A 58,932-nucleotide genomic window follows, 5' to 3' on the forward strand; every position below is an offset into this window, starting at 1 on the left:
TATGCGAAGCCAGAGGATATAGGGGCAAAACCAGAAGAAAAATCCAGTGATGAAGAGCTGAGTGAAGATGATTACAACTCTGATGATGACCAAGTCGCTGGCAAAGCCGATCCTTGATTAAATATATGGATGTCTTCCAATTGTCTGTACCTGTACATGAAATTCAGCTCTTTTAAAATGAAAAATTAAATCGCACAGCAAAACTGAAGGCTGATGGAAAAAATCCTTCCCTTCTCTCTTTATGTCTTTATTTGCCATAAATGTAATTATTCAAACTCTGGATCAATGTTTCAGATATTCATTACTGTTGGGAGGGAGGGTCTAAATCAGGTTGCTAATTCTTTGCATGTGCATGAACTTGTCATATTTTTGTGGGACTTGTCTGGTCTCCACTCCACTCATGGATGTCTTTTGGTAGAGAACTTAGCTAATGGTGATCGGAGGGCATCTCTCATCCTCTTCTGTTAAGCTTGGAGAGTTTACTTCCAAATTTGGAACTATAATTTCTTTGAGATTTTTGGGGAGATCCATGGCGGGTATTGAATAACTTGGTTGAATCAAGCTATAAACTCCACTAGTCTATTGGCTCATGCCTTTTCTTTCCTGGTCCATAGCTCTAAAGACACTTCCCGAAAATGTGCGTTCTTTGAATGGGCGAAGGATACCTATCAAAGAATGTGATCATAATATAATGCATCCCTAAGCAACAAGGCCCCTATAGCTCAGTGGTAGAGCGTCAGTCTTGTAAACTGAAGGTCTGTAGTTCGATCCTGCATGGGGGCATGATTTATATTTTTCTTTTTCTTCTTTGTTTGTTTGTTTTTGGTCCTAAAATAAAACCAAAACATTGAATATTCTCTGTACGATGCAGCATCTAGCCCTATCTGTACCCTAACTTGAAAAAACTTTGATGAGACTAGATTTCGACACTAATTTTTACTATCAAAACAGTAGTTTTTGGTATCAATGTGTTTTATTAGATGAGAAGAGTTTCAATCAGGTGTTACTTAACATTCAAATTGCCAGAGAAAATAGATCTAACCTTAAGAAGTTTTTGAGTTTTAGGTTGGGTTTTTTTTTTTGTTCTTGAACTATTTTTTTAGGTTGTTTGAAGGTATAAATGTGTTTTAGATCTATATGGTGTTTTTGGGTCAAATTATAGTTGAAAGTTGGATTTTTGGTGCAAAACGCCCTGACTTTTCAACAATACTTGGTCGACGGAATCTGTGCAAAACAAGCGACGCGTTATAGCAATTCTGGAATGAAAGCTAATGAAGAAAGGTTACAGAGCTGTCACAATGGGGCTGGTGTAGTGCTCTAATATATTTGATGAAAACATCACATGGAAAGATTTATAAGAGCTTGGTAAACAGTTTCCAAGCTTCTGTCAAGATTCTCGAACCATTTCCAGGCTTTTGTCCATATTCTTAAGGGCAAGAATCATTTTAAAAAGGGGAAATTGTTACCAGTTTTTAATAAAATAAGGATGGAGATTTAAGCACGTGCATAATATGAAAAACATGTGAAGATAATAGTTGTAACAAACTGGCTAATTTGATCATATGTGATTAGTTAGCTACGAGGTAGTTAGCTGTTAAGGCAATTAACAGTTAGTAGTTAGAATAAAATAGTCAGAACAATTGTAATTGTTCTCTTCTTTACTTTTCTGCTATTTTTTTTTTCCTAATCCCGTAACTCTTCTCTTGCTAAGCTGACAGCTTAACATTCACGATTTTCGGACAGCTCTCGCTTGCTTTTACCTTAAAATTTTATTAGCCTATTTTTGGACAACTCTCGCTTGCATCATTGAAACCTTCTTAATTGTTTTTGCTAAATGTCTCACCCTATGAATAGCAAAAACATTGATTAAGGTCGTAATTAGAAATTTATAGGCAGATTTTATGTATGCTCTCCCAACCAGGATTTTATGCTCTCCAGATTTTTTGTTAACACATGTAATCACCAAGAACAAGAGGAGCAGAAGGTGTTAATGGAGTTTTAAAGTTTGAACTTGAGTGAAATTACATTCCTCAACTGCCCCCCACAAGTATTGCCCCCCCAACTTGTGGACAACCTAAGAGCACAACAAGTATGTGAAAAGGATAAACAAACACAAACTTTTCTTTTTTCCTAGTGTTTTGTAGCTGTTTAACGGACAAAAGCTTAATAATCTTCCCTTTTTTATTGGGAGCACAATTATTTGGTTTGCTTTCTCATTTCTCCAATCCCTTTGCAACCTATACGGGCCATGGGGGAGAAAATAATCACCATTCTAAGTTTGATCTCAACCCTCAACATTGAGTGATATTTGTCTACTTTTGAGTAGCATGTCTAAACCCACTAGACAATAGTGCAGAATATCTTGTGTTGTTTTGTTTGGATTTTTTTTTTTTAGATTTGAGGAAACCCCACCTATCGAAAAGTGTACTTTGTGAGCTCAGGTGAGCGAGTAAAACCCCGGCTATCACAGGTTTTTATAAGAGGTGCATGTCCTGACTCGAACTCGAGACCTGCTGTACAGATTTCAAGTCTTTTACTATCACGCTACGCCCCTTGAAACTTTTTTGGACTTGATAAATCTAAATTCATAAATGTTGGCTTACAAGCTTAAAAAAAAAAAAAAAAAACTCTTATAGCTTTCTCCTGATGTAACCTTAAAGATGACATATTGCAGTAGCACGTGGTGCCTCAAAAAGTAATTGAAAATACCTTTTCAAATATGTTTAAATTAACCAAAAAAAATATTAAACTTATTATGTTTTAATGATATTGATATTGTCATTAAAACATTCACATTTTTATTTCGTATTAAAAACGGAAATGTATCATATTCTCACAGCTAGTATTGGAAGAATTGGCTGGCACTACAACATAAATGCATCCACAAGCACACGATTCTGACCAAATCATATCTATGGATTTCAAAAAATAAAATAAAATAAATTCCATATCTACAAACTTAGATGTTGAAGCAATAGATTCGGTCCCGCATCTCAATTCTTAACAAGTACATTAAATATTTTAGAGTTTTTTTATTTTTACGTTTTAAAAATATTTTTTTAAAAAAATTAATTAATTTTTATTTTTTACTTCAAATTAAAAATTTTTAGTATTTTTATATCGTTTTAATGTACTGATATTAAAAATAATTTTTTAAAAATAAAAAAAATATTATTTTAATGAATTTCCAAGCAAAACACATTTTGAAAAAGCAACTGCAACCATACTTTCAAACACCTTTTTAATGTAGTAAATGGGTGGATTTTTCTTGGCTACAAGTATAAATATTAAAACTTTAGGTTATAATCAAGATAGAAAAACAAGGCAACCTTTGAAATGTAGAGATGTAGATGTCTCACAGGAGCTCGACATTTTCTTTTTGAGCTGGAGTGAGTCAGATTGGATTAAAAGCAATCAATTTTTGAGTTAGATTAGCTTAAAAAGAATTTACCAGGACCGAAGCCTATCCAATCATGGCCGAATGTGCTTGTTGGTTTTTAAAAATTTCTTTAAAATCCAAAATTGACGCCATATCCAAGACTTGGAAGTGAATACAACTTAAATGATACCAGAGCCCACCAATCACCCAGACAAAGAATCTAAGTATTAACACAGTAGCCCATCTCTTGTTTCGGGTCTAGTGTGTGTGTGTGTGTATTCCACTAGATTTTTCATTCAAGAGAACAGGTTTACTGGACCAGGAGAGCCCATGTTTCTAAAGATGACAGGCTCTTACAGACTGTCTTAACCAAACTAACTCCCTATTGGACAGGACAGAACAAAACAAAAGCATAATTATTAGATCATTAGACTTTTAAATGTAATTGAACATCTTTTACTATTTCCTTACAAATCTGTGGGGTTGGAGGCAGGTTGTGACACGCAAGGCGTTGAATGATGAAGTTGTCTTTTTGAAATGAAGGGTGTATTAGTTAGAAGGATTTATCGTTTAGTATTCTATTCACTAAAAAATCTATAATTTAGAAGAATCTAGAAAACATTGTGACACGCACATTCACTCATGCACCCGATAAAGTGTCATGGAAAATTGTGAATTTTTTCCGTGATTGATTTGTTTTGCTTGGTGTTTCATGCATGTATATGACCTTATTGTGCATTCCTTGACATATTTTCAGAGAGATAAGCAAGACAGAAGGAGACTAATTTGTGCAGTCGCCACAGAACCATTACCCAAGCAAGTTGAAGAATCCAAAATGGACGCACCAAAAGAAATCTTTCTCAAGGATTACAAGTTGCCTGACTACTACTTTGATTCGGTATGCAAAAACTTAGTCGAGTTTGGAATATAGACATCTAGGACTCTGATTTTCTTTCTTTGGCTTTCACTTATCCTCATGTACTTGTATCCTTATCTTAGGTGGATTTGACATTTTTGCTGGGTGATGAGAAAACAATTGTTAGTTCGAAAATAACTGTTTTACCCAGAGTTGAAGGTAACTATTAAGGCCATTCTTTGCTCGTAGAATTTGATCAGACATCTGTAGGAAATTTGCAAATGTTGTTCTTACAATGGCAGTTCATACCATAGCACTGGCTAATCGAACACTATTGTTGAATAGGTTCTTCTTCTCCGCTAGTTTTGGATGGAGCAGACCTGAAGCTGCTTTCAGTTAAAGTCAATGGTGAGGAACTGAAGGTATGTATATTTCACTCTTCCAGATGTTGGCTTAGCTTGTGGATTTTTCCACTTAACTATATTGGAAAGCTTTTTTGCTTTTTCGATCCTGATATTTGTCTACACTCTTTCCTATAGGAGGTTTTGATAATGTTATACCTTTTCCTTTTTTCGCATTTTATTAGTCCAAGGATGCTCACACCCAGTTAGAACACTTGCCATTTTGTGATGTTTGGCACTTTATTCCTTTTCTTTCCCCATCTCTCTCTCTTTTTTTTCCCCTCTTCTTTCTCTCTTCTTTCTTTTTTTGGGGCGGGGAGGGTTTAAGATAATTTGGTGATGATTTAACACAACTTTATTTTTGCGCTTTTCTTTTTTCCAGAATGGAGATTATCATTTGGAATCACGCCATTTAACAATCCTATCACCACCTTCTGGTAAATTTACGTTGGAAATTGTTACTGAGATATATCCCCAGAAGAACACATCATTGGAGGTACAACATATTTTCTCTCGTCCTTTTCACAGATGCTTCTTGTGACTGTTTGCTAGATTTGAAGTTGCACTATCCTTTTTTTCTCTTTAGGGACTTTACAAGTCATCTGGGAATTTCTGCACTCAATGTGAAGCAGAGGGTTTCCGCAAAATTACATATTATCAGGTTAATTCATAGAACCATTTAATTCTATTGATTCATTCTGCTAAATACAACTTTAAAATATTTTATTTTAATATGTTAACAGGATCGCCCTGATATAATGGCAAAATACACTGTCCGGATTGAAGCTGATAAATCTTTGTACCCAGTATTGCTATCTAATGGAAATCTCTTGGAACAAGGAGACCTTGAGGTGAATTTACCTGTTATGTAGAATAGCCTCCCCCATCCACCAAAAAATAAAATAAAATTAATCACCATCCAAAGTCTGCTTCTCTGGTTCTGTTGCAGGGTGGTAAGCATTATGTTCTATGGGAGGATCCCTTCAAGAAACCTTGCTATTTGTTTGCATTGGTTGCTGGACAGCTGGAGAGCAGAGATGACATGTTTGTTACCCGTTCTGGTCGAAATGTGTCACTAAGAATTTGGACCCCTGCACAAGATGTACCCAAGACAGCACATGCCATGTATTCACTTAAAGCAGCAATGAAATGGGATGAGGATGTTAGTATCTTCCTATCTAACCCATTATTTAAAAATAACATCAAACCTAAGTTTTGGGTTTTAGTGTTAAGAGTCTTACCATTTTATCATGTAACTCTGCAAACAGGTTTTTGGTCTTGAATATGACCTAGATCTCTTTAACATTGTTGCTGTCCCTGATTTTGACATGTAAGTTACATTCTTTGTTTAGTAAAACGTGCTCATATAATAGCCCTTTATCTTGTTTGATCTGTATAATGGTGACAAATACTGTTAGTTTCATGCACTTAAGCACTCACACTACTTGTTTCTGATTGATTGTCAGGGGAGCCATGGAGAACAAAAGTTTGAATGTATGTCATCTAACATTCTCGAGTTCATCATCATTTATATTTGTTTATTTTATCTTCTTATTAACACCAAAAATTAATTGATCTTATCTATATGGATTTCCTTTTGGCAGATTTTCAATTCCAAGCTTGTTTTGGCATCCCCAGAAACTGCTTCAGATGCAGATTATGCTGCTATTCTTAGGGTTATTGGCCATGAGGTTTGTTATGATATAACAGAAGGAGCATATTTTTTCAAAACCTTTTGTATGATTCCGAGGAATGTATTGTTTTGACTTGAATTTTGTCTTGTTTCTATCTGCAGTATTTCCACAACTGGACAGGCAACAGGTTGGCTTAAAGTCCTCCCATTTTTTATCCTGTCTTTATGCCAGTGTTATTGCATTCTATTTTTATATGCAGAGAAATAAGATCTGTGTTGTTGCAGTATGTTTGTAGTGGATTTGTTGTTCTAGTGGTCATGGAGATGAATGTATTTTTTATTGCTTTTGTTTTATTGTGAATTACTGTATGTATTGAAACTTTAATTAAGTGATATCTGAATAAATGCAGGGTGACTTGTCGTGACTGGTTCCAGCTCAGTTTAAAGGAAGGTCTAACTGTATTTCGTGATCAGGTAGAACTCTTTTCTTTCCTATATAACGAGTGGCAATTTCATAGTCATATTAGTACCTTCTTTATTTATTCTTGAAAATCTTTCAACAATGCTAGGAGTTTTCATCTGATATGGGAAGCCGCACTGTGAAGAGGATCTCTGATGTTTCAAGGCTTCGAATTTCTCAGTTCCCGCAGGTTCTTTCTTGTCCCTTTTCACAATTTTTGAAGTGATGTCTTAAGTATTAATCTTCAGGTGTTTAAATTACTTTCACAATTATAAGTTGATACATGAGTATGCTTTCTCTATAATTTCACATGGATTCTGATACAGCATACTATATGCAAGCTCTAACAAAGCTATTTTGTAATCATTCAGGATGCCGGTCCTATGGCTCATCCAGTGCAACCACATTCATATATCAAGGTATGAAATCTACTTATTTATCAAAGACCTTTTCTGTTAAACTATCTGCTTGCTTTAAACTTAATTTTTAGATGTGTACTGTATTCAATGTCGCTGCCTCTTTATCCACAGATGGACAACTTCTACACAGGTTAGTTTCTGCTCTGTATGACTTATTCAGTCAAAGCTTCATGAAACACTTTGCTTTCAAGTGGTTTGGAATTTGGTCTTTTAACTTTTTTGATATTTGGCTGTCTTTTGCAATGACATTGGGTTCATTCTGATACGGGACTTTTCACCGCCAAAAATTTGCAGTGACGGTATGGTTTGGAAATTTGTGGTTGCATCTTTTAATTTTGTTCAGTTTTCCTTCTTTCACGAGGCCAGTTACCTAATTGTTCATCTTTTGGGTTTTCTTTCTTGTTTTTCTTCGTTGCAGGTGTATCAAAAGGTATGAAAGCATTCTCATCATGTGTATATATGTGCATGTGTGTGGATAAGGAGCACTGTTGATGCATCAAATTCTTATTTTTGTGTATCAGGGAGCGGAAGCTGTCAGGATGTACAAAACCTTATTAGGGAGTCAAGGTTTCAGAAAGGTAGAAAATGATCCAAACTGATTCTTGTGTGATAATCAGCTATACCATAAAACTATGCATCCTGGAAAATTTAACCACAATTGTTTTTTGTATTTCAGGGCATGGATCTTTATTTTAAAAGACATGATGGTCAAGCTGTGACATGTGAAGATTTTTTTGCTGCCATGCGAGATGCAAATGATGCAGATTTCGCTAATTTCTTACAATGGTATAGACCTGTCTTTTATTTTCTTTGAATTACCCTCTGTTTTTTTATGCTTACCTTGGAATGTAATAAAATTACAGGTACTCCCAAGCTGGTACACCTCTGGTTAAAGTTACTTCATCTTATGATGCTGAAGCTCATACTTTCACCTTAAAGTTCAGGTATACATGCTAACTTCCTTGCGAGAGGCATAATCTTCCTTTATTAGTCTTGTGGTATGACTGACAACTCGGAATCTGGATATTCCACAGTCAAGAAGTACCACCAACGCCAGGGCAACCAGTTAAAGAACCCATGTTCATTCCTGTGGTGTTAGGGCTGCTCGACACAAGTGGCAAGGACATGCCACTCTCGTCTGTGTATCATGATGGAGCATTGAAGTCTATTGCAAGTGGCAGTCAACCAGCCTATAGTACAATTCTTAGAGTAACCAAGGTGAGAGCACACCGGTGAACCCATGCTTGCTTTATCTTTGCATGTTTTAGTTTCTCCTTGGATATCTTGTTAACTGCAGCTGCTTTCCAATGTCCTATTTTTGATTGTTTTGCCAGATTTTTGGTTAAGCATCAAAATGGTCTTTTCAGATTTTTCTTGGTTGGATATGTGTTACTAGTTATTCATATGAATTAGTGGTGTTCCTGGATCTACTATAAAGATGTTAGTAGTTGTGGTTGGAGTTAGTTAGTTGTTATATGATGCTTTTATTGTGATTTTTATTTATTGAGATTAAAAGGAAATGAATTTATATCATGCATCACTTTTATCAATAAGAAGTGAATTTACTGCTGATGCTGCACAGAAAGAGGAGGAATTTGTTTTCTCTGATATACTTGAGCGGCCAGTACCTTCTCTATTGCGGGGTTTCAGCGCTCCAATCCGTCTTGAATCTGATCTCTCTGACAGTGATCTGTTTTTCCTCCTTGCTCATGATTCAGATGAATTCAACCGGTTTGTCTATCTCTAAGCATTTGTGCCATTTTTCTTACTTTAAGTGACTGATGGAAAGGTATTTTGTACTCTTTTTTTTTTTGTTTCAGATGGGAGGCTGGACAAGTCTTGGCTAGAAAACTGATGCTCAGTTTAGTCTCTGATTTCCAACAAGGGAAACCATTGGTTCTGAACCCAAAGTTTGTGCAAGGGCTAAGAAGCGTACTTAGTGACTCGAACTTGGATAAGGTATGGCCAGTGTTTTTTCCTCATCTTCCTCCTCTTGTTTGTGGGGAGGGAGGAGGTAGAAGATTCATGCACCAGAGTAGATAGAAGATGTAATGCACTAATGAGGCTTAATCTTTTTGTTATCCAGGAATTTATTGCAAAGGCAATAACACTACCAGGTGAAGGAGAAATAATGGACATGATGGAAGTTGCAGATCCTGATGCTGTTCATGCTGTTCAATCTTTCATCAGGAAGCAGCTTGCATCTGAACTGAAAGCAGAGTTTTTACGCACAGTATGGCCAGTCACCCTGGGTTTACTTTATTTGTACTTAATGTCTCCACTTCTTGATTAATCACTTTGGGTGAATGAATTTGTCATACTTCACAGGTCGAAAACAATAGGAGCTCAGAAGAGTATGTGTTTAACCATCCTAACATGGCTAGGCGTGCTCTAAAGAATATTGCCCTTGGTCTGTGTTTCTTCTCTTGGTCTTGTGTTTCTTGGCATCATGGTATTTAAAGTTTCTAGATTATAGTAACTAATTTAAGTAGTTACACCTGTCTTTTCCACCATCTGCAGCATATCTTGCATCACTTGAAGACCAGGAGTTAACTGAGCTTGCATTGCATGAGTACAAAACTGCCACAAATATGACCGATCAATTTGCAGCTTTGGACAGCCATAGCCCAAAATCCTGGGAAAACTTGTGATGAAGTACTTGCTGACTTCTACACCAAGTGGCAGGATGAATTTTTGGTGAGTCTTTTGCTGAGAGCAATTCATTTTAATTGTTTTGTCGTGCCCTGTTTCACCGAGGACAAGTATATTTGGGAAACAATGACTTCCATGAGGCTATTATATCATTGGAAGCCATTTCAAGGAACAGAGCATTGAAGTAATTTTGTTATCTCTTGTTGGATAATATGTTCTCTCTTTCTGATAGGTTGTGAATAATTGGTTTGCCCTTCAAGCCATGTCTGATGTTCCTGGTAATGTTGAGAATGTTCAGAACCTCTTGAATCATCCAGCATTTGATCTGCGCAATCCAAACAAGGTATGCAATCATCAATAACTGTTTATGTTTGTTTGTGTGCGCACCTTCATGTGTCAATTTCGAAGTTTTGATTGAAATTGAACCCTTTGTGTGATATGCAGGTACACTCACTCATTAAAGCATTCTGCAGCTCACTCGTGAATTTCCATGCAAAGGACGGGTCAGGCTACAAGTTCTTGGGGGAGATTGTGGTGCAACTGGACAAAATTAATCCTCAGGTTTGTTTCTATATTACATCCACGGAGTAGGAAGTAAATTGTCGTTATCACTATGCTCATGGGATTGATCATCTGTAGTTGCTTGTTCAATAACCTCCGTGGATTCCAGATGGCATCCCGGATGGTATCAGCCTTCTCAAGATGGAAACGCTATGATGAAACCCGGCAAAACCTTGCCAAGGTAAGTAGCCGGTGCCATTTTTTCTGTGGAATAACCATCCAAAAGCATTGATGTTGCCTACATTAGATTTACCTTTGAGATTTGTTGTTGGCTGGCATGTTAATTTGTATCCAAATTGGCACGGTTTAATGCAGGCACAGCTGGAGATGATCGTGTCTGCCAATGGACTGTCAGAGAACGTATTTGAGATCGCCTCAAAAAGTTTAGCTGCTTAAATGCCTAAAATTTGCAGGTTGCAGTTGTTTGTCATCAGTGCTTGCGACGGTGATGTGGGACAATAAGTGTGTTTGGCACATTTGCAAGATCACCATGATAAGCATGCTGTCCTCGTTATGTCTCTTTCATGGAAGAGACAGGATTCTGTAACTTTCAATACATCTTTGCATGGAATATTTCCCAAAATAATACCCTGATGATGCTTTTTTCTTCTTGGTTGGGTGAACTTGAATGTTACTCCACTGATGTTTTAATGAATAGTGTTATAAGAGGAGGGGTACAATAAAACTCTTCTTTTTTTGTTAACTAGATTGTTAGCTTACGCTACATTGTAGGCTAGATTAAGATTCTTTTCAATGTGAAAAATGTTCAAGCATGGCTAATAAGTTTTCTAGTAGAAAAAAAAAAAAAGATTATGTGAGAATTAATTAATTCGATTTGACATGTTTAACTTGATAGGTTTAAAGGTAACCCAAATGACGAGTAAAATCATAGTCTAACTAAAAACACTCAAGACAACCAATTTTTTTTTTAAAAAAATATCAAAACATGAACATATTAGAAGGATTTGAGTCAACTTGTTAAATTCGAAACTTAGATCATGATAACTCAATATAAAACAAATCAAAATAAATTATGAAGTTAAATTCTCAATCAATCCAATATTGAATGATGAGATTGAAAAAAAAAATAAAAACAAAAAAAATGACATAAGCTAGCTTGAGCTAACATGTCCAATTCATAACCTGAGTCGTGAGACTAGGAAAACCCCTTAAAAAGTAAATCGAAACAAATTATGAAGTCTAATTCTACGGTCAATCCAATATTGAAGAATGAAGTTGAAAAAAATAAATTAAAAAAGGACACAAAAAATGACCCTAGTCAACCCGAGTTAACCGTTAAACCCATGATCCGAGTTATGAGATCGGGATAACCTCATAGAAAACAAATCAAGAAATTGACCCGTGACAACCCAAATTACCTTGCCAAAACCGCAACTCGGATCATGAGATAACTTTATATAAAACAAATTGAAACAAATTATGAAACATAATTTTTAATCAACCTATTTTTGAACAATGAAATTGAATCCAATAAAAAAATAGACGAAAAATATCTCGAGTCAACTAAGATTAACCTACAAAACTTGTGATCATGGTCATTAGACCAAGATAATATAATAGAAATTAAATCGAAACAAATCATGAAATCCAATTCCTAATCGATTTAATATTAAATGATGAAATAAAAAAAACACCAATTAAAATGAAAAAATCCAAGTCCATTGGGTTAATACGCTAAACTCGTAACACAAATCATGAAATTAGAATAATTACATAAAAAACAAACAACAAAAAAATCATGAAGCTTAATCTATAATGCATTAAATTAAACGTTGAATAATAATAATAAAAAAAAAACAAAGGCAACGAAAAAAAATACTTATATAATAAATAGTATTTTTCAAGGTGATGCGCTGGAAGAAAAAACTATTGATTTTAGTATTAAGTTAATTAATTTTAATTCCAATATCATTTTTTTAAGCTCAAATATAATAATCCAACAAGCATTATTATTACACCGATGTTCCAGACGTTCCCGTGCATACGATATCCTGGCTGTACTAATTGAAAAGATAATCAGAAGAAAAAATTGTTAGGTGTGAGAGAGAGAGAGAGAGAGAGAGAGAGAGAGAGAGAGGTGGGGTAAAGGTTTATGGGCAGATTTTATGTATGCTCTCCCAACCAGGATTTTATGCTCTCCAGATTTTTTGTTAACACATGTAATCACCAAGAACAAGAGGAGCAGAAGGTGTTAATGGAGTTTTAAAGTTTGAACTTGAGTGAAATTACATTCCTCAACTGCCCCCCACAAGTATTGCCCCCCCAACTTGTGGACAGCCTAAGAGCACAAGAAGTATGTGAAAAGGATAAACAAACACAAACTTTTCTTTTTTCTTGGTGTTTTGTAGCTGTTTAACGGACAAAAGCTTAATAATCTTCCCTTTTTTAATGGGAGCACAATTATTTGGTTTGCTTTCTCATTTCTCCAAGCCCTTTGCAACCTATACGGGCCATGGGGGAGAAAATTATCACCATTCTAAGTTTGATCTCAACCCTCAACATTGAGTGATAATTGTCTACTTTTGAGTAGCATGTCTAAACCCACTAGACAATAGTGTAGAATATCTTGTGTTGTTTTGTTTGGAATTTTTTTTTTTAAATTCGAGGAAACCCCACCTCTTGAAAAGTGTACTTTGTGAGCCCAGGTGAGCAAGTAAAATCACGGTTATCCTAGGCTTTTACAAGAGGTGCACGTCCTGACTCGAACTCGAGACCTACTGTGTAGATCTCAAGCTCTTTACCATCACGCTACGCCCCTTGGGAACTTTTTTGGACTGATAAATCCAAATTCATAAATGTTAGCTTACAAGCTTAAAAAAAAAAAAAAAAAACTCTCATAGTTTTATCCTGATGTAACCTTAAAGATCGCATATTGCAGTAGCACTTGGTGCCTCAAAAATAATTGAAAATACCTTTTCAAATATGTTTAAATTAACCAAAAAAAATATTAAACTTATTATGTTTTAATGATATTGATATTGTCATTAAAACATTCACATTTTTATTTCGTATTAAAAACGGAAATGTATCATATTCTCACAGCTAGTATTGGAACTTCAACGTAAATGCATCGACAAGCACGCGATTCCGACCAAATCAAATCTATGGATTTCAAATAATAATAAAAAAAAAAACCATATCTACAAACTTAGATGTTAGATGTTGAGGTAATAGATTTGGCTCGGCATTCCGATTCTTAACCATTATGTTAAATATTTTTATTTATTTTTGTGTTTTAAAAATATTTTTTTAAAAAAATTATTTATTTTTATTTTTTTCTTTGCTTCAAATTAAGTTTTTTGGTATTTTTATATTGTTTTAATGTGCTGATGTCAAAAATAATTTTTTTAAAAAATTTTTATTTTGATAAATTTCTTAACCAAAAATACTTTGAAAAATAACTGTAACCATATTCTCAAACACCCATTTAATATAGTAAATGGGTGGATTTTTTTTTGCTATAAGTATAAATAATAAAACTTTAGGTTATAATCTAGGTAGAAGAACAAGGCAACCTTTGAAATGTAGAGACGTAGATGTCTCACAGGAGCTTGGCATTTTCTTTTTGAGCTAGAGTGAGTCAGATTGGATTAAAAGCAATCAATTTTTGAGTTAGATTAGCTTAAAAAGAATTTACCAGGACCGAAGCATGTCCGAGCCATGACCGAATGTGCTTGTTGGTTTTTCAAAATTTCTTTAAAATCCAAAATTGACGCCATATCCAAGACTTGGAAGTGAATACAACGTAAATGATACCAGAGCCCACCAATCACCCAGACCGAGAATTTAAGTATTAACACAGTAGCCCATCTCTTGTTTCGGGCCTAGTGTGTGTGTGTGTGTGTGTGTATTCCACAAGATTTTTCATTCAAGAGAACAGGTTTACTGGACCAGAGAGAGCCCATGTTTCTAACGATGACAGGCTCTTACAGACTGTCTTAACCGAACTAACTCCCTATTGGACGGGACAGAACAAAGCAAAAGCATAATTATTAGATTATTAGACTTTTAAATGTAATTGAAAATCTTTTACTATTTCCTTACAAATCTGTGGAGTTGGAGGCAGGTTGTGACACGCTAGGCGTTGAATGATGAAGTTGTCTTTTTGAAATGAAGGGTGTATTAGTTAGAAGGATTTATCGTTTAGTATTCTATTCACTAAAAAATCTATAATTTAGAAGAATCTAGATAAAAAAATTAGTTGTCATTCCTAGTTCACTCTACTTAAAGCTTAAGCTGTCTGTCATTTCATTTTTGTTCTATTTAGGTTTTGTTTTTAAAAAAAACATAACAAATCCTCTGTTTTCTTTTAATCAGATCATCAAAAAAACATCTAGGTAAATCTATCTCCCCCTTTTCTCACATTAGTTTCCATTTTATATGCTTATTATTTTTATTAGTTATTATATTTACTTTTGAAGTTTTTCTGTCCATATTTTGAATTATCCTTTTATCTATAAGAACCCTGCCAGTGTGTGCGAGCGCTTCTGTTTTTGGTTCAAGGGTTTTAGGTTCCTTTTAGTGGGTTTTGGCCATCTGGGTAGTTATTACTTCGTCAATCTTTGACTCTTTTAATGGGTTTTAATAGATTTGATCATTAACTAATAGATTCATTATAGTAGTTTATATAGGGATTTTTCTTGTCAGTTTTTAAATGGCTAGATTGATTCTTCCATGCAAAAGTTCCTGTCTTGCAAAGACCAGTCTCTTGGGTTTGATCTCCTCTGCTCCTGTGATTACTCTCATCCTATTTTCTCGTTGATTTTTATACGCATACATGTTTTTTATTTGTTGGTGTTAATTATTTAATGAATAGCTTTGATTGGTTGTTGGGACTCTCTTATGTTGTGTTGCAATGAATTATTGGCACCCAGAAGGAGCATGAAGGCTATTGATTTCTGTTGCTATAATTTGCACTAGCTTTATTAACGGTGCTACATCCTTAAAAGAATTTGTTTCCACCAGTAAGGTGTTACCTTTGTTGTTTTAAGTTCATTGTTCTATATGATTTTGAGATTTAGCTTCTTGGGTGGTTACTTTCTCTTTTACTCATTTATTCTTGTTTTGAACATTGTTGGTGATCATGTAGTAGATTTTTTGTTGTTTGTTTATGTATCTTTTAATCCATTCATTTATGTCCTGCAGCTTCGAGCTACCGGTAGACCTAGTTGCTTTCAGAGTTCAGTGAGAAATATCTCGAAATACAGAGGATTCCTCAGTTCAGAGGTTTGCATAATTTTTCCACGTGTGACCTTGAAAATCTGAACGCAAGTTTTTCTTTGATTATTTTGGCTTCAAGTCATCGTTGTATTCCAAGTTCTGCCAATTGTCCTGACAAAATTGTTATCTAGGTTGCCTTTCGAAGGAAGAACCGGTTTTCGTACCCAGCATTATATGTAAGTTATAATTCCTTGGTTTCATCATGTCTGTCTAAATACATCTTGCCAGAGCATGCGCACACCATATCCACACACGCTGCACACACATTCACTCATGCACCCGATAAAGTGTCATGGAAAATTGTGTATTTTTTCCGTGATTGATTTGTTTTGTTTGGTGTTTCATGCATGTATTTGACCTTATTGTGCATTCCTTGACATATTTTCAGAGAGATAAGCAAGACAGAAGGAGGACTAATTTGTGCAGTCGCCACAGAACCATTACCCAAGCAAGTTGAAGAATCCAAAATGGACGCACCAAAAGAAATCTTTCTCAAGGATTACAAGTTGCCTGACTACTACTTTGATTCGGTATGCAAAAACTTAGTCAAGTTTGGAATATAGACATCTAGGACTCTGATTTTCTTTCTTTGGCTTTCACTTATCCTCATGTACTTGTATCCTTATCTTAGGTGGATTTGACATTTTTGCTGGGTGATGAGAAAACAATTGTTAGTTCGAAAATAACTGTTTTACCCAGAGTTGAAGGTAACTATTAAGGCCATTCTTTGCTCGTAGAATTTGATCAGACATCTGTCGGAAATTTGCAAATGTTGTTCTTACAATGGCAGTTCATACCATAGCACTGGCTAATCGAACACTATTGTTGAATAGGTTCTTCTTCTCCGCTAGTTTTGGATGGAGCAGACCTGAAGCTGCTTTCAGTTAAAGTCAATGGTGAGGAACTGAAGGTATGTATATTTCACTCTTCCAGATGTTGGCTTAGCTTGTGGATTTTTCCACTTAACTATATTGGAAAGCTTTTTTGCCTTTTCGATCCTGATATTTGTCTACACTCTTTCCTATAGGAGGTTTTGATAATGTTATACCTTTTCCTTTTTTTGCATTTTATTAGTCCAAGGATGCTGACACCCAGTTAGAACAGTTGCCATTTTGTGATGTTTGGCACTTTATTCCTTTTCTTTCCTCATCTCTCTCTCTGTTTTTTTTTCCTCTTCTTTCTCTCTTCTTTCTTTTTTTGGGGCGGGGAGGGTTTAAGATAATTTGGTGATGATTTAACACAACTTTATTTTTGCGCTTTTCTTTTTTCCAGAATGGAGATTATCATTTGGAATCACGCCATTTAACAATCCTATCACCACCTTCTGGTAAATTTACGTTGGAAATTGTTACTGAGATATATCCCCAGAAGAACACATCATTGGAGGTACAACATATTTTCTCTCGTCCTTTTCACAGATGCTTCTTGTGACTGTTTGCTAGATTTGAAGTTGCACTATCCTTTTTTCTCTTTAGGGACTTTACAAGTCATCTGGGAATTTCTGCACTCAATGTGAAGCAGAGGGTTTCCGCAAAATTACATATTATCAGGTTAATTCATAGAACCATTTAATTCTATTGATTCATTCTGCTAAATACAACTTTAAAATATTTTATTTTAATATGTTAACAGGATCAGCCCTGATATAATGGCAAAATACACTGTCCGGATTGAAGCTGATAAATCTTTGTACCCAGTATTGCTATCTAATGGAAATCTCTTGGAACAAGGAGACCTTGAGGTGAATTTACCTGTTATGTAGAATAGCCTCCCCCATCCACCAAAAAATAAAAAATAAAAAATTAATCACCATCGAATGTCTGCTTCTCTGGTTCTGTTGCAGGGTGGTAAGCATTATGTTCTATGGGAGGATCCCTTCAAGAAACCTTGCTATTTGTTTGCATTGGTTGCTGGACAGCTGGAGAGCAGAGATGACATGTTTGTTACCCGTTCTGGTCGAAATGTGTCACTAAGAATTTGGACCCCTGCACAAGATGTACCCAAGACAGCACATGCCATGTATTCACTTAAAGCAGCAATGAAATGGGATGAGGATGTTAGTATCTTCCTATCTAACCCATTATTTAAAAATATCATCAAACCTAACTTTTGGGTTTTAGTGTTAAGAGTCTTACCATTTTATCATGTAACTCTGCAAACAGGTTTTTGGTCTTGAATATGACCTAGATCTCTTTAACATTGTTGCTGTCCCTGATTTTAACATGTAAGTTACATTCTTTGTTTAGTAAAACGTGCTCATATAATAGCCCTTTATCTTGTTTGATCTGTATAATGGTGACAAATACTGTTAGTTTCATGTACTTAAGCACTCACACTACCTTGTTTCTGATTGATTGTCAGGGGAGCCATGGAGAACAAAAGTTTGAATGTATGTCATCTAACATTCTCGAGTTCATCATCATTTATATTTGTTTATTTTATCTTCTTATTAACACCAAAAATTAATTGATCTTATCTATATGGATTTCCTTTTGGCAGATTTTCAATTCCAAGCTTGTTTTGGCATCCCCAGAAACTGCTTCAGATGCAGATTATGCTGCTATTCTTAGGGTTATTGGCCATGAGGTTTGTTATGATATAACAGAAGGAGCATATTTTTTCAAAACCTTTTGTATGATTCCGAGGAATGTATTGTTTTGACTTGAATTTTGTCTTGTTTCTATCTGCAGTATTTCCACAACTGGACAGGCAACAGGTTGGCTTAAAGTCCTCCCATTTTTTATCCTGTCTTTATGCCAGTGTTATTGCATTCTATTTTTATATGCAGAGAAATAAGATCTGTGTTGTTGCAGTATGTTTGTAGTGGATTTGTTGTTCTAGTGGTCATGGAGATGAATGTATTTTTTATTGCTTTTGTTTTATTGTGAATTACTGTATGTATTGAAACTTTAATTAAGTGATATCTGAATAAATGCAGGGTGACTTGTCGTGACTGGTTCCAGCTCAGTTTAAAGGAAGGTCTAACTGTATTTCGTGATCAGGTAGAACTCTTTTCTTTCCTATATAACGAGTGGCAATTTCATAGTCACATTAGTACCTTCTTTATTTATTCTTGAAAATCTTTCATCATTGCTAGGAGTTTTCATCTGATATGGGAAGCCGCACTGTGAAGAGGATCTCTGATGTTTCAAAGCTTCGAATTTCTCAGTTCCCACAGGTTCTTTCTTGTCCTTTTTCACAATTTTGAAGTGATGTCTTAAGTATTAATCTTCAGGTGTTTAAATTACTTTCACAATTATAAGTTGATACATGAGTATGCTTTCTCTATAATTTCACATGGATTCTGATACAACATACTATATGCAAGCACTAACAAAGCTATTTTGTAATCATTCAGGATGCCGGTCCTATGGCTCATCCAGTGCGACCACATTCATATATCAAGGTATGAAATCTACTTATTTATCAAAGAACTTTTCTGTTAAACTATCTGCTTGCTTTAAACTTAATTTTTAGATGTGTACTGTATTCAATGTCGCTGCCTCTTTATCCACAGATGGACAACTTCTACACAGGTTAGTTTCTGCTCTGTATGACTTATTCAGTCAAAGCTTCATGAAACACTTTGCTTTCAAGTGGTTTGGAATTTGGTCTTTTAACTTTTTTGATATTTGGCTGTCTTTTGCAATGACGTTGGGTTCATTCTGATACGGGACTTTTCACCGCCAAAAATTTGCAGTGACGGTATGGTTTGGAAATTTGTGGTTGCATCTTTTAATTTTGTTCAGTTTTCCTCCTTTCACGAGGCCAGTTACCTAATTCTTCTGGTGGGTTTTCTTTCTTGTTTTTCTTCGTTGCAGGTGTATGAAAAGGTACGAAAGCATTCTCATCTTGTGTATATGTGTGCATGTGTGGATAAGGAGCACTGTTGATGCATCAAATTCTTATTTTTGTGTATCAGGGAGCGGAAGTTGTCAGGATGTACAAAACCTTATTAGGGAGTCAAGGTTTCAGAAAGGTAGAAAATGATCCAAGCTGATTCTTGTGTGATAATCAGCTATACCATAAAAGTGTGCATCCTGGAAAATTTAACCACAATTGTTTTTTCGCATTTCAGGGCATGGATCTTTATTTTAAAAGACATGATGGTCAAGCTGTGACATGTGAAGATTTTTTTGCTGCCATGCGAGATGCAAATGATGCAGATTTCGCTAATTTCTTACAATGGTATAGGACCTGTCTTTTATTTTCTTTGAATTACCCTCTGTTTTTTTATGCTTACCTTGGAATGTAATAAAATTACAGGTACTCCCAAGCTGGTACACCTCTGGTGAAAGTTACTTCATCTTATGATGCTGAAGCTCATACTTTCACCTTAAAGTTCAGGTATACATGCTAACTTCCTTGCGAGAGGCATAATCTTCCTTTATTAGTCTTGTGGTATGACTGACAACTCGGAATCTGGATATTCCACAGTCAAGAAGTACCACCAACGCCAGGGCAACCAGTTAAAGAACCCATGTTCATTCCTGTGGTGTTAGGGCTGCTCGACACAAGTGGCAAGGACATGTCCACTCTCGTCTGTGTATCATGATGGAGCATTGAAGTCTATTGCAAGTGACAGTCAACCAGCCTATAGTACAATTCTTAGAGTAACCAAGGTGAGAGCACACCGGTGAACCCATGCTTGCTTTATCTTTGCATGTTTTAGTTTCTCCTTGGATATCTTGTTAACTGCAGTTGATTTCCAATGTCCTATTTTTGATTGTTTTGCCAGATTTTTGGTTAAGCATCAAAATGGTCTTTTCAGATTTTTCTTGGTTGGATATGTGTTACTAGTTATTCATATGAATTAGTGGTGTTCCTGGATCTACTATAAAGATGTTAGTAGTTGTGGTTGGATGTTAGTTAGTAGTTATATGATGCTTTTATTGTGATTTTTATTTATTGAGATTAAAAAGAAAGGAATTTATATCATGCATCACTTTTATTAATAAGAAGTGAATTTACTGCTGATGCTGCACAGAAAGAGGAGGAATTTGTTTTCTCTGATATACTTGAGCGGCCAGTACCTTCTCTATTGCGGGGTTTCAGCGCTCCAATCCGTCTTGAATCTGATCTCTCTGACAGTGATCTGTTTTTCCTCCTTGCTCATGATTCAGACGAATTCAACCGGTTTGTCTATCTCTAAGCATTTGTGCCATTTTTCTTACTTTAAAGTGACTGATGGAAAGGTATTTTATACTCTTTATTTTTTTGTTTCAGATGGGAGGCTGGGCAAGTCTTGGCTAGAAAACTGATGCTCAGTTTAGTCGCTGATTTCCAACAAGGGAAACCATTGGTTCTGAACCCAAAGTTTGTGCAAGGGCTAAGAAGCATTCTTAGTGACTCGAACTTGGATAAGGTATGGCCAGTGTTTTTTCCTCATCTTCCTCCTCTTGTTTGTGGGGAGGGAGGAGGTAGAAGATTCTTGCACCAGAGTAGATAGAAGATGTAATGCACTAATGAGGCTTAATCTTTTTGTTATCCAGGAATTTATTGCAAAGGCAATAACACTACCAGGTGAAGGAGAAATAATGGACATGATGGAAGTTGCAGATCCTGATGCTGTTCATGCTGTTCGATCTTTCATCAGGAAGCAGCTTGCATCTGAACTGAAAGCAGAGTTTTTACGCACAGTATGGCCAGTCACCCTGGGTTTACTTTATTTGTACTTAATGTCTCCACTTCTTGATTAATCACTTTGGGTGAATGAATTTGTCATACTTCACAGGTCGAAAACAATAGGAGCTCAGAAGAGTATATGTTTAACCATCCTAACATGGCCTAGGCGTGCTCTAAAGAATATTGCCCTTGGTCTGTGTTTCTTCTCTTGGTCTTGTGTTTCTTGGCATCATGGTATTTAAAGTTTCTAGATTATAGTAACTAATTTAAGTAGTTACACCTGTCTTTTCCACCATCTGCAGCATATCTTGCATCACTTGAAGACCAGGAGTTAACTGAGCTTGCATTGCATGAGTACAAAACTGCCACAAATATGACCGATCAATTTGCAGCTTTGGCAGCCATAGCCCAAAATCCTGGGAAAACTTGTGATGAAGTACTTGCTGACTTCTACACCAAGTGGCAGGATGAATTTTTGGTGAGTCTTTTGCTGAGAGCAATTCATTTTACTTGTTTTGTCGTGCCCTGTTTCACCAAGGACAAGTATATTTGGAAAACAATGACTTCCATGAGGCTATTATATCATTGGAAGCCATTTCAAGGAACAGAGCATTGAAGTAATTTTGTTATCTCTTGTTGGATAATATGTTCTCTCTTTCTGTTAGGTTGTGAATAAATGGTTTGCCCTTCAAGCCATGTCTGATGTTCCTGGTAATGTTGAGAATGTTCGGAGCCTCTTGAATCATCCAGCATTTGATCTGCGCAATCCAAACAAGGTATGCAATCATCAATAACTGTTTATGTTTGTTTGTGTGCGCACCTTCATGTGTCAATTTCGAAGTTTTGATTGAAATTGAACCCTTTGTGTGATATGCAGGTATACTCACTCATTGGAGGATTCTGCAGCTCACTCGTGAATTTCCATGCAAAGGACGGGTCAGGCTACAAGTTCTTGGGGGAGATTGTGGTGCAACTGGACAAAATTAATCCTCAGGTTTGTTTCTATATTACATCCACGGAGTAGGAAGTAAATTGTCGTTATCACTATGCACATGGGATTGATCATCTGTAGTTGCTTGTTCAATAACCTCCATGGATTCCAGGTGGCATCCCGCATGGTATCAGCCTTCTCAAGATGGAAACGCTATGATGAAACCCGGCAAAACCTTGCCAAGGTAAGTAGCTGATGCCATTTTCTGTGGAATAACCATCCAAAAGCATTGATGTTGCATACATCAGATTTACCTTTGAGATTTGTTGTTGGCTGGCATGTTAATTTGTATCCAAATTGGCACGGTTTAATACAGGCACAGCTGGAGATGATCGTGTCTGCCAATGGACTGTCAGAGAACGTATTTGAGATCGCCTCAAAAAGTTTAGCTGCTTAAATGCCTAAACTTTGCAGGTTGCAGTTGTTTGTCATCAGTGCTTGCGACGGTGATGTGGGACAATAAGTGTGTTTGGCACATTTGCAAGTTCACCATGATAAGCATGCTGTCCTCATTATGTCTCTTCCATGGAAGAGACAGGATTCTGTAACTTTCAATACATCTTTACATGGAATATTTCGGAAAATAATACCCTGATGATGCTTTTTTCTTCTTGGTTGGGTGAACTAGAATGTTACTCTACTGTCTGTAGCACTAGCATATATCTAGCTAGGGATTAGTCGAGATATTAGCATGGAATATTTCGAGTACCAACCTCCGAGACACTTGCTTCATCTACCACGTGTCCAATAATAACGAATCTAAACCTGGACCTAATCCCCTTGCCTGATCAGATTTACTAGCATCTTCATTCATAAACACGTATCTAATCCGAGGAGGAAGACTTGTGAAAGGAAAGGCATCATGTGGCCAAGCTTATCGGCTAATACATGCTTAACCTTTTACTCGTCTTCTATTTGCCTACAATAATAAGCATGCATAAATGAACCGCTCAAGAGGCAAGAGGGATTTGCTCAAGGATATGAGGACCTAGGGTTCAACTCTCAACGTTGTTTATAACAGTTCTATCCCTGTGCGAATACTAGAAAACTTATTTTCATGTGAAAGCATTAATGTTCTTGTTAAAATTCAATCTTAGAGGGATTTAGTCTTGACGTGTAAGAAATTATTTTAGAATAACTTAATCGATATTCCTCGAGATTTCTCATTTCTCATGTAATTTATTGGATAAGTGGAATCCATGATTTGATGATTTTTTTCTTCTTATGGTGAAATGGGAAAATCTTTTTGGTCAAAATAAGGTTACTAGATCTTCTTGTCATATTCATATGCCATGACGTTCCACCGCGCCATTAATCTTGACCGTTGTTGAAGATGAACTACAGATTATAGGTCAATGCACTTCATCACTATGGTTAATATTTACACAATTTAATTTACCATGGATCTTATTGAGAGCCCCTGCTTTATTCTTGAGGCACATGCAAGATGTGGGCCCTTTGACATGTATCAACTGTTTAACCCGCCACGTAAGGGCTGAAAACCTAACAAGTTTCCTGGCAAAATTGATAGCGTCTTGAGCCGGAATTAGATCTCGCTGTTTGCTCCACCTATAATAGGAAAATGGCTCACAGACCTCTCTTCGGTGAGTTGTGACCACTTCAGAAATTCTTCGAAGGCCACAGGGGTTCGTAGTTATCCCTTCTGTAACCGTGCTGGTTGTTGGAAAGTAGATGGGCAAGACGAGGAAATTTTTGATAACCTTAGTCCCCCATTCCAACTCTTTGTTGAATCACTAATGGAAACCATAGAGGAAATTGGCTCATAGAGGGAATATATATATATATTTGTATATATATTCTGACTTCAGTAAACCTGATTCTAGCTCAATCAAATCTCAACAGTGAAAGTATATGTATTTGCATTATTATTAGTTGTTACTTTTTTATTTTATTTCTATGGCTAAATGATATCTTCTCACGTCATGATTACGGAATTATGATGATCTAATCATTGGAACCTTTAACCCCTTAATTAATCATCTTCTGTATCTACGTAGACATGCAATGTATATCTCTCGAAATTAGATGAGTTTTGGGGGGACAAGTAGGGTAAAAGTAAACGACTGATCCTTTTTCTCTTTGGTCAAACAGTTTCAATATATATATATATCAAGCCCGTTTTACCCAGAATCTGGAGGGGAAGAACACGGCGTAATTCTCAACGTCCATAAATGCATGAACATCATATATAAAAATAAGCTCTTTAACCCACCCCCTTTTCTTTTTGCATCATCTAAGGAAACAGCGAAGGAAAGGAGCAAAAAGGTTAAAAAGAGAGGGTGGGACACTACAAGAACAAGTGATGATTTTACCTTGTTTTGACCCTATGGGTTGACATATGGATGCAATAATGGGAAAACGACAATCTCTGGTTTGATAAAATCGTAAATGAACCACCAGATCGAAAGGGCATTGATCATCATTGCCTCGAAGATTATGTATGGTGCAGCAAAGTATCACGGCATGCCCTAATTTTCTTGGATCAAACTGTTCTAAACTATGATCACATGACCTTTTAACTTGATTAAGCACATACCAAGATGGGTTACAAAGAAAAGCCTAGCTACTAGAGGCTTGTTGTGTCACCTTTTAGATGCACCAATCATCTTGCTTTCCTTCCTTGAAGGGAATCAATCTTTCACCACTTGCATAAAGATCATGTAGGGGGCAATGACTTTCCTCGCATACAAAACCCTAAGAATCTAGGGCTTTAACGTGTGAAATATCCACGTGAGTGCTGCATATTTTTGTGGACCCTGAAACTAAAAGCTTTAGATGATTAGGCTTTTCTTACCTAAGTAGAAGACTTTTGCCCGTAAAAGGGTAGAACAATTACAAATAACAAGCAACAAAATAACTACTCATTGCCCTACAGTGCGAAATCTAGTATACCAGGTATTCGTATTAGAGTCGTTAGTTTTTTGGACTATCCAAGGTCAGTCATTAATTACTAGGCCAATATGCTTGTATTGTTCTAGTCGTTTTTTTTGTTTTTAGTCTAATGGTCCTTTTAATTTTTCCATCCTTGATTGGTGGCGGGGCTATGGCAAAATGATTGGGGGGCAATATAAAACTTGAAAGGGTAACAATAAAATAAAATAAGAGAAATAGGGCCACATGTGTAATTAGAAAACTTCTTAGAGGAGTCTAATTGAAAGAACCTTGGGTAGAAGGATTAGATTGTACGGGCCTAATTATATAATATCACTTATCAAAACACTACAGGGGGTGGGGAGCTTGGCCCCTTCACTTCATACGCTTGGGGAGAGAGCGAGAGGGAGATCGAGGGAGAGGGAGAGGGAGGCTTTTTTAGGGCATCGACTTTTCACATTAGAATAAAGGAGTTTGGTGGATGGATATTGACCAACTGTAGTGAATGTGATTAGGTGTGTGTTAGGTAGGTGGTTAAAATTAATTAAATCTCATGTGCAACTCTCCGGCCTAATTCTATCACCTTCATTCTTCCAAGTAAAATGTTGATGATTCAAAAAGCTCTTTCCATGCACGATGAGTATTTAGGAGTTTTACCTATAAATGCCAACGCTTTTAACACTATTAAATTTTACTAGATAAATATCACGAGCTATTCTGGTTGGATCAAATTTTGTTAACTTACGGAAGTTATCTCGAATTTGCTAATGTTTTTTTAGTAGAACTTTTTTTTAATCGTGTGGGAATTGATTCAGTATGACTTAGTCATCTTAACAGTTCTAAAGACATTCCGAATATATTGTTTTAATGAATAATATTATATGAGGAGAGATACAATAAAAAGCCTTTTATTTTATTTTTGGTTAACTAGATTGTTAGCTTACGCTACGATGTAGGCTAGATCAAGATTCTTTTCAATATGAAACAATGTTCAAGTATGGCTAACAAGTTTTCTAGTAGAAAAAAAATAGATTATGTGAGAATTAATTCGATGTGACACGTTTAACCTAACATGTTTAAAGGTAACCTAAATGGCGAGTAAAATAATAGTCTGACTAAAAGCACTTAAGACAACCATTTTTTTTAAAGAAATATCAAAACAGGAACATATTAGAAGGATTTAGGTCAACTTGTTAAATTCATAACTTAGATCATGATAACCCAATATAAAACAAATTAAAATAAATTATAAAGTTAAATTCTCAATCAATCAAATATTGAATGATGAGATTGAAAAAAATATAAATAAATAAAAACAAATAAATAACATAAGCTAGCTTGATTGAATATATCCAATTCACAACCTAAGTCGTGAGACTAGGAAAACCCTTTAAAAAGTAAATCGAAACAAATTATGAAGTCTAATTCCACAATCAATCCAATATTAAAGAATGAAGTTGAAAAAAAATGAATTAAAAAGGACACAAAAAATGACCCGAGTCAACCCGGGTTAACCGTTAAACCCATGATCCGAGTTATGAGATCGGGATAACCTCATAGAAAACAAACCAAGAAATCGACCCGTGATAACCCAAATTACCCTGCCAAAACCACAACTCGGATCATGAGATAACTTTATATAAAGCAAATTGAAACAAATTATGAAGCACAATTTCTAATCAATCTATTTTTGAATAATGAAATTGAAACCAATAAAAAAATAGACGAAAAATATCTTGAGTCAACTAAGATTAACCTGCAAAGCTTGCGATCATGGTCATGAAACCAAGATAATATAATAGAAATTAAACCGAAACAAATCATGAAGCTCAATTTCTAATAAATCTAACGTTAAATGATGAAATTAAAAAAAACACTAATTAAAATGAAAAAACCCAAGTCAATTGGGTTAATCTGCTAAACTCGTAACACAAATCATGAAATTAGAATAATTAAATAAAAAACAAACAACAAAAAATCATGAAGCTCAATTTATAATGCATTAAATGTTGAATAATAATAATAATAAAAAAAACAAAGGTCATGAACAAAAATACTTATATAATAAATAGTATTTTTCAAGGTGATGCGCTGGAAGAAAAAACTATTGATTTTAGTGTTAAGTTAATTAATTTTAATTCGAATATCATTTTTTTAAGCTCAAATATAATAATCCAACAAGCATTATTATTACACCGATATTCCAGACGTTGCCGTGTATATGATATCCTGGCTGTACTAATTGAAAAGATAATCAGAAGAAAAACATTGTGAGGTGTGGGAGAGAGAGAGAGAGGGGGGGAGAGAGAGAGAGAGAGCAGCCGCGCAAGCTAATAGTTTAGAGAGAGAGAGAGAGAGAGAGAGAGAAGCGGGGTAAAGGGGAAGAATTTTGGAAGATGGGACCGTTGAGATGGGATATGTGCGCACGAAAGCTATCTAGAAGTTGATGGCCACACGTGCACTCACTTTGTCAATTATTTATTTAAAACAAATCCTTTCTTTCTTTCTTGGTAATAAGACCATAATTAAAAGCTACCCAACTGAGAGATTATTATTAAATCAATCACAAAATTGCTTTTACACTTTATTTATTTATTTTTTTACTTACTATTCTGGTCAATCATAAAATAGTGTCTTTCCCTCTCATTTGACCAACCTACCCCCACTTCTCACTAACAATTACAATCATTCCTTTTCTTCCCACCCAGATCATTTTACCTAGCGTGAACAACGAATCTTTAGATGATTAATTACAGTTAATTGTATCATTTATTTTCAAGGCTCTCTCGGTGTGTATTTGGCATTGATTTTGAATATGATTTTCGTTGAAATTTAATTAATATTTTACTGATCTTAAAAATTATTTTTAAAAAAATAAAAGTATTTTTAAATAAAAAATATTTAAAAAGTAACTCTTACCACACCCTCCCCAGACACCTCTTAAATATTTTTACGAGGTCCATTTTCCATATATTTCCACCGTATCTAGTTTGAAACCATAGAGGATTACGATCAAGAACGAAGATCATGTTTCACCGTAATATCAAATGTCGGAAGAGGAAGCATGGAAGAAAATTGAAGTGGATCACAAGGATAAAAAGGTAAATGACAGATAATAATTGAGGCGATACAAAAATACTACAAAAAAATTAAAAAAGCATGAAGTCCGAGTCGTCGTCGATAATTACAGAGTGGGAAAGAAAAATTAATTAAGTCTTTGCCGTGTTTGACCTCAAAAGCGTTACTCAAATCACAAAAATACTTCACACAGACTCTCTCTCTCTCTCTCTCACCTTACAGAATAACGGGGAGAGAGATTTCTCGGTGTGAGAAAATTCCTTAACCAAAAAAAAAAAAAAAAAGAATACAAATGGTGATTTGAGATATTTGTTTTTTTTTAAAAAAAAAAAATTCATTTCATTTCATCGGAGTCTTTGGCGTTTTCTCCAGTTGAATTTTCTTTCTTTCGATTCAGTTTTCTCGAGAAAACGCAAACATTTTCGGGGAAAACAGAAGATAGAGAGAGAATAAAAGAAGCAGAGATGAGAGGCTTCAATGGAGAGTCGAGAGCTGCAAACAATACTTTAGAGACCATAAACGCTGCTGCTACTGCGATCGCATCTGCTGAGAATCGTGTGCCTCAAGCTACGGTTCAGGTAGTTATTAATTTTGTTTTTAATTTTCATTGCTTTGTTTGATCGTGCTGTCATGAATAATCTTATGCGTGAAATTTAGCGATATTATGAGTTTTAACTAAGATCAAGTGATGATTCACATGATACTGAAGTTTTTCCAAGCAAAATTAAAGCAGATTTTGCTATCGAAATCAGTGAAATGGTCTTAAAGTGCTTTAATATTGCTATCAAAACCAGTGAAATGGTCTTAAAAGTACGAACAATAAACCTCCTCTTTTTGTGTTTTTTGATGTATAATTCTTTTTTCACAAAGGTTGACTTTTGTTTCGATAAAGCATGTTGCTTTAGATTTTAGTTTTGTTAAGCAATAACTTTTTTATTATTTCCAAAGAGAAAGGTTCATTTTTTGTTAAAATCTGGCACATATATGATTTAGAGGAGTAAGTGAGAAGAAATTATGAGCTCATTGTTGGTTAAAATCTTCTTTTCACCTCTTATAATGTCTCATGGACTTGGGATAAATTATAGATTAAGAGTTGAGATTTCGTGCAGCTGAAAGGATTTGTGGTTTCATGCTCGAAATAAGAGGGGGGCTGTTGATAAAGTTATTGTGACGCTCGACAAATGAGATTTGAATCAAGCTAGATGTTGATCATTAGTTTTGGTTTTATCCGAGTCTTGCACTTGGTAACATGATTGAGTTTGTCTCATTTTCTTTTATGCCTATGCTGCTACTTGAAAGAGGAATTCTTGATTATTGTTTCCGGATGCTGGCTGTGTTTTATTATTGTATCTATACCATTATTTATGAACTCTCTCTTTCTTTCTTTTGATGGGTAGTAGTCAATAAGATTTGTAAGTGTAGGCGTAATGGGCTCTGCTTATTGCAGTAGTAGCGACAACGGACTGAATAGGATATAGACGCTATTTTTTCTCTGCGATGATTTATTGTTTGTGAATCTGTCAAAAGTAAATATAAGGTCTTGTTTTGATTCGTTAATCCATGTAGCTGCTCAGTGTGTGTTAAAACAACTGCTATATTGGAATTCACTTTATTGGTTTCCTTCATGGGTCGTGCATGAGAGTTTATTCCAATCTTTTATCATGAGAAAAAGAAATAATCCTCCTTTGCTGGAGCGGATGTTTGGTGTGATTTAATGTTCTAATACTAGTTTGTGTGGACAGAAGAGAAGATGGGGGAGCTGCTGGAGTATATATTTGTGTTTTGGATATCAGAAACACAAAAAACAAATTGGTCATGCTGTCCTTTTTCCTGAACCATCAGCTCCTGGAAATGGTGCTCCTGCTTCTGAAAATCCAACCCAAGCACCGGTAGTCACACTTCCCTTCGCTGCACCTCCCTCCTCCCCTGCCTCTTTCTTTCAATCAGAACCTCCTTCTGTTACTCAATCACCAGCAGGTTTAGTGTCCCTCACCTCTATTTCTGCCAGCATGTACTCTCCCAGTGGACCTGCCTCTATTTTTGCCATTGGTCCTTATGCCCATGAAACCCAGTTAGTCTCACCACCTGTGTTCTCAACTTTTACCACTGAACCATCAACTGCTCCTTTCACTCCTCCTCCTGAGTCTGTCCACTTGACTACACCTTCCTCGCCTGAGGTTCCTTTTGCTCAATTCCTTGACCCTAGCCTCCGAAATGGTGATACGGGTCTGAGATTCCCATTTGATTTTCAGTCATATCAGTTTCATCCTGGAAGCCCGGTCGGCCAGCTCATTTCACCTAGCTCTGGCATTTCAGGTTCAGGCACATCATCTCCTTTCCCTGATGGCGAGTTTGCTGTTGGTGGTGCTCACTTTCCTGAGTTTCGAATAGGCGAACCGCCAAAGCTCTTGAACCTTGATAAGCTCTCCACATGTGAATGGGGATCGTATCAAGGTTCAGGGGCTTTGACTCCAGAATCTGTGAGGCGCGGATCGCCCAACTTTCTCCTGCATCGTCAGTTTTCTGATGTTCCGTCACGCCCTCGTTCAGGCAATGGACACAAGAATGGTCAAGTTGTTAATCATAGAGTGTCTTTTGAGTTAACTGCTGAAGATGCCTCGAGATGTGTGGAAGAGAAGCCAGCATTTTCTATTAAAACTGTGCCAGAATATGTGGAAAATGGCACGCAAGCTAAAGAAGAAAAGAACTCTGGTGAATCGATACAAAGCTTTGAGTGTCGTGTTGGTGTAACATCTAATGACTCGCCAGAGATGGCTTCAACAGATGGAGAGGCGGCACCACAGCATCGAAAGCAACAGTCCATCACTCTTGGCTCTGTTAAAGAATTTAACTTTGACAATGCTGATGAAGGAGATTCACGCAAGCCTAGTAGTTCAAACTGGTGGGCCAATGGAAGTGTTATAGGGAAGGAGGGTGAGACCACCAAGAACTGGTCGTTCTTCCCTATGGTGCAGTCAGGTGTTAGCTAGCTAGTGTCTAAATAGACCTCTTCTTGGAGCCATCTAGGATTTTTGCTGCTAGAAACCGAGCACCACCACTTACTGAAGCCAATTGCAGTGAATTTTTCATCTGCTGCGGGAAGGAAGGTAGACTGACCCTTAAATGAAGGCTGTTTTTGAGTCCTTCGAGACCTGAAAACAGGGACAGATGATAGTTTTGAGTTTTTTTTTTTTTTTTTGGCCTAGCTCTCGCTTGCATAGTGTATCACATATCTCTCTTCCTTAGGCAGAAAGATGAACTAACAGTATCTATCGAGTTCTTATAATCCCCATTTGTAATATAGATGATGAATAGATAGTTTAATAATGCCAAGATGGAAGGTTTTTGTCCTTTACTTTTTCTTTTTTCATCAATGCCCCTGTTTGGAGATTTCGATATCTGGTACGAAGCAGCATCAATCAAAGAAAAGATTAAGGATTCCTCCCCAGTTTATTAGAGGAAAATTAGATTTACCTGGCTAGAGCACATCAGAACCTGAGCATGAATATTGCAAGTCAAGAATTTCTCAACAAACCCATTTCTGCATGTTCCAGTTCAGTCCATTAAGTGTATATTTATTTTTGCTGCAATTTTTGTTTTTAGTAATTAGTCCACCACAAAAAACACATTAATAGAATCATGAATTTACTATTTTTATTTTTGCATTTTTTTCGGTGGAGAGTTGTACCCACAACAAACACAAAAGTAGAAACAAAAACGACGACACCCTAAATCTCTCATCTCATCATTCATCCCGACAAGTTAATATTATTTCCTGTTTATTTTTATATTTTAAAAGTATTTAAAAAAAATTAATTTTTTTAATTTGTTTAAATTAATATTTTTTAGTGTTTTTAAATTATTTTAATACCCTAATATTAAAAATAATTTTTTAAAAATATAAAAATATTATTTTAAAATATTTTACGAAACAACAATAACTACACGCTCGAATCATTAATTACTTGAGGACTTTTATATCTCAGTTTCCTCCTTTTTCTCTATGTTCAACCGTTAAAACTTGATTTTTCAAAAGGTGAGATTTGGATTTCTGGGGGGACCCATCATTATGCAGCCCCAGTCCCCGGGGCCTTCTGTTGAATCCTAAAAATCAAAATAAATAAATAAATATTTTACTCTGCGCGCTGCTAACAGATGTCGCTATGGTTTCGCAAATTATAGCCTATCCAAGAAAGGCCCAGTTACTGGTGAACCCTCTAAGGCCCTGACAGCTGGTGTTCTCTTGACTCCTAAAAGGCCTATCATTTGTTTGCCATTGTAAAGTCACGTTCCTTTAGTCGTTTAAATTCTTTATCAATTTACATGTCTATTTTTTTAATTCTACTATTTGAATAATGTTTAAACTTTTTAAGAAATAATTTTTAATTGAGTGTCAATATATTTATTTTTATATTTTATTATTTGAGTGTTACACTTTAAAATTCTTTTGATCAATTAGAATCTATTGATGAGTAGAAACTTTAAAATACATGAGGAAATTAATATATTTTTCTCATTTTGTCCCTCTCAACGCAAAATGAAAGCTAGTAATGGAGGTAGCATGTTCTTCTCACAAGAACACGTGTCTTTAAAAAAATATTAGGGTTACAAGGGTATTTTTGTTTTTTTTTTTAATAGTGGAATCACTAAAATAACCTTTTAGAGAAAAAACAAAAAAAGAGTTTTTGTCTAGGGACTTCGTGGTTATTTTTTTAATGAATAATAAAACAACTTAAATGCTCTTGAGTCAAATAATTTTGAAGTTTTCTTGGACATTTTGTCTTTATGTTTAGGATTTTTTGTTGTTTTCTAGTAGTATAGAGGGCATTTATGTGAAAATATTTAAAAGAAAAGGGAAAAGTTGTTGTAGCGTGACATGCGCGCGCCAACGAGTAGACGCCGCTACAACTCTTTGAGTGCATGCGGTGGTAATCGGTCGTCAAATGTCAACTTCTATTGTGTTGTTTGAAGGATTGTCGCTTCCTATTTCTTCTAGTGTTGCGTGTGTCAACAGATGATGGGTGGTTTGTCGCCAATGACTGTTTCCCCCCTTGTTTTCACTCTCCTCCCCTACAAAGCACATGTTAATCTTCTTTGTTTTTGGTATTTTATTATCGGTTCTTATTTTTTTTATTTCTAGTTTTTTTCTTGGACTTTTTATAAAAGTTTTGTTCTTTCTCCATTTAGTCATTCAATTGTAGTTTGTTATATAGTATTTTTTCCAATTCGAATCTTGTTTTTTGGATTTCTAATTTTTTTCTTTGGCTTTTTTGTTAAAGTTTTATTGATTTTCAATTTTATCATTCAATCAAAGTTTATAGTATATTACTTTTTCAACTCGATTCTTATTCTTTTGATTTTATCTTCTTTTTGTTAAAGTCAATTTTCTTTTTGATTTAACACTCCAATAAAAAAAATTTTGTTGCCCTCTTATTTATTTTTTATCTTTATTTTGACTTTTATTTTTTTAATTATATATATATTTTTTATGTAATTAATTTTTATTTCTGGTTTCATTTTTTAAATTTGTTGCGATTGAAATTCGTAATTTTTTTTTAAAAGATATTTGTTAACACGTGTTGGAATCCTTCTGGGAATGTTGCTCGTTCCTGCTGCTGAAAACCCAACCCAAGCAGAAAACCCAACCCAAGCAGTGGCTGACACTCTCCTTCCTCCCCCGCAGGCTGCATCTTTCCTTCAATCAGAACCTCCTCCTGTTCCAGAAATCACCACCAGCAGGTTTAGTGTCCCTAACCTCTATAGCTGCCAGACTGCCACGATGTACTCTCCTAGTAGTTTATAAGAGGATAATTAGATTTACTTGACTGGTGGGTGTTCTTGATTATTATATCTATTGCAAACGTCAAGAACTTATCTTTCTTTCAAGTGTTTCTATGCTTTAAATTCCACATCTCATTGCAGCAAACACACACACAGAGACAGAGAGAGAGAGAGAGAGAGAGAGAGAGAGAGAGAGGATTTGCAAAATCTACCCACCTTTTGGACAGACAACCATTAAAGAGACTAATTTATAATTTATTCTTTTTAATTTGGTAACATCTTTGGGTCTATTTTCTATATATTGAAATCAAGTTATATTTGTTTATTTCAATTGATTATGCCATCTAAATGAAAGATTCATAATTTTTTTTCACGGTATGGTGTCAGAATTGAAAATTAACGATTGAGGAAGATGTAATTTTCTTAAACATCAGCAAAACTCTCTCAAATCTCAAATTATCTTGGCTTAAATCAAGTAAAAAGGATTGTATGATGATTTGCTTCGATTGATAAACTAAAATATTAATTTCGTGTTTGTATACTCTTGAGAAGCATGTACGATCATGCTCATGCTCATGTTCATTGCTATTTTATTTTAACGTTTGCACCAATGCAATGAATAAAAAAAAAAAAAAAAAAAAAAAAAAAACAGATTTGAGATGTTGGGGTAAACTATTCGATTTCCGATTACATCAACTAATATTTTGCACAAGTGAAATGAATGCTTGTATTTGGTGGAAGCGCTTAGACGAGGCCCCGTTTATTTGCTGGAAAGTAGTTTCTTTTTGGAAAGTGAATTCCGGAAAAAGTGAATTCCGGAAAAGTATTTTCCAATGTTTGGTAGTGTAATGAAAAATAAGTTGGAAAACATTTTCCAGTGTTTAGTTATGTCATGTAAAATGAGCTGGAAAATAACTTATTAATGTTTTATTTTTCTCAAGTTTATTAAAATAATGAGGAACAAATCTTACAAATTAAAAGGTTGAATGAGAATGAAATTGAAAAAAAATATAATTTCATAAATTATCTCAAATAAAATAAATAATAATCAAAATAATAGAGATCAAATCTAAAAAATTAAAAAAAAAATGAAAGGAGAATAAATTAAAATAATAATAATTGACATTTCATAAATTATTTCAAATAAAATAAGTAACAATCAAAAGAATGAGGACCAAATTTGATAGATAAAAAATTTCAATAAAAAAATGATAAGGAAAAAGCAAATAGCAATTATAAAAATAAGGACAAAAATTAATATAAAAATTAATTTTTAAGAGATGGAATTGAAAAATAAATATACAAAACAAATTATATATAGCAATCAAAAGTTTGAGGATCAAATTTGATATAATCAGCAAATAATAACATTTCTAAATTTTTCACAACTTCCGAAAAGTGTTTTCCGCTCAAATTTTTCAGGAAAACACTTTCCTGAAAACCAAGCCAAATTTTCCTTTGACTGGAAAATATTTTCCGTTGACCAACTTTTCTAATGGCAAACAAACACAGGAAAGTTTGGAAAGTGGTTTCCCGGAAACCACTTTCCGGAAAACAAACACAGCCAAAAGGAAAAACACTTTCCTGGAAACTAAACCAAATTTTTCTTTGACTGGAAAATGTTTTCCGTTGACCAAAAAGTGTTTCCGTTGACCGGAAAGTGTTTTCCGTTGATCAATTTTTCTAATGGCAAACAAACACAGGAAAATTTGAAAAGTGGTTTTCCGGAAAGGGAATTCCGGGAAACAAACATGGCCTTAATGAAACAACTTGGAAACAATGTGGATAATCTACGGTTGGTTTGATTATGTGATAGTTTTTATTATTTACCTAACTCTGAAAAAAAAATTGTTTGGTTAGCTAAATAATTTTTGTTTTTCTCATAAAATTCTATACATAATTGCATTTCAAATTTTAATTTTTTAAAAGCTAAAATAACTTAATTTTTATTTATGAAGACTTGTTTTTTACATAAATCTATCTTAGAGCAGTTTTAATCAAATATATTTTTTTAAAGCAAAAATTTTAAAGTATTTTTCTTAAACCTATTATTTTTAATCACAATCACAAAAATTATAACAATGTTAAACAACAAATAACAAGCAATTAGACTACAAAAGAGAGAGTGAATTTCTCCAATTTGGATAGTTTAATATATGCATGTATTGAAAGGTATCATGAGATTTTCTCTTAAAAAGAATCACAAAATTTATTAATATGAAATAATAAAGAAGGGGCTTAGAACATGATTCTCTTACTTTTTTTAACAGCACAAACTACAGGAGGAATGACAAGCATGTGGGTTCTGGTCAAATTCAAATGGTCAATATACCAGCACCACCTGGAATTTTACTATATATATATATATATGAACATGTGCAAAACATGTGCAATAAGTTTAAAAATCACATGTAAAGCATTCCTCCTGTGTCACACGATGATCATGAGCCAAAATTATACATCTTGAGAGAATAATTTAATTTTTTTTTAACGTTAAAACCATTGTCGAGTTAGTTTTCTTGCATCACGCTGCTTATGTGACTCGTGCTCTGTCACACTTTAGATATTTTTATTTGCTATATAAAAATTGTGTATGTAATTTTTTTAATATATTTTTTTTTATTTAAAAAATTTAAGTTTAAATAGATTTTTTATACATATATGTAATTAAATAAATTAAAAACTTATGTGTGTTAATAAATAAATAAATTATTATTAATAATACTTGAAAATAAAACTTGAAAAATTAAGAGATAGATGGAGATTAACATATTTAATCTTGAAAAACAGGACATTTACCCGATTGTGTTTGCTGATTTTTTTATTAAAATATTTTTTTATTTAATTAAATAATAATATAAATAGAGAAACAGATTAAATTGACCGAATAAAATAATAAAAAAACATTATGCAAGGATGCACTTGATATAAATATTATCTGAAAATAATTGTTTTTTCAAAAATAAATTTTATCTATACAAAAGATAAAAAAAAATATAAATAAATCAGAAAAACTCTTCAAATTTAAATGCATAACTAAAAAAAATTAATTGTCATTTAAAAGAAACTCTCCAAATAAAATAAAAGAGATAAGGGGTTCTAATTTAAATATAAATTAAAAAATAGAGAAAAAACCATAAAAAAACCATTAATTTTTAAAAATTAAAAAAAAAAAGCAAAGGTGAGATGCCGCTGGACTTGGCAAGTCAAGTCAGCCCACCTAACCCATTTTGTTAAGGCCGCGCGATTGAGCCCTTAATTTTTTTCTTTGAAACTGGGGTGAACAACTCTGCCCCAAATCTTTTTTTTTAAAAAAATAAAACAACGTGTCGTCTGATTTGTTCAGATTCCAACCGCTATGGTAGCCAGGAAATCAGGATTTAAGTTGTTTTTACCAAAAAACCAGTTTTTCAACAAGTTTTTTACTCAAAGCACTTATAAAACATCATAGAAACCGTGATAAACCTATCCATGACCTAAAAAATCCAAAAAACCACCCAAAAAAACCAAAAATCAACCCAAGTTTAGATTTTTTTTTTAATGAACTTTAAAGGTAAAAAAAACACTTAATATGAACTTCTCTCATCAAATGGAACCATTTGACACAAATATCGTTTATTTTGGTGTTTTAAATCGGTGTCAACAATATTTTTTTTTATCTCTATTGCCAGAATCTGGTGACCTTTTTCTCTCTTCACTCAACAATGGACTAAAAAAATAACAAAAATAAATTTTTGTACCAAAATTGAATTGAAAAAATATTAAGGTACAAAAATTTACATGATTTTTAAAGTTCAATGACCAAAATATATATTTTGCGAGACTTATATTATGTCACTCATGTTTGATAACTTTTTCATTTCAGTTATTTTTTTTTAATCCTATCTTTTTATAAGAAATTAAAATTAATTTATTTTTTTAGGATTAAATTGCAAAAAAAAATTAAGAATAAAATTAAAAAAATATAAAATTTTACTTAATTTATTTAGAGCAATATAGGAGAGGATAAACAGTGGTATCTCGGGTTATACTAGTTACTGAAAAAAGTTTCTTAGAGCCTGTGTGGTTGTGATTGCTTTTTAAAAGGTTTTTCACTCGGAAATATATCAAAATAATATTTTTTATTTTTTAAAATTATTTTTGATATTAGTGCATCAAAATGATTTAAAAATATCAAAAAAAATATTAATTTAAAATAAAAATTAAATTATTTTTTTTAAAACACAAAAACAAAATTAGTCTTATATACATATACTTTGAAGAGACATGTCAAATAAAGGGTGGTCTAACTTGGCCACCAGACACCGGTTACTTTTCAACCAAATTAAAACCCTTAAACGAATAATAAGAAGCATCGTTGAAAGAAAGAAAAGTTTCTAGAGAACAACCTTGCTTGCCACTCATGTTTGACCAGAAAACAAAACCTTGCTTGCCCTTATATAATTAGCACAATCACCCTCACAACTCCCTACCCTACTCCTTACAATCCATCTCTGGCGCCACCTCCACAACCACCACAAGCCCACCATCACCTCCTCAATTTTGGGATTCGAAGTTTCTTCTTAAAGGCATAGAAGAGATTACAAAATACAAGAGCAATGGCTACCTTCACAACCACAACTGTTATGTCCTCTCAAAGCAACAACCTTAGTCTCCACAAACTCAAGATTAACCCAAAAACACAATCAAACATAGTCACAATTAACGTTGGTGGGCGAATTTTTCAAACAACAGATCAAACCCTAGCTCAAGCAGGTCCGAAATCCCTCCTGTCCCAACTCTCCGAGCTGAATCAACTCGTTCCCCATTTCATCGACCGAGACCCTGATTTATTCTCTATTCTCTTATCCCTCTTGAGAACCGGAAATCTCCCCTCAAAGGCCAAGTCTTACGATCTCAAAGACTTGATTGAAGAGTCAAAGTTTTACAAGATTGAGTCTTTATTAGTCAATTCTCTCTCGAACCCGTCTCAATTTGATCCTTTTAACCTCCAAAAAACCGTAATTTTACCCTTGAATAGCCGGGACACGGCGTCAGCGATTACCGCTACACCGCACGGTTCCTTGCATGTGTCTCATGGTAGCAAGATCACATCTTTTGATTGGTCATTGCAGAACAAGTCAACAGCTTTAACCCAATTCACTGCAATTGATTCCATGTTAGCGATTTCCCCAAACTTGGTTGCTGTTGGGGCCACTGATTTCTCGGGGTTGCAAATTCTTGATCTAGAGAAAAAGGGATTAGTTTTAGAGACATTGAATTGGGAAAATGTGACTAAATCAGGGTCAACAGTACAAGCAATTGGGTCATCTAATGATTTGTTGTTTACGAGTTTCGAATCAAGTAGGCGGAACTCGAATTCAATATTGGTTTATGATTTAAAGACTTTATCGCCAGTTACTGAGATTGGTCATTATGAAATATTTGGTGCTGATTTGGATTCTGCTATACCGGCCACGAAATTGAAGTGGGTAGAGAGTTATAATGTGGTAATGGCATCGGGGTCTCATAGTGGACCGTCGGGTGTGTTAGGGAATGTGAAGTTTTGGGATATAAGGAGTGGATGTGTGGTTTGGGAGTTCAAGGAAAAGGTTGATTGCTTTTCAGATATTACTGTTTCAGATAATTTGTCATCAATATTTAAAGTTGGAGTGAATTCTGGGGAGGTATTTTATGCAGATTTGAGGAAGCTAGGGAGTGAGGGTATTGATTCGTGGGTTTGTTTAGGTGATGAGAGGAAGGTGGGGAATGTGAGGAAAGAGGGGGTTGGGTGTAAGATTGAGGCTCATGGGAATCAAGTGTTCTGTAGTAGAGGTGGTGATATTGAGCTTTGGTCTGAGGTGGTGATGGATTCGTCAAAGAAGAGAGAAGAGGGATTGCCGGAAAGGGTGTTTAGGAAGAATTTGATGGGTAGAGTGAAGGATATGGCAGGGCCAAGGGTAACTAATTTGGCTTTTGGAGGGGACAGAATGTTCGTGACGTGGAAGGATCAGCAGTCTGTTGAGGTTTGGCAAAGTTCTGTAATGGGATCTTGATTTAAAAAGGGGGCTAGTTTGGCATTTCTGGATTAATTGTAAGACTGCACATTACTTTTTGAAAGTTGGCAGTATCTTATTTATTTTTTTGTATATTAGGGGTTTGTTGTTGTTTTAGAGCTTAGTTTGTTTGATAGTTGATATATTTGTAAATGGCCTTGTATTTTATCAAGTCTATAAATGTTTATTAATGATCAGTTCAATGAGATTGGTACGAGGAAATCAATTTGTTGTTTTCTGCTTTAATTAATATGCATATGATTACCAATGAGAATATGTTTACCTGAGTTCCTTAGTTTTGAACTGCAACACAAAATTCAAATCTAGGAGTTTGAATGTCTGTTTTTACCGTATCAGAATCTGAAGTGATCATGATTTCTGCTCTATTTTCAAAATTGACTCTGGGATTTCATCAATGATCAATGTAAAATTGCATTATCTAGCAGTGTTTCAATTTCATGAGTCAACATCACTTTAGACGGATTCTTTCTGACTTTACTCCTTTCAATGCTATCAAGAGCAAAATATTCGACCTTTTATCTCCAAATGGTTTTATAAACCAATAGTTTGATTTATCTATTTTTTCTTATCCATGCATCTTTGATTTCTGTTTGTAGTTCTAAGCATTGCTGGTGTTATGGTATTACTTCTTAATGCATGACTCACTACTACTAGTCTAAAAGCCCTTTGATGCATTTATATGGAAAGAGAAGAGTTGACATGATTGCATGAACTCTAAAGGACACACCGTTTAACAGTAAGAGCACAACAAAATTGGCAACATAAGCTAGAGTTGGGATGATGTTAAACTATTGGAATAAGTTTTATTATTTCAGGACTAGGTTGTTGTTACCATTTTTCAGGAATAGGTTGTTGTTCTACTGGAAAAAAAAGGGGGGACTAGGTTGTCATATTATAGCATGACTTTGCTTTATTTCAAGTGTGGATTTAACTAAATATTGGTTCAATGTCTTCATTTTCTTTTGGAAGAACTATTTTTTTGGTCACCTTGCTCTAGTCCCGAGTTGATTACTGGAAGACCTTAATTGTGGTTACCTTCTACACCCCCTCTTCTAGTATGTTTTGCTTTTTTACATTCAATGCTTTGAATTTTAAATCTGAATGGGAGAAAATATGTGGAAAAACAGAAAGATTCACAGGTTTGATGGCACCAGTTTTGAAATCTTTTGGTTTGAGTCACTGGGTCATCAGTTAGTGCTTGGATGATTCGTCATTTTGCTTTCAAAATTGTGAATGATGTTTTTTCTAGTTTTGTTTATTGATGATAGTCTTAGATAAGGCATGACGCATCTTTAAAAATAACCAATTTTGAAGCATATGCATCATGTTTTCTCTTACCAATCCCATTCATTTATATTTACACAAAGAATCATGTATTTGTTTTTCTTAGTATGGCCACCTGAGAACAGCATTTATCATGTCTTCTTTACCTTACGTACTGATTTCCTCCTTGGCCTCTCTCTTTTTATTCATTTAGAAGAATATGCATCATGTTTTCTCTTACCAGCTCCGTTCATGCAGCAATTGATGTCTGATGAAATGTCCTCATAAAGAATTATAAATCTTTTTGTCTAATAACTCTGGAGTAAAATATTTACCATGTCTTCTTTAGCGTCAGTACTGATTTTCTCTTTGGCCTCTCTCTTTTACACTCTTCATTCTTGAATGAAGTCTTACTAGCTTTATATTTTTCTTCTTGGCGTTCTCTCCTTTATGGTATTCCTCTAATGACCTAAATTTATCTACTATCTTGCCTTTCTCTGTTTTGCAGTCTGCAAATTAGCTGTATATAAATCCGAACTGGGCTTACAGGCATTGGAAGTGTAGAAAGTACATTCCAAACCTTTTAACATCTTTCATCCAATGATTTAATTTGCTTGCTTATCTCACTTTGTTACATTTTGGGTTTCTATGGAGCCAGACAGAAGTCCTTCTCTTCAATCAAGTTGACATGGTAATTGTAACCTTACATATATTTATGCTATATTGCCAAATTGCTCCAAAGAGATAGCTCAGTGGGAACCTGCAGTAGCTTTAAAGCTCCCTGTTAAGAGGTCGGAAGCTAAAACCATTCGCATCTGGGAAGCCGGGAGGATGATAATCAGTGAATAAGTGTGATTTTATCATCAAAGCATGAATAAATAGGTAGATCTGTGGATAAAAAAAATGTATGCGTGTGAAGTAACCCTGTTATGGTGACTATTTGAGTATTTTCCAGGAGCTGTTGCTCGAGTACATGCTATCTATTTGTGTTGGTGATGTTACGAGGATCAAAATTGTTCATGCAAGGATCAGGGACGTAGAGTCTTTAAGGCAGTATTTCTGAATTGGAGATTATCGCAACTTTACTGCTTTGCTTACTATTTCCAGATACTTTGAGTTAATAGAATGTTCAATTATGTAAAACTGGTCGCACCTCCGTAGGTAACATACACAAACGTCTTACAGTTTTTGGTCATAGGAGGTCTCTGTAGCACCTTTCCTGCTTCCTTTTTATGATAGGAAATGTTCTTGGCACCACATCAAGAGTCTCAAATTCTGACTGATAAGGATATCGAATTTTCCTCACTTCATAAGATCAACTAGGCTCTGCAGCCCCCTAATGTCACACACCTCAAACGAGACCTAAAAGTCTAACGATTGGGAAGGAATGAAAGCCAGGACTATCTGGCATAAGACTCGGATCGAGGATCTAATCTGTCTGTGGCTCCAATGCACCATTTCTATCCATTCCCAAGCGATCACCAGCTTGGGTGGCTTGTTATTTCAAGCATAGATACATATAAGTGAAGTTTTTCCCTCTTTTTCTGAATTGTGATAAGCTCTAACATGGATTGAATTAAATTAAAGAATTTTTAATTTCTCACCAGCCAAATTTGTTTGAGAAAACACGCGAGTTTAAAAACTGTAACAATTAGAGGAATATTAAAATGGGAACTGTTTCCAAAAATCAAATGCAACCTTATTTATTGGCGTGGGGATTATATCCTATCGAGCTCTTTCATTTTCTTCGTTGCAGCTACCGATACTTCGATTGCTTGTGAATGAATCCAAATTCTATACCAGCAAGGAAAATATCTATGCGCTTGGAACACGTATTTCCTTTTCATGCAAAAGTACTAGATTTTCTGTCATCCATTTTCATCATGGCATGTCACGTCACGCTAAATGTTATTCTGGAGATTCTTTGCTTGCTTTAAAATGTCTAACCCCTAGGAATGTCAACATTAACAAGATATATTTATGTTTCTTCATCCAACCAAATCAAAACCTCGTAAATTTTATTGGAACAAAAGTACGCCGCACTGCAAAACAAGCTAGATAGCTTAGGGTTAGGAATGATCTCTACTTCAAACATAAATATAATGGAGATGCAGTATCTTTGTGTATTAATTGTGTGTATCTGTGAGAGAGAGACGACCATATCGGAAGGTAAATCAAGATATAGCAGATAGTTGTCACTTGGAACACCAGCAACACCATGGCCAAAGAATTCTTATTAAAACCTGCAAACTATGCCATGCCAACCATGTCTAAATGCTTTCTTTGGTTTTGCACTCCTATCAAGCACAATATCACATCAATGACCAAAAAAACAGGGCAAATAAAAGAATTCCTTGAGAATTTTAAAATAAAGCCTTAACTTTTTCAACACCCCCTTGAAATTTGTTATTGTTTCACAGCTATCCTGTTTCATATGTTTTTTCTTCATAGCAGTATAATTCTTTGGGAGTTTTAAAATAATGCCATAACTTTCTCTACCCTTGAAATTTGTAATTGTTTCACAATTATCCTCCATAGATTTAATATCTCAATTAAAATAAATATTAGGTTTTTTTTTTCAGAAAGGAAAGTGTTTTTTTATAGTAAGAAAATGGTAATTTCATTATACTAAATAAAGTATAAATACATCACTATTACATAATTAGTTTCATACTACCTTCAAAGAAAATATAATTTATTGTTTGTGTCATAACCTGTTTTTGACTTCTAATTCTAAATACATTTTCAAAATATAAATTTTTTTCAAGAATATGCTTGCAATGAAGTTCAATTAGTTTTCGTCTATTTTGTATTTTCATCTACTTTTGTAAATAATAAAAGAGAAAGTAAAAGAATTTAGGGAGTGAAATGAGAGAAAAGAAAGAAAAAGGAACTAAAGTGATTAAGGACCAAACAATATATAATGGGAGATCATGAAAAAAAAGAAAATAAAAATAATAGGAGAATCAAGCAAAATTAAAATAAAAAATCTAAAGAGATTCTAGTTTAATAATGAAATAATATAAAGATATATTATTTTTCTAGTTTAGTTTTTTCATCTTTTAAGAGTTTTAAATCAAACTTATAGTTATCCATGTTGTGAGAGGAATTGGAGTATTTTTTAAGGTATCCACTCCAAGAAGAGAAATAAATTGGAGTATCAATAACTTAATCACCTTCTTTATGTCCACTATAATTTGAGATTAAAAGAAAAATATTTTATGTTATTTAATTCTTTAAATATTATATTATGTTATTAAGTTGTATCATCGATACTTATATTGTGCTTATCTTGAATTTGACTATGTAGAAATTATTGAAAAAGATGAAATTATGATCTAATAAATTTTGAGGCATTTTGTGACATTGAAAATTAGGTTGTAAAAGATGATCCATTAACCTTAACAACTGAAGAAGTAGATATCTTTCGATGTGATCTATCAATGATAACTATTAAAGATAATTTCTTTGATGATAATGAATGATTGATGCTTTACTTATTGGTTTGTTTTAAATAAACTGTTATGTAACATGTAATAATTATACATTGATTATGTTTTAATTATATATTTGATAAATTTCAATGGGATTGATGATGACTATAATGATGAAACTACAAATAAGCATGATGATGTTTTGATAGACGTTGATAGGGTCGACTCAATCACATCATACTTGATTCAAACTTTGCTTATTTGGACATAAAAGAACTCAATTTATCCATTGTATCGAAGTGAAGGTGTTGATGATGATGTATTTATGTGTGAGGCATTGCTTTTCGACGTGCTTTTGCATCAAACTTGAACTAAAATGTTGTGGGATCTTGAGGTTTTTGGTAATAAAGTTGTTGTTTGTGTTGAAGTGTTTGTTAAAATGTGGGATTTTAAATCGTAATCAATTAACTGCTTTGCTCTTTGGACTTGGAGCTTACTTGGTTTGTGAAAATATTTTGAAATATTTGTTAATTAATTGTTTTTATTAGGATGTTGTTCTATTTTTTTCATATTCTTTTGTAGACTTTTTAGTAACATGGATAAGTAGAAGAGATTTGTATTAATTATCTTTTGAACATGAGAGGATTATAGAGTGAAAAGTTGGAGATGGGAGGCAAGAGTATGGATAAGAGCAAGAGAAAATGGCAGTCACATTCTCATTGCCAATCTTGCTTTTGAGTGAAATGGATTCCTCCATTATTTGTCGTCTGAAGAGTTTGAATCTCCGTGCTTGACTTTTCTTGCCATCGAAGTCAGCAGGATATGCAGCAAGCTGGGCGTCGATTTTTCAAGTGCGAATATCATCCATATAAACAAAGGATTAATTTACGAGGCTAATTACAACAGCATTTCGTGGAAAGTGCTGTGATATTACGAGGTTCGGAGAAAGGCCACACGAGCTGCCTTTCAACTTCGAGCGTGATTTCTACTGTAATTGTGGTTATTTTTTAAAATATTTTTTATTTTAAAATATATTAAAATAAAAATTATTTTTCATATTAACATATCAAAATAATCTGAAAATATTAAAAATATATTAATTTAAAATAAAATAAAAAATAAAAAAATTTAAATTTTTTAAAAATATTTTTTAAACCCAACAAGTAACCAGCCTTCATTATCTACCATTAATCGACAAGCAGATGCAGAGTGTCGCTTTACCGAAAGCCATCATACTTGCACGGGACAGAGAGAGGTAATGCTCTGAAACTTTATGGTGTTTCAAAGTTCGGTAAAGAAGCCTCGCCTCGCCTAGCTACGCACCTAAAAGATCAGAGAAAAGTACTAAAAGCTCGGCATAAAATGGCACCTGGCCAAGGATATTCCTTTTCCTTTATTTTTTTAATTTTTGATATCCCTGACTCTGAGCATATAAAAAATGCGGTCATTTTACTTAATTAGGGGGTGCTGTTTTAGCTTGTACCTCAGACCGATAAATATTAAAGAAACCTATGTTGATATTATATCGAAACCTAAAACCTAAAAGAGGTTTTGCACGGTAAATTTATCATTTTACCTCTGCGGCACAAAAACAACTTGCTTTGGTAGGTGAGTAATTCGGTAAATTTATCATCTCATGTTTTCATATCACGGTAAAATTATTAAATTTTCTTTAAAAGTTATTTTCATTTAATTACTTTAAGGACCATTTTTTGTTTTTTATATTTTTAAAAAAAATTAGAATGATAAAATTGCCTTTAAAATCAAATCTCCTAAGCTTTGTGTATATGGATATTTTTGTTATTTTTTATTTTATAACATTTTATATTTGATCTTTAATGTTTTGATTTCTAGATTTGATTCCTAATTCTTTTATTAAATTTTAATTTTTTTTTAATTTTATTATTGGCTTGATTTTTAATTTTTTCAAGTTTGATCTTTATTCTCTTGATTTTTATTTTTTATTTGAGTTTTTTTATGAATTTGATTTTTTTTTAATTTTAATCTTTAATTTAAAGTTTGATGATATTTAAAGTTAAGTTTTCAATATTTTGAATTTTTAGGGATGGAAAATCATTTTTTTTCATATTTTTTATGATATTAAGTGATGGATTTTTTAAAATATATTGACAGCACTTGTAATTTAAATAACTTTTTTTAAATCACATGTTCTTACATTACAAAAAATTCAGCGCAGTAAAGCGCGGGACACCTGTATAGATTGATACCGATTGAAAGGGAGGAATTGCGCGTGGAATATTATTTGCCTTATCCATTCCTTCACTTCACATGCATTGCATCTGCCTTATAATTTTGTTGGAGAAAACTTGAATTGATGTGATGTGACAACATGGGAAAATAGTGCATGCAATAGTAAATAAGATGGTGATCTTATTAGAGCCAGCGAGGAAATTAAAATAATATTAATTAATTAATACGGGAAGCAACTGTAAAGAAAATCTTGGTTTATGTAATTACTTGTCAATGGGAACGAGTTTGGTCACTGAAAAATATGTGGCAACTTGGTCATGTCATCAAATTAAAGTAAACTCACAGCAAATATAAGGAATGTAATTTAATGGATAAAGTTTTAGATTTATTTTTTAAAGGTTATTAATTTAAATTTTATAAGTTTTATGCAATTAAAAATTTATATGATCGGTAACTTTAGAATTTTTAAAATTAGTCAGGTACGTGTAAATAAATCCAAATACCTATATTAATAATAATAAAAAAAAAATTAAACTCATAGCCATGTGATTAAACATTTCTTTATTTCACTCGAATTTTTATTACATCCCGTGGAAACAGGCAAGAACAAAACACACAGACTCGTTTTTTGTTCTTTTAGTAGGAAAAAGAAAAAGGAAAAGGAAAAAGATACACACAGCCATACATAATACACGGACCTCAATTCACCAGATTTTCAAGGCAGCACATAATATTTATTATAAATCAAGTCGTCAGCTATGTTCTTAGCTTCTTACTTACTCCGCACGCTGTTCTTCAACCATCTCCAAGGGGAAATGAGGAGACCCCCGAGGGCAAAAGATAACCCTATAGTTGGTCCCGCCAGGGCATGTAAATGTGCTCGAAGGGTCATCCTGGGGATAGCTGTAAGAAGTAGGGCACCTATCCTTAAAAAACCTTGAGAAATAGGTAGGGCCACAGCTCCCCTGCCCATTAGTGCAGCAATATTCGTTAGTTTTAAACACAGTGCATGGGTTATTACACCCACCAGGAGCCCTCAATTCATTAGGACATTGCCCATTAATATCTGCTGTGCAGAGAAGCGCCTGACACTTCCCTGAGCCACCGCTTGATGTTGGACTAAATTCCATAGGGATATTAAATCCATCAACAAGGGATATATCATAAAAATCTAAGTTACCAAACTGATTTAACGCATATTCTGCTAGAGTGTTGGGAGGGACACCCCAGCCCTTGCACTCTAGGCCACCGGTGCAATCCCCAGTTTGGCAACGACCCCTACCACTACCATCAAAGTTACAATTTGTCCTGCCCCAAATACGAGCCATGGACGTGCCAGCAGGCACATTAAGATACCAAGTCTGGCCACGGTCTAGACGGCGCCCACCGCCAGGTGAGGCTGCGGCCCACACAGTGTAAGGGCAATTGTTTCGGATTTCGAAGGTGGCTGCATTAGTAGAGATGATGAGAAGGCTAAAGAGGAGGGAGGAGGTGAGAAATTTGGTTAAGTGGCTCATAGTTGATTACTGGATACTAGCTTATGTCAATCTGTGATTTGATTCATGGTGTCATTTATGGTCTTTATATAGGGTAGGGGCGGCTTTTGGATTCCTATACATTATGGCAAGTGCACTGTATTAAATTTAGAAATAGAGGCGGCTGCGTGCCTGCCTGCCTTCCTAGCTATATATATTTTATTGATAAAAAGAAAAGGAAAAAAAAAAACCAAAAGTTAGTTTGGTGGTTGAAAAAATATGTCTGTTGCTTTGATTTTTTTTTTATATATATCTAAAGTATAAAACTAATATTAAAACAAATTTAGTAAATGAATGAGTGTTTGTTAATGTGTTAATAACTATTTTTAAAGTATTTTTTTATTTATAAATACATCAAAATAATATATATTTTTATTTTTTAAAAAATTATTTTTAATATCAGTGCATTAAAACCATTTAAAAATATAAAATACTAATTTTAAACAAAATAAAATTTAAATTTTACTTAATCTCCATTTTGAGAAGCAAAGGGCTAAATTTATCTGAATGCAATAAACCAACGTGCAGGTATATTCTTAAAATAATTCTAAAAAAGATTTTAATATCATAAATATGCAAGTTGAATGGATAATATTTCTTGTATAAAAAAGAAAAGCTAGGAATCATTAGGGCAGCGTGCCTTGTAAAACCAATCATGTTCAATATGGAGATTTCAGACAAGTTGCCTCTTCTTAATCAACTGTTAACCCAAATACGTTGTATCGATAGAACGTGGTTGGTGTCATCATGTAGACTTTTCTCATGTGAATACGTGTCTTAAAATGTGTCCTACACGCTAGTTCTTCAACTATCTTGTTTGTTTTTTTTTTTAAAAAAGTATTTTTAAAATTTATTATATTTTTTATTTGTTTTAAATTATTTTTTTATTTTTAAATTATTTTTATTTTTTAATGATAAAAATAATTTTTTAAAAATAAAAAATATTTTAAAAATAACTGTTATTATAATACCAAAATAAATATAAAAAAAGTTTATGAAATATATCAATAAATATAAATTTTCACTAATGATAAGTGGTCCGTCCCTGTTTGTTTTTGCGTTTCAAAAGTACTTTTGAAAAAAATTAATTTTTTAATTTTTTTCTTTGATTCAAATTAATATTTTTTGGTATTTTCTAATCATTTTGATGTGCTGATATCAAAAATAATTTTTAAAAAATATAAAAATATTATTTTGATGCATTTCCGAGTAAAAAATATTTTAAAAAGTAACTGCAACCATACTTTCAAACAGATAAAATATTATTTTTTCTACTTAAAATTATGGGACAAATGAAGATTTAAAAGAAAAGAAGAAGAAGAAGAAAAGCTTAGAATTGAAGAAAGGAGCCGAAGAAAAGAAAGAATGGAAGTGAAGAGAGGAAAAATGAGGTTGAAAAAACCAAAAGTCTGCAACTTTTTTTTTTTCAAGATAATTACAAAAACAAATTATATATTTTGACTCGTTTATTGTTTTCAATATAAAATTTATGAAATTATTGTTGGATTCAGTGGTCAACGAAAATATATTTTTATTTTTATATTTAATGAATATAAATCCGCACTATTTTCTTATAAACTTATTTTATCTCTTCCATATATAATAATATCTCTCTGCATTGTCTATCTCTCTCTCTAAACATACAAAACAATAATATTTTTGTTGTGATTATGAGTGTTTTTTAAATATTTTTTTGTATTAAAATGTATGTCAATGATGTTTTTTTATTTTTTAAAAATTATTTTTAATATCAACACATCAAAAAGATCCAAAACATACAAATCATATTAAATTTTAATAAAAAAAATTAATTTTTTTAAGAACACAGCCGCAGCCACGTTCCCAAACATTCCCAATACTTTGTATAAATATGGGGAGCTGAAAACTTCTTGCCAGTGTTATTTTATTCAATTTTTTTGAAATCATAAAAACCCCGTGTTTTGATAAATTAGGCTGCGTTTGTTATGCGATCGTTTTTATGTTTGCGGTGCAATAAATACAGTAAGATATTTAATAACAAACTAAATTGTATTTTATATTATAGGATCTCTTAAAAAATTAAGTTGGAAATGTAGTTTTTATAAAATAGTTTTTATATATTTTTTTAATTAAATTTTGTAAAATCCTGTTTATTTTTATGTTTCAAAAGCGTTTTTGAAAAAAATTAAAAACATTTTATTTTATTTTTACTTCAAATTAATATTTTTTTAAGTTTTCAAATTATTTTGATGCGCTAATATCAAAAATTATTTTTTAAAAATAAAAAAATATTTTAATGTATTTATAAGTAAAAAACACTTTGAAAAGCAACCGAAACCACACTTTCAAATACAATTACCAAATATTTTATATATATTTTTTACTATACATAAATTTTAACCATAATTTTTATCAAACAATATCTAAATTTAACTAATCACACCTATCTATATTTTTTTAAAATTTATTTATTTTTTAAAATATAATCACCGAAAACTACCTCAAAAACAAGGATAAACTCTGAAGATTACTACGGATGAGCAGCTATGATGAGCTTCGCAGGGAGCTTGCTATGATGAGCTGCTATGATGAGCTTGCTATAATGAGCAGCTATGATGAGCTGCTATGATGAGCAGCTATGATGAGCTGCTATGATGAGCTTGCTATGATGAGCAGCTATGATGAGCTTCGCAGGGAGCTTGCTATGATGAGCAGCTATGATCAGCTTGCTATATTTTATTCAATTTTTATTCACTAGATACTTTCAAGTTGAGCAGCTATGATGAGCTTCGCAGGGAGCTTGCCCGCTTGTTTCTCCTAGAAGGGTATATTCTTCTTTTGACTTGTATCTTGCCAGGGAAATTTGTTTCCTCGGCATTTCATAAATTGCCACAGCTTGCTCTGAGAGGCAGTGATTGTTTACTTTTATGATGATTACGAAGCAAATTCAACAAGTTTCGGCATTCTTACCCATGGGTTCAATTGGGGGATGCTTTGATATAAACCTATCTTTCATAACTAAGCGGCATTGTAGCAAGCAGAGAAGATAGCTTTGGTAAAGGAAGGAAGGCTATGGATAAAGCACTAGTAGTAGATCTAATAACTATGTCCCTTGTAACAGATTGCTTTCTTCTTGTTCTTTGCCATAACGCCCATTCTGGGATGTGTTGGAAAAGGAATTCCACACCTAAACCTAGTCCCATTCCAAGACTACACTTTCTTTTCCTGGTCTGGATCAATCACTTTTGTTTTGAATCCCCTGCCTACTAGGATACCTGGCTTGCCCCCAGTTGCTATGTTTCTCCAAGGTTTAATCTCAACTTTTCTGGCCTTTTCAATTAGAACTTGTGAAGAAAAAAGAAGAAGCTATTTTAATTCCTTGACCTTTGCGAATAGAACAAGGAATAGTTGAAACGGTGAAAATTGATTTTGGATATACTATTATGAATCCTTTGGTTCTTTTTTTCCTGAAACTGTAGAAAAAAAGAACACCAATGATGCCCCTAATTGTTCGATGAAATGTCTAAAAGGAATTTGTGTTGATGAAATCATAGATGATATTATTGTAATTATAAATTATAGATGGCAATTTTATTATTTTGATAAATATAATGATAAGTTTATAAATAATTAGATTTTTTTGCTGATTATTTTAGGATATCAAGTGTTAACGTTTATATAAATTTCAGAAAGATAATCGTTATTTCTCAGGCCTTAGATGGATATTAGTCACTCTTTCGTTGTTGTATTTTCATTCACTTATGACGCTCATACCCTGTTTGTCAAAATGCCTCAACCAATTGGACTTTTATAACTATTAAGAAACCAAAACTAAAACGTTTACGACTTATTTGAAGGTCAAGTTTATTTTCATCATTCTGATTTTGATTTTGTTGCTGTCTACTTAAAATGCAGCTTGAAGGAAAGGGCTTCTCTCTCTTCGAAGGCTCTGACAGTATTTGCTTAAGATGTCACCTGTGTGTGACGTTATCGATTGTTCAAATATTAATCCCTGCTTGGTTCAACTCTAGCAAAGACGCCATCATCAGTATCACCGCGGTTGCTCTTTCTTGTTGGGGAGTCATTACCCTTTAAGAAGTTATCGGTTGGTTCTATCTCGGCTTTTTGTCAACGTAGTGTGTCGTATTGACAGGGACAAACATGCACCTCTCACACTTGCAAATCTTGGATTTAATACCAAGTTTGGAACAACTACCAAAAATAAAAGAAATAAACCTGAGAATCTGAAAGTGAATTATCCGAATGAAGCACCGAAAAGTAGAACGAAGGCGGTTGGAAGCAACAAAACTAGAGTCGGGACTCGGCTCCATTTGCTGCAAAGTCATTTTCTGAGCTTGGCCTTCCTTCGCCGTTGATAGATAGGTTAGAGATAGGACGATTTAATGTTCCAACTAATGTTCAATCTGCAGCAATCCCGACTATTCTCATGAACCATGATGTTGTCATACATTCATATACTGGGTTAGGGAAGACACATGCATATGTACTTCCTATACTGTCTGAAGTTGGACCTCTGAAGAATAAATCTTCAAGTGGCGATAAAGAAAGTCGGAAAAATACAGACATAGAAGCAGTGATTGTGGCGGCGTCTAGAGAGCTAGGTATGCAAATAGTGAGAGGGGTTTAGAAGCTGTTAGGACCTGATAACATGAGAGTGGTTCAGCAACTTGTACTGGTCAAGACAGAAAGAAGCTTTAAAGAAAAACAAGCCATTGATTGTTGTGGGTACACCTGGCAGGATTGCAGAGATTAGTGCAGCTGGTAAACTTCATACCCGTGGTTGTCGTTTTTTGGTCTTAGATGAAATTGATGAGCTTCTTTCATTTAACTTCCTGGAACTGTTAATCTGTCAAGGCCTATTTCTAATTCAAGCTCAGACTCAAATCTCCAGCCTTGGCCAACGGTACAGAGCCTTCCTCCAGCATCCAAACGCTATTATTACACCGCAAGGTTGGTACTCTGAGAAGATGTGTTCATGCACTGGATGCGCAGTATGTGATAGCCTTCATGAACCATACAAGGCAGCTAAAAGATGTTGTCTTCAAACTAGAGGCTCGTGGGATGAATGCTGCAGAGCTCCATGGAGATCTTGGCAAGCTTGGTAGGTCGACAATTTTAAAGAAATTTAAAGGTGGCCAGGAGAGAGTTCTCATAACGAATGAACTTGCAGCAAGGGGTCCGGATGTTCCAGAGTGTGATCTTGTTGTCAATCTTGACCTGCCTACGGACTCAATTCATTATGCACATCAAGCTGGCAGGACTGGCCGGCTTGGTAGGAAGGGCACTGTGGTGACAATTTGCGAGGAGCCAGGAATGTTTGTTGTGAAGAAACTGCAGAAGCAGCTGGAGTCTATATTCCTGCATGCGAGTTTACAAAGGGCAAGCTTGTTGTCACTGAAGAAGGGAAGAAACATGCGGAGGCCTTGAGGTGATGGACAGATTATTATATCTTTTGGTTTTGCTTATTTCCATCAAGATAACGGGTATGTTTTATGGCATAGTCAATCCCTGCTGTTTTCTTAAGCAGCTTTTTGCAGCTAGATTATGTTGAATTTGAAGTTTATTATGAGATATTCAGTTTTTAGAGCTTGAAGTAATAATAACCACTTATAAAGCCTATGATTATGACCTTCATGTAAAATAGCTAAAAATCAACTCATTTATCAATCCAGTAGCAACAACCTACACAACCTAGCACCCAATCATGTTTAACCTGGAAAACAAGAGGAAGGAAAATGATTGTATTTCATATGATTGAAGAAGCAGCAGAGCATGATTTTACACCGGGCATGCCCATAAAGGGGATTCCTTTTCTTTTACATGCTAAATCGGAGATGATTTGTTGTGGTTCAGAAAGAAAGCTAGGATTTTAAGCAGGAACGAGATGCGTCACCAGATGATTCTCTTGCATAGCCTGTAGCCTGATAACAGAGTGCATATCACAATGACAAGGAAAGTCACAAACGACACGACTGTGGAAATGATGACCGCCTTCAAGATCGATGCAGTTTTATCAATCTGTTGGATGGCCAGTATTGCTACCGAACTAGAAGAGATCAGAAGATAGCCTGCCACCTTTAAATGCTTACAAAAAGATTAGTCATCGAGGAACTGTATTTTCGTGATAGAGACTAAAGGCCAAAAACATTGAGAGAGGAATTAGAAGGATTGTTTTAAGCTTCTATGAAACTGCACTTACTTGATCAAGAATGAAGCTCATGTAGTCCGAGAACATGTCTGAGATGAGGATGCCTCTTTGTGCAATGTCACAAATACCTTTGAAGAGTTGGAAAGCAGAATAAACGAACACCAAAACAGATGCAATGAAGCAGTACCTACACAAGGAAGTAGAGTGATCAGATTATTATTTGTTGACACATAATTCGTGATATGAAAATAAAATACCATAGGAATGAGAAAGCCTTTCACATCGAAGTCATGGATTTATTTCTTGCTTTTGATTTGTAGGTTGCTGAATTTTTTTTCTTTTTAGAGCTCCTCATTAGTGAAAATATGGAAACTAAAATTTCAGAACTTTTGGTATAGGGCTACACTTACAGCAATTCTGAGTAGTCAGCGAAGCTAGAAGGACGTGGGCTATCCTTCTTGGATGATGAAGCAGCCAGGGAAAGTGCAGAGACGAAGGAGAACACAAGTGCCAAGAATCGAAGGATGAGATTGGAAAGGTAAATGGGAGGTCTAGTGCTCAATCGTGCAGGGGCATCTGAGAAAGAGAATGGTGAAGGTGTTGGGAATGGTTGTTGCGATTGAGAATTGGCTGATACAGGCGACACACCAGCCATGGGTCTGCAAGCAACAACAAACATCTCTCCTTCCTGCTTCATTTTTTTAGTTTGCTGTCCAAGTCCAACTGCTCCTTCCTTTAAAGAAATGGTTCCTCAAACTGCTTCCAGTGGTTTTTTTAATTTCTTTTAGGAGGGGGTGGGGGAAGGCTTTAAAATCAACTTTGTTTTTGAGCTTGGTTTTTACAACACTCTGCATCTTCTGTGTGTTTTTGTTATATTATCCATGGAGTTTCCAGGAAGGATTAGGTATTGATGGAAAAGTTAAAAACGGACTTTAGAGTTGACCATTAAAAATAAAAAATAAAAGAGCTAGCAATGTACTGCAGCCTGTGGAATAAAATACAGTGGATTTGTATAATGTTTTTTTTTGGGTTTTTTTTCTTCTGGTTTTATGCTTTTTTAGAATTTTATATTGAGATTAATAATTTATTTTGATTTTTTTATAAGGTTATTATGGTTTTAATTTTTTTTTTATAATATTGAGTGATGCTTATCTTCGTGAAAAAAATTCAATTTTATTATTTGTAAGAGATTGAAAATGAGAGTGTTAAAATTAAAACAAAAAAAATGGCGCTTCTTTTCTTTTTAAGAAAATTGTGGTGTAACTCTAGTCCATTTTCTTTTTTAGGCTTTGTTTATTGATTTTTTTAAAATATTTTTAATTGTGTCTTTCAATATTGTGTTTAGTGATATTTTTAAAAAAATCTGATCCTTTAATTTGGAAATTAAATGGTTTAGTCTATTTTTTTTATTTACATTTTAATCTCTAAGTTTGAAAAGAAAAAAAGAACCTTGTTAGAAAACAATAAAGAAGAGAGAAAGATTTCAGTTGGTTGGATTCCAATGACAAAAATAATCAAATTTGGTGTTTATGTTTTTCTTCATGAGAGGAGTGTCAATGAGGTATTTTTGAATTTTCATGTTGCTAGAAAAGATAGATCGAGGTTGGGAGAATTGTTTTTTCTTGGTTTGATTTTGTATTTTTAAACTATTTTTTGAGTTTTTGAAATTATATATTGTTTTTTTTTATGAGGTTCTAATAGAATTTATTAGATTTTTAGGTGAAAATGAGTTGAAAAAAATTATTAAATAATTGATATTTAATTTTTTAAAATCTAAATAATTAGATATATATAATTTATTTTAAATTGTTAGATTAATTAATGATGTTTTTAGATATTATTTTACTAAATTTCTTTTAATTTTTAATTTGTTATCAAACAATCATTCTTTTTATACAACCCATCATATTCTTTTTTTTTTTAATTTTATTTGGTTGCTTTACTATGATTGCTAAATTTTGTTATCACATAATTAAATAAAAAATAGTTTCAGAAAATAAATATCTTAAACTCAGTCGGGTTTATGACCAAAGTCGTGGGTTGGATATATAATATATCATCGTCTCAATATTAAAAAAACATATGCCATCTTAAAAAAAAAAAATTAAATCAAGTACACTTTTACCTATCTTTCGAGTTACTTTTAAACCTTCCAAACCAACCAGGTCGATCAGCCTATCAAGTTAACTCTCATATAATTTAATTTGAAACTTATGCTAGGTAAGGAATCGGCCATCGGGTCAGAAGGTTTTAAAGATGACTAACTAAGCCATGTTTAGTGACACTTTTAAAGAGTTCACCACGATAATGAACGAGCATTATGTTATTATTATGTTTTTTAACTAACAAAAAAAATATTCTGCTGAATTTTTTTTAAAGAGCTCACTAATGAGATAAATAAGTTTTAGTTATAGATGTATCTTTTTATCCTTGTACTAATTATTTTTTGATTTGTCTTCTAAATGCTTTTAGCTTTTATTCAATGAATACCATAGAAAAAACTATTTCTTTTTTTTTTAAAAAAAAATCTAAGATATTAATAAGAAAAGGAAGTCATTTGCTTGCAAATTATTTTTTCTTCCATGAAATTTAAATCATTACTTTTCTTATAAAAACATTAATGTTGTATAACTAAATTAAAAATTTAATGATCTTCTTGTGACCCATGATCAAATATCTTTAGTTGCGCTTGTTTTTTAACTTTATGACATAGTCTTTAGATAGTGTTAGAATTTCATTTTAGTATTTATTAGAACATATGATTTTTAATTTATTTTATTAAATACATTCATTATATTTTGAGTTAATAATTAAGATTTTTTTTTACTGCTAGAAAATACATTTAAAATTCCTTTTTTGTTAAAAAAAAATTATTCTGATCCACGAGATATCACGGGAAACTTATCTAAATAAAAAAAAACTAAAAGAGCTCAGATTTTTACTATATATCAAGACACAAATTACTGTGAATTTTAACAATGATATAACTATTTTTCCCTTCCAAGAAAAATCATTGAACCTTATATCGAGGGTAATACGGTCTTTTTTTCATGGCTCATTAATTATTTTTTAACTAGTCAGGGTATGGTCTTTTTGTATTTTTAAGCACAACAAAATGACTTAATAACTCTTAAAAACAAAAATAAAATGAAATGAAATTCAAGGGCTTTTTGAAATTTTATTTTTTAAAGCACAACAAAATGACTCAATTACTCTTAAAATGATTTTTTTTTGAATTGGTGTTTAGGGGCTTTATTGCATTTTTATCTTAGTTTTTTTAGTTATAATCAGGTTTAATAAAGGGAAATTTAGTATTTAAATAAATATAGAATATTATTTAACAACTAAAAGAGGATGGCGCGTGTAATGCAAGTGTTAGTGTGTTGGATACACCTGAGCCTTTCGAGTGACATGTGAGGGGGAGTACGACGATCAAAAGGTCACTTTCAGGGCAACATTCGAATTATTTTGACTATCACTCTAACCCTGAATAGCCAAGAGACCTCTGGTTAGGCTAGAAAATCAAGAATATGAGTTTTTAACAAAACAAACTAATTTTTCAACTACTTTAAAGCCAAAAATACCTTAAAACCAGTCATAGAACATATAGAAACCAATTTAGCAACCCAATAAACCCAAAAAACAACTCAAATTACAAAATCAAACCAAAAACATTTTCTCACCCTCGATTTATATATGTTTTTAGGCAATATCGAAGCTTAAAACAACCGTCATAAGACTCCCCTCACCAAGTATAACTCATTGACATCAATTTCAATCATTTTAGTAGTCAGAAATCAAAATAAGTGTAAATAATAATTTTCTCTCGAATAAGCTAAAATCCAAGGAGCTCTTCTCTCTTTTCTCACGAAAAAAAATTGAAAAATAAGGAAAATAAACTTCGACAGCAAAATTAAAATTTTAAAACTGAAGGGACTAATCATCTATAAACTAAAAAAGATAAGGAATTAAAATAAACTTTTTTGTATGAAATTCAAATCCACTATCTATTTTACCCGTTATTTTCACTTTGATTCTCTAACTGTTTATCCAACCTTTCCTTCCAAAAAAAATATGTATTTTGTTGCAAATTTAGGCTTAAAATAACTCAATTGTGCAAGAAAAAATCAAGAACGAAATATAAAAAAAAATTAACTATTCCAAACTACAATAATTTGTGAGAAGATGCACAGTATAATTTGCTATGTCAAAACATCATATGTTTTAGTGTATTATTAATTAATAATGATGATGATGGTGAGGAAAAGAGGGAAAGGCACACGTCAACTCTTGCTTAGTCAACTTTAATTGTTGTA

General features: G+C 33.8%; 7 protein-coding genes, 1 non-coding gene and 1 pseudogene across 9 annotated transcripts in view; 7 read left to right on the top strand and 2 right to left on the bottom strand.

Moving 5' to 3' along the window:
• The window catches only part of LOC7472757 (ubiquitin-conjugating enzyme E2 4), a 3,490-nt gene extending 3,164 nt beyond the window's left edge, over window positions 1-326 (top strand). The window contains exon 6 of the mRNA XM_002297989.4: window positions 1-326. This exon is cut by the window's left edge and continues 14 nt beyond it. Coding sequence (XP_002298025.1) covers window positions 1-117 — 117 coding nt within the window. The 3' untranslated portion in view covers window positions 118-326.
• Window positions 327-711: 385 nt separating this feature from the next.
• On the top strand, window positions 712-783 carry TRNAT-UGU (transfer RNA threonine (anticodon UGU)). Its single transcript has one exon. It is a non-coding gene; the product is annotated as a tRNA-Thr (tRNA).
• Window positions 784-3,957: 3,174 nt separating this feature from the next.
• LOC18109358 (puromycin-sensitive aminopeptidase) lies at window positions 3,958-11,064 on the top strand. Its single transcript, XM_052447424.1, is given in 31 exon segments — window positions 3,958-4,277; window positions 4,379-4,454; window positions 4,581-4,657; window positions 5,019-5,132; window positions 5,223-5,297; window positions 5,380-5,487; window positions 5,586-5,798; window positions 5,905-5,966; window positions 6,103-6,130; window positions 6,241-6,327; window positions 6,432-6,457; window positions 6,680-6,743; window positions 6,839-6,919; window positions 7,101-7,148; window positions 7,260-7,278; window positions 7,443-7,447; window positions 7,567-7,578; window positions 7,670-7,726; window positions 7,825-7,934; window positions 8,012-8,092; window positions 8,183-8,366; window positions 8,731-8,879; window positions 8,969-9,107; window positions 9,235-9,381; window positions 9,477-9,558; window positions 9,669-9,763; window positions 9,765-9,845; window positions 10,033-10,143; window positions 10,245-10,361; window positions 10,471-10,542; window positions 10,677-11,064. Coding segments are annotated over 31 exon segments (2,787 nt in total). The 5' UTR covers window positions 3,958-4,091; the 3' UTR covers window positions 10,758-11,064.
• A 3,350-nt stretch (window positions 11,065-14,414) lies between these two features.
• On the top strand, window positions 14,415-22,828 carry LOC7472758 (puromycin-sensitive aminopeptidase). Its single transcript, XM_052447420.1, is given in 35 exon segments — window positions 14,415-15,114; window positions 15,528-15,608; window positions 15,734-15,778; window positions 15,991-16,014; window positions 16,016-16,132; window positions 16,234-16,309; window positions 16,436-16,512; window positions 16,875-16,988; window positions 17,078-17,153; window positions 17,231-17,343; window positions 17,446-17,658; window positions 17,765-17,826; window positions 17,964-17,991; window positions 18,102-18,188; window positions 18,293-18,318; window positions 18,541-18,604; window positions 18,700-18,780; window positions 18,961-19,008; window positions 19,120-19,180; window positions 19,341-19,435; window positions 19,525-19,581; window positions 19,681-19,790; window positions 19,869-19,949; window positions 20,040-20,136; window positions 20,138-20,224; window positions 20,590-20,738; window positions 20,829-20,967; window positions 21,095-21,241; window positions 21,337-21,390; window positions 21,392-21,419; window positions 21,530-21,705; window positions 21,893-22,003; window positions 22,105-22,221; window positions 22,331-22,402; window positions 22,535-22,828. Coding segments are annotated over 35 exon segments (3,072 nt in total). The 5' UTR covers window positions 14,415-15,036; the 3' UTR covers window positions 22,616-22,828.
• A 5,519-nt stretch (window positions 22,829-28,347) lies between these two features.
• LOC7472759 (uncharacterized) lies at window positions 28,348-31,543 on the top strand. Of its 2 annotated transcripts, none has more exons than XM_006368699.3 (2): window positions 28,348-28,766; window positions 29,934-31,543. In XM_006368699.3, exons 1-2 carry the CDS (start codon window positions 28,653-28,655, stop codon window positions 31,176-31,178), a joined length of 1,359 nt encoding a protein of 452 aa, XP_006368761.2. In that variant the 5' UTR covers window positions 28,348-28,652; the 3' UTR covers window positions 31,179-31,543. The 2 variants fall into 2 exon arrangements, with proteins under 2 accessions (XP_006368761.2, XP_002298027.3); XM_002297991.4 differs by having other exon boundaries at window positions 28,350-28,766; window positions 29,931-31,543.
• A 6,884-nt stretch (window positions 31,544-38,427) lies between these two features.
• Window positions 38,428-40,226, top strand: LOC7472760 (BTB/POZ domain-containing protein At5g41330). Its single transcript, XM_002297992.4, has one exon. The coding sequence runs from the start codon at window positions 38,568-38,570 to the stop codon at window positions 40,002-40,004; it is 1,437 nt and encodes a 478-aa protein (XP_002298028.2). The 5' UTR covers window positions 38,428-38,567; the 3' UTR covers window positions 40,005-40,226.
• A 7,253-nt stretch (window positions 40,227-47,479) lies between these two features.
• Window positions 47,480-48,581, bottom strand: LOC7472761 (osmotin-like protein OSM34). The gene has a single exon (XM_002299485.4). The coding sequence runs from the start codon at window positions 48,448-48,450 to the stop codon at window positions 47,710-47,712; it is 741 nt and encodes a 246-aa protein (XP_002299521.3). The 5' UTR covers window positions 48,451-48,581; the 3' UTR covers window positions 47,480-47,709.
• A 2,504-nt stretch (window positions 48,582-51,085) lies between these two features.
• Window positions 51,086-55,513, top strand: LOC112325906 (DEAD-box ATP-dependent RNA helicase 47, mitochondrial-like; annotated as a pseudogene).
• On the bottom strand, window positions 54,195-55,313 carry LOC7472762 (CASP-like protein 4A4). The gene is made up of 3 exons (XM_002299486.4): window positions 55,027-55,313; window positions 54,668-54,803; window positions 54,195-54,543 (listed from the first exon to the last, which is right to left on the bottom strand). Exons 1-3 carry the CDS (start codon window positions 55,311-55,313, stop codon window positions 54,358-54,360), a joined length of 609 nt encoding a protein of 202 aa, XP_002299522.2. The 3' UTR covers window positions 54,195-54,357.
• Window positions 55,514-58,932: the final 3,419 nt, after the last annotated feature.

The sequence above is a fragment of the Populus trichocarpa genome, chromosome 1 (assembly GCF_000002775.5).
Source record: "Populus trichocarpa isolate Nisqually-1 chromosome 1, P.trichocarpa_v4.1, whole genome shotgun sequence".
NCBI classification, from domain to species: domain Eukaryota; kingdom Viridiplantae; phylum Streptophyta; class Magnoliopsida; order Malpighiales; family Salicaceae; genus Populus; species Populus trichocarpa.

Excerpts from the sequence above, each read along its gene's own strand:
- LOC7472759 (XM_002297991.4), top strand. The coding sequence starts at position 28,653 with ATGAGAGGCTTCAATGGAGAGTCGAGAGCTGCAAACAATACTTTAGAG. Across the intron at positions 28,767-29,930 it reads TGCCTCAAGCTACGGTTCAG|AAGAGAAGATGGGGGAGCTG; the intron begins GTAGTTATTAAT and ends TTGTGTGGACAG.
- LOC7472760 (XM_002297992.4), top strand. The coding sequence starts at position 38,568 with ATGGCTACCTTCACAACCACAACTGTTATGTCCTCTCAAAGCAACAAC.
- LOC7472761 (XM_002299485.4), bottom strand. The coding sequence starts at position 48,450 with ATGAGCCACTTAACCAAATTTCTCACCTCCTCCCTCCTCTTTAGCCTT.
- LOC7472762 (XM_002299486.4), bottom strand. The coding sequence starts at position 55,313 with ATGAAGCAGGAAGGAGAGATGTTTGTTGTTGCTTGCAGACCCATGGCT. Across the intron at positions 54,804-55,026 it reads GCTGACTACTCAGAATTGCT|GTACTGCTTCATTGCATCTG; the intron begins GTAAGTGTAGCC and ends TTCCTTGTGTAG. Across the intron at positions 54,544-54,667 it reads TGAGCTTCATTCTTGATCAA|GTGGCAGGCTATCTTCTGAT; the intron begins GTAAGTGCAGTT and ends AAGCATTTAAAG.